A 72,089-nucleotide genomic window follows, 5' to 3' on the forward strand; every position below is an offset into this window, starting at 1 on the left:
AGGTGACTGGCAGCTGATACGCATATATTATATAATACAATATAATATAATATATATGTGTATGCGTAAACACATCATCTGTGTGGGTTTTTTTTTTTTTTTGCTTTGTTTTAAACATTCATCCTTGATCTCTAAAGCAGACCCAAAGGCCTTCCAAATGGTTAAGCAAGGGTTGTTTCTAACAGTGTGCTTTATCAGTGTCTTCACGGAGGAGGGGTTCTAACCATTAGGAGGATTCGAAGATACTAACAGGCAAGTGGGAAGCATCCAGGGATCAGGGCCGGATGCTGCGGGGGTGCAGAAACCACCTTCTGTACCTTTATCACAGACTTTAACCCTGGGATTCCTGTGCCTTTGGGTATCATGGCCACAGGGACGCTGGCAATGGGCTGATCGCGCACCCAATGAGTCAGGCCAATGCAGACCTAACTGCTTTGCATGGTGGCTCAGTCTGGGGGTGGGAGGGAGTGTTTGCGCCCCTCGCGCCTCGCGCCGCTTTGGGAAGCCTCCCGGGAGATCCCCTGTCCCACCTGGCGTCACTGCAGTGATTTCTGGGGATGCTGGAGGCCTCAGCGGTTAACTCCTGCCAAGAGCCCCAATCGCTGGGGAGGGCGCAAGGTTGGCTGCGTTCTCACAACGTGACCCTCTCTCTGCAGAACCCTTTTTGATTGGATTTTCCAGGACGAAAATCCCACACCCTTGGGCGGAGCCAACGCCGCGTTTGCTCCTGGGTCCAGTAGTTTTGATCATCTGCTGTAGGACTGAGGCTCCAGTGGGGTGGGGTGTGCAGCACCCTGCTCCTGCAGAAGCAGCCTTTTGAAGCTGGGTATTCCTGACTCAATTCTGATCAGACGACAAGGCTAGGAAGGTATCATTCAGCTGTCAGCCTGATAAATGCCTTTTAAAATGAAAATAACCGGCCGGCGCCGTGCCTCAATAGGCTAATCCTCCGCCTTGCGGCGCCGGTACACCGGGTTCTAGTCCCGGTCGGGGCGCCGGATTCTGTCCCGGTTGCCCCTCTTCCAGGCCAGCTCTCTGCTGTGGCCAGGGCCAGGGAGTGCAGTGGAGGATGGCCCAAGTGCTTGGGCCCTGCACCCCATGGGAGACCAGGAGAAGCACCTGACTCCTGCCATCGGATCAGCGCAGTGCGCCGGCTGCAGCGCGCAGGCCGCGGCGGCCATTGGAGGGTGAAACAACGGCTAAAGGAAGACCTTTCTCTCTGTCTCTCTCTCTCACTGTCCACTCTGCCTGTCAAAAATAAAAAAAATTTTAAAAAAATAATGTGAAAAACTTAAAAAAATATTCTAGAACCCTCTTATTTGAATAGCTGCAGAAAGAAATATAATCGTAATGCGCTTGCTAAACCTGCCAAAGGAAAATGATCGAGTCACTTAAGATTGTTTTCTTGTTGTGCTGCCTCAGAATTCTACATTAAAACTCTATAGTCCTCTGCTCAGATCTTAAACTGAAGATTGAGTCAGATGAAAAGATATCTATGTGTGTTATATACGTAAAATTCAGATACTTGTATAATGTGCAATACTTACAGCTTTCTTGGCTTTTAAACAAAACTTCACAAAATGTTTCAATGAGTAATGATTTTTGACACTAAAAACTCAGCTGATGAAAAGGTGAAAATTTGAAAAAAAAAATCAAAAAGCTTGTGCTCTTAGAATTAATAACAACAGGAGTGGAGGGATTAGCAAGGTCTTTCTCAGAAATTGTGCAGTTTTAGTGAGATGCATAATTACAAATTTTATAAATTGTTTAAATTTATTTCTGTGAGAGGTAGAGTTATAGAGAGAGGGAGAGACAGAGAGAGAGGTCTTCCATCTGCTGGTTCACTCCCCAAATGGCCACAATGGCCAGAGCTGTGCCTACCCAAAACCAAGAGCCAGGAGCTTCTTCCTGGTTTCCCACGCGGGTACAAGGGCCCAAGCACTTGGGCCATCTTCTACTGCTTTCCCAGGCCATAGCAGAGAGCTGGATGGGAAGAGAAGCAGCTGGGAGGTGGCTTAGCCTATTTTGCCGCAGCACTGGCCCCATAATTACAATCTTTATAGCATAATTCAGATTAGAACTCAGATATATGAATTTAAAGATGCTTCCATGCTTTGTGTATACTATGTATTAGGTAATAAATTATACCTATAAGTGAACATTTGTCAACACTTTCTTTAAAATATTTGACATAACTACAAATATAACACATTTGTAATTTTAAAATGACTTGATTAGCACTTTCTGATATTAACTGTTCAGCTAGCTTTGACTCTAGGATTAATGACCATAATAAGGATGACAGTTGAATCCTAGAATTCTTTAAACCCAAAAATCTTATTAAAATCAACTCCTCCCTGTTCCAAATTGCAATTCAAAACCAGTCTTTTCTGTTTGCCACCAATTACCAGGCGTTTCAGAAGAAGTTATTACTTCTATTACATTTTCTTATTGCAGCTAGTAATTAACCTCTGTTCAAACATTTCAGTTTTCATTAATTTATATGAAATCAAATTGATTTTTAGGATGAAGAGGAAAAGATTTAAAAAGTAGAAAAGCTAAGTTTATTTAAGAACAGAGATCCATTTACAGATATATTTGCATGTCCATGGATATACCTCTGTCATTCTAAGGTATACCTAGGAAAATAGCTATGTGGAACAGAGGTTGAGGAGAATATAGGAGCCAATGCAATTTGTGATAGTTTATCCCATGGCTCTGGAGACGATGACCAAAAGATTGAACAACTACGGCTTGAGAAACTGCCAGAAATGTCTACCCTTAGGAAGCACATTTCATCAGCTTGCCAAAAAGTGAATCCCTCTGTATATAACAAAGTAAGTTTTCATTAAAACGTGAAAAGTCCCCTTCTCCGAGTGAAAATAGTGTGAATATATACCTGAGATTAACCAAAGTCTACAGATCATTCATTCATTTTTTAAATGTTTTTGAAAACCTGTCTCATGCACGGTAGTAGCTGGGTACAGATACAACAATTCCAAAAGATCCCTGCCCTCAAGGAGCTTTTGTACCAGGCAAGGAGAGATAGCAGATGGTTATAATTCAGCATAATTAGTGTCTATTTCACCATGGGGGATACAGATGTATAAACAAGGAGCAGTTAGAGAAAAAAAGACAATGTATGTTGCTGTGGAGATTTGGAAGTGGACCCAGATTTTATCATTAAGAGGATTAAAGTCTTAAAAATTAATAGATGAGATAGGAGAAATAGTCTACAAAATACCCTAGAAAGGGGGCACTAAAGAAGAATTTTCAGTAGTGGTTTATCTAGCACCTTCCAAGGGAAAGCAGTAATTGTGATATCCAAGGATGCCCCACAACACTGTCCTCTTGGCTCTAGCACAGACATCCTGAGCAACTGTCTCATGAAGTCATCAGCTCCCTGGAACCTGATGAAAGGAAGCAGGATGTGTTGACTTTAGTTACCACGAGCCAATCTCTAATAATGTGCTCAACTGGAAATGCACTATTAAAATCAGAGTTCTATAACTGCAGAATTGAGGCCTTTCTAAGATTCTGCACTGAGCAAAAAATAATTTCAGTGGGACAATGGAGCTATTTTCAGTTAGAAATAATTGAAAAAAAGTTGCTATTATTATACCAAAAATCTATCACCAGAGGAAATAAATCTAGATTTCACACTTTGTTTCCAAGATCTAAAACCCATCTGATGAATTGTATATTGACATGAGGTAATCACATTTTAAAGTTAGATGTCATTTGTTGGCTATATGTTCTTAATTTCTGGCCCTGTTTATACAATTTTTAATGTAAAAATCAATTCTACCATCTTTTCTATGACAAAGTTGATTTCATAAAATAGATTTCCTGTACTTTGTATTTATCTCTGCATTAATCTCTAATTGAAAATGCTATGCGATTTCCATATCCCCTGCCTGTGTCTTTTATTGCATATGAATGAATTCCATATTCCAGTACAAGCCTCATGTCCTGTTAACTCCAGAAGCCAGTTATTAAGTAATATTGTATTCCTGCATGTTTCATTAATTAAATCTTGTTGCCAGTAAATTGTAGAATATTTGTAAAATTTGTATTACATTGCCTCATTTTATTGTTTCTATAGATATTAGCATCAACAGTAGTCATAACAAAGTGCATTAGTTCCCATTCTAAGCTCCTAAATTTGAAAAATATGCTACAATCTACTTTTACCTCCAACTCCACAGTCAACCTCTGAAAACAAGCACAATTCAATATTGTAATTGATCAGAGAGCAGAAAGTCGGGGGGAGGGGAGTTGGTGGTCCTTGGCAATTGTCGGAAAAGGCTCCTATTTATTATGATATTCACAACTAAATTCATTCTTCACTCCCTTTTTCCTCCGAATCGAGTTAATTTGAGGTATTTCTACTTCTGTTAACTCCATTATTCCTTCTATCAACCTGAACTAAAAATTACACAACTGTGTGTGTCTCCACCTTCTCCTTCAAACCAGCATACATTCGGTTGCTAATTCCTACAAATTCCATGAGCCTTAGTTCCTTTCTGTGCTCATGGCATGACCCTGGTTCAGGTAGTCCTTTCCTCCAGGAAGTGTTTCCTAAAGCACCTCCCACTCCCCACTGGCCAGCTGTTCACTGCTCTCAGATTGTTCTTCCACAAACAAAATTCAAACTTCATCATTCCTCTGGGTGGTGGCCCTGCAGAATCATGTCTAGTCGGATTTAGGGGTTGAAGGACTTTCTACCCCACCCCTCACACCTCCACCCTCTGGTGCACACCTGTCAAAGCATAACCTTCAGGCCAGCGCCGCGGCTCACTAGACTAATCCTCCGCCTTGCGGCCCTGGCACACCGGGTTCAAGTCCCAGTCAGGGCGCCGGATTCTGTCCCGGTTGCCCCTCTTCCAGGCCAGCTCTCTGCTGTGGCCAGGGAGTGCAGTGGAGGATGGCCCAAGTGCTTGGGCCCTACACCCCATGGGAGACCAGAAGCACCTGGCTCCTGCCATCGGATCAGCGCGGTGCGCCGGCTGCAGCGCGCAGGCCGCGGCGGCCATTGGAGGGTGAACCAACGGCAAAGGAAGACCTTTCTCTCTGTCTCTCTCTTTTACTGTCCACTCTGCCTGTTGAAAGAAAGAAAGAAAGAAAGAAAGAAAGAAAGAAAGGAAGGAAGGAAGGAAGGAAGGAAGGAAGGAAGGAAGGAAGGAAGGAAGGAAGGAAGGAAGGAAGGAAGGAAGAAAAGAAAAAGAAAGAAAGCATAACCCTCGCCCAAAAAAGCCTACTGTGTGGTACTGCCACCTGGTGGTCATATCTTTTCCCCTGATGAACCCCCAAATCCCTGAATTCACTACAAAATCGTAGGTGTACAAGGGAAAAAAATTCCATGTATTTAAATTACTTCATTGAACCTATGTGTTTTCTTTTCTTTTGTAATAAATTTATATTTTGTCACTAATTGAAGAAATTCATTAGGCCTCAAAAACTAGAAGGGCATTTGAAGTTCATTTCATTAAATACTGTCCTGTAGAATAGGTTCAAACCTCCGTCCATCAGATTCAATTCCTTAAAGTGATGTTTTGGGAGTAAATTGACACCCATGAATTCTTTTATTTTTTTCTTTGACAGGCAGAGTGGACAGTGAGAGAGAGAGATAGAGAGAAAGGTCTTCCTTTGCCATTGGTTCACCCTCCAATGGCCGCCAAGGCCGGCACACTGCGCTGATCCGATGGCAGGAGCCAGGTGCTTCTCCTGGTCTCCCATGGGGTGCAGGGCCCAAGCACCTGGGCCATCCTCCACTGCACTCCCTGGCCACAGCAGAGAGCTGGCCTGGAAGAGGGGCAACCGGGACAGAATCCGGCACCCCGACCGGGACTAGAACCCAGTGTGCCGGTGCACCCATGAATTCTAATTCCAATATTTATACTAATTATGTGATCATAACTATATGTAAGCATTTACTTATATAGAATTTTTATAACAAAAAATTTTAGATAACCTATATGTCTTAAATAAAGAATTTGTGAAATGAAGTTTAGTAGAGTAATATTCACTTTGACAATATTGTAGCAATAGTCTGGATAACTATCATGCAGCTATGTAAGATAATGTAGAGGAAAAAATTACATGGATAAATGTTCATAATATATTTGAGATAAAGTATAAATTGAAAGGTTTTTTACATTTTTGTTTAAATTTTACATACCTAAAAAAGGCATCAAAATTAAATACTAATTTTTTTCACTATTTTGTTTGTTTGGTTTGTTTTTTTAACTTTTATTTAATAAATATAAATTTCCAAAGTACAGCTTATGGATTACACTGGCTTTTTCCCCCCAATAACCTCCCTCCCACCCGCAACCATCCCATCTTCTGCTCCCTGTCCCATCCCATTCACATCAAGGTTCATTTTCAATTATCTTTATATACATAAGATCAATTTAGTATATACTAAGTAAAGATTTCAACAGTTTTCACCCACACAGAAACACAAAGTATAAAGTACTGTTTGAGTACTAGTTATACCATTAATTCACATAGTACAACACATTAAGGACAGAGATCCTACATGGGGAGTAAGTGCACAGTGACTGCTGTTGTTGATTTAACAATTGACACTCTTATTTATGGTATCAGTAATCACCCGAGGCTCTTGTTATAAATACCAATTGTTAAATAGACATATGCATCATGGAATTATAGTTGAATTCATTTGGCTTATGTATAGTTTCTAGATTTCCTGTAATGAAAAGCACCAATGCAAAATAAGTTGCAGGATCAGAGTAGCAGTCTTATCCATAGAAGTTGATGTATTGATGAAAATGTTCTATATCCACATTGTCCAATAGAGTAATTAATGGTCACATGTGGCTATTGAGCACTTGAAATGTAGCCAGTGTGACTGAAGAGCTGAATTTTGTGTTTAATTTAACTTACATTGTCCCACGGAGCTAGTGGCTACTACAGTGGTCAACACAGGATAAAATATTTGGTGTTTGAGGACAGTTACTGAGTATTAAGAGAAGTCATGATAGCAGTGTGATTCTGCATACATGTAAGCTTTTATTGACTAGCATCCTCCTAAGTTATTACCATACAATAGTTTGAGATACAGCTCACTGATTATGACATGAAACCATCTGTTCCCTGACAATTACTTCATCATGCAGTTCACGAAAAACATTTGTGGCCGGCGTCACGGCTCAATAGGCTAATCCTCCGCCTGCGGTGCCGGCACTCCAGGTTCTAGTCCCGGTTCAGGCACCGGATTCTGTCCCGGTTGCCCCTCTTCCAGGCCAGCTCTCTGCTGTGGCCAGGGAGTGCAGTGGAGGATGGCCCAAGTGCTTGGGCCCTGCACCGGCATGGGCGACCAGGAGAAGCACCCGGCTCCTGGCTTTGTTTTTTTGTTGTTGTTGTTGTTGTTGTTGTTGTTTTTTTTTGGCTCCTGGCTTTGGATCAGCGTGGTACGCCGGCCATTGGAGGGTGAACCAACGGCAAAGGAAGACCTTTCTCTCTGTCTCTCTCTCTCTCTCTTTCACTGTCCATTCTGTCTGTCAAACACACACACACACACACACAACATTTGTAAATGAACAAGGAGAATGTTTCAAAAATTACATTTTTCCTTGTTAAAAAAAATACCTTTTCTGGGGCCAGCGCCGTGGTTCACTTGGCTAATCCTCTGCCTGCAGCACCGGCATCCCATATGGGCACCAGGTTCTAGTCACGCTTGCTCCTCTTTCAATCCAGCTCTCTGCTGTGGCCCGGGAGGACAGTGGAGGATGGCCCAAGTGCTTGGGCCCATGCACCCACAGGGAGACCAGAAGCACCCGGCTCCTGGCTTTGGATCGGCGCAGCACGCTGGCCGCAACGCACTGGCCATAGCGGCCACTTGGGAGTGAACCAACGGAAGGAAGACCTTTCTCTCTGTCTCTCTCTCTCACTGTCTAACTCTGCCTGTCAAAAAAAAAAAAAAAAAAAACAAAAAAAAAAAAAAAACTACCTTTTTGAGATCAGCAATAGTTTCAGACAACTGGAAGATCAAATTGGGTTCTATAAATCTGGTGAATTAACAATACTTTTATCATTTAATTTTATAGATATACTCTTTACTTAGATCAACTGAAGGCTGGACTACACCGTTACATGGAAAATGTAGCTTAAGCATCAGTAGTTTTCTGTTGACTTTTGTGACCAAGTCCTACTCTCCTTTCCTAATTTCAGAATTCACCTTTCAGATCACAAGTATTTGTGAAACCCTTACCTCTTAATGAAAGGTTGGTCAACACTCACAATAAGTTTTTATTTGGGAAATACAAGGGTCTAAGAAAAGTTCGTTGAAAAGGCATCCTTTGAAAAAGAACTGCATAATTTCTAAAATGTTTGCATCAAAATAAGCTTATATTTTAATTCTATTGTTTTCACAAACTTTTTGGAATACCATCATACTGTTGTTTCTTTCTTTGTAACTGAAGAGACCAGTCATCTGTAGGAATGAATTTCACTGTAACACAATGAGCTGCACATCTACTTTCCAGAGAAAACAGGTAGATCACTGATGCAACGGCATGCTCACAACTCTGCTTCGTGATATGATTAAAAACGTAATTGCTGTGACCAGTTTTCTTAATCAAGTAGGGTTGCCCATCCATTGGTAGATGTTGGAGTGTTTTCCCTCATGTATTTCTTTGCTTAATAAACACACTACACTGTGATTAAAAATTCAGAGGTTGTGATGGGAGTAACGGCAAGTGCACTATTAAGATGATGAACTCTCCAAATAGAAACTCTCTAGGAGAAATCTTTAATTACAGTTAGTAAAAAGATATATTATGGGGCCGTCACTGTGGTGTAGCTGGTTAAGCTGCTGTCTGCTGTGCCAATATCCCATATAAGTGCCAGTTCAAGTCCCCACTGCTCCACTTCCAATGCTGCTTCCTGCTAATGTGCAGGGAAAAGCAGTGGAAGATGGCCCAAGTGCTTGGGCCCCTGCACCCAAGTACGATGCCTGGATGAAGCTGCTGGCTCCTGGCTTTGGCCTGGCCCAACCCTAACCATTGCAGCCATTTGGGGAGTAAACTAGAGGATGGAAGATTTCTCTCTCTGCCTCTGCCTCTCCCTTTCTATAACTCCACCTTTCAAATAAATGAACAAATCTTTAAAAACAAAGCAAAAAATATATGGCTAGGATTATGACTTATTTTGGCCATCAAATCCAAGAAAATTCATTTGAAATAAGCAACACTTTTTTTCTGAAGCTGGCAGAAACAGTTGTTAAAAGCAGAAGAAAAATGGAGTGTTGGATCAGCTTAACAGCTTGTTACTATGTCAATTTTAGGAAAATAATCTAAAAGCTTATTTACCTAATCAATGAAAACAAATAATGTGTGCTTAGTAATGGGATTTGGAAATAAGGGAATACTCTGTGCTATATATGAGATCACCAAAGTAATAGATATTTTCATAATTTTTATTTATTTGCTTTGAATCCAAGGTCAATATTTTATCCCATCAGAAGCAGATATTGAACTATGTTTAAAGTAGTTTTTGTATTATAAGTTAGCCTTTGATCTTTTATTGAAGAAAAAATACAGAAAAACAAAGTAAAAATTTGCTTTGTTGGTAAGTCAAGAGGAATAATCAACAAGGAGACTTCTGAAATTCTAGTTCAAGTTTCTATTGTTTTTAAAGTAAGACCAAAACAATAGTACAGAAGAAACTCTCTGGGGGCCGGCACTGTGGCGCAGTGGAGTAACACCCTGGCCTGAAGTGCCGGCATCCTATATGGGCGCAGGTTCGAGACTCAGCTGCTCCACTTCCCATCCAGCTCTCTGCTATGGCCTGGGAAAGCAGTAGAAAATGGCCCAAGTCCTTGGGCCCCTGCATGTGGGAGACCCGGAAGAAGCTCCTGGCTCCAGGCTTCTGATCGGCTCAGCTCTGGCCATTGTGGTTAATTGGGGAGTGAACCATCAGATGGAAGACCTCTCTCTCTCTCTGCCTCTCCTCTCTCTGTGTAAGTCTGACTTTCAATAAATAAATAAATAAATCTTTTTTAAAAAGAAGAAATACTCAGGGGAAGTGAACCCCACTGGAAGAAATAAAGGAGAAAACCCTGGGATGCACAGGGCCGGACTTGTCCTTCCTGGGTTGTGGTTCAACGTTTTGCCCTCCTTCTAACATTAATAAACTGCAGTGTGCAGGTAGCTAACCATTTGTAAGTTCAACAGTGGCAGTGATTTCTGTGTGATAAATAAAAGGCAATTTATAACAATTATGAGTGACTTAGTACTCTCTAGTAATTTATTCCAGGAGTTTTTCAGGATGGAACTAACATTTTAAATATTCACATACTTTTATGATTTTAGTTCTTTAGTAAGAGAGACTTTGTTTAATCATTTTTCCCTATAAGCCAAATATCACTCCTCTCTTCATTTTCCACATTAAAACCTTACATTTTGGGGAAAAGATTAGGATCTGAATTGTATGAAAACAAACTTGCACAGCAGTGTTTCTCTGAATATTATTACATGTCTTCATAAAACAAATTGTACATTCCATTTGTCTTTGGAAAAGTCTTCCAAGTTAAGCATTAAGATTAATTAATGATATATAAAATAAGTATAAAGCTACTTTTCAAACAAATAATCATAAAACACCCAAAATTCTGTTGTTCTCATGGCTTTCTAGATAGGGTCCCTAATTGTATCTTTGATTGGTTTAACTTATTTGAAGAACTTTTTAAAAATTTGAATTGATTATTCATATATTATTATTATACATTATTATATATTATATTATTCATTATTTCATATAATATCTTACCATGATAAATTTGAATATATAAACTTGTTACTTTGTTACAGTTGTTAGGATGTTTCAAAAAATATTACCAAATATTTGGTTTATATTTTCAAAAAAATTCATTGATTTATATGAAAAGCAGTGACAGAGAGGGAGAAAGAGATCTTCTGTCCACTAGCTCACTCCCCAAATGCCCACAACAACCAGAACTGGGCCAGGCTGAAGCTGGGAGCCTGGGACTCCATCTGGGTCTCCCATGTGGGTGACAGGAACTCAAGTACGTAGGCCATTATTTGCTGCCTACCCAGGTACATTAGCAGGAAGTTGGATCATAAGTGGAAAAGCCAGGACTTGAACTTGTAACACTAATATGGGATGCAGCCATTCTGAGTGGTAATTTAATACTCTGTGCCACTATACCCCTCCCTTGGCTTGCACTTTTGTATCTAATTTTTTTAGTTTACCTGCTGTTTTACTCTGCTATGTATTTTTAAACATATTTTTATATAGTATTTGTAAACATATTTGGAATGAAAGTAGAATAATGATTGTTACTTTCTAAGATTCTCAGACATCTCTTACAGTTAGGCTGTATGAGAATGCTTCAAAACTTTGTGAAACATGTGTGTTACGAATAAATAAACCATGGATTTTGAATAATTTTTACAGCAAAATCAACTTATCTTTCTTTTTAGATTTATTTTATTTACTTGAAAGGCAAAGTTAGAAGAGAGAAAAAGAGATGGAGAAAGTCTTCCATCTGCTGGTTCACTCCCCAAACAGCTGCAATACCTAGAGCTGGGCCAGGCAGAAGCCAGGAGCCAAAAACTCCTTCTGGGTCTTCAACATGGGTGCAGAGAACCAAGAACTTGGGCTATCTTCTGTTGCTTTCCCAGGCACATCAGCAGGTAGCTGGACCAGAAGTAGAGCAACCAGGACTCTAACTGGTACCCACATGGGATGCCAGTGACTCAGGTGGTAGCTTTATCCGCTATAACACCGGCCCCCCAACTTATCTTTTAATTCCATTTTCCTTGAATTTTTCGATATCTCTTTGTACAACAGAGAAAGTACAGCAGGGTTAGGATACATAGGAAATGTTTGGCGCTAGGAATGAGAACTACACTGTTGTCCCTTCCTATCTGTGTGTTCATACTGTCATTTTCAGTGAACATCAACTAGACTCCTATTGTGTTCCAGGTACTTCCTTAGGTTTTGGGATTTCATGGTAAACAAGAGAGACATGATGCCTGTTGTCACAGAATTCCTAATCTCATTCCTCATTTTCCAACAGTGGATGTGAATCTGTGTGCTGAGTGTTTTAAATACTATGTTAAACTCTGGAAGTAAAACAGTGACATTTTAAAATAACTTTGGCCCTTATGCCAAAGTGTCAGAGCTGATCTTCTGCAGCCGTCAGGTCCCCAAGACCATGAGCATCCCCACGATGACTAACATGACAGCAGGGCCAGGTCTCCACTCTGAAGCTGCTCCTGTCAGTTAGGAAACCATCTCCACTCTGGATCTAGCTTCCGTCCAGCCCAGAGTAGCTAAGTCACTTTAAAACGTGAAAGAGGTTAGTGCCACTGTGTGCTCTGTGAGAACAGGACTCTAAGGTTCTTCCTGCTCCATGCCCCTTCCCGCTCCTCCTCTGGATTTCCCCAGCCAAGGTGGGCTCCAGCTATCAGCTGCTTCAGACCTATTCTTGCCATGGTGCTTAGAACACTTCTGATAAAACTGGGATTTTTGTGGCAACATCACAAAATATGGGCTTTTAAAAATGGTTTTAAATTAATTTTCATTTTCTTTTGAAAGCAGAGAGACAGAGAGACAGACAGAGACAGATGGGGTGAGAGATCTTCTATCTGCCCCACTCCCCAAAGGTCCACAACAGCCAGTGCTGGGCCAGGTCAAAGCCAGGAACTTGGAACTCCATCTGGGCTTCCCATGTCAGTGGCAGGGACCCAAGACTTGAGTCCTCAGCTGCTGCCCTCAGGCTGTGTATTAGCAGGAAACTGGAATTGGAAGGGCAGCCAGGATTTTAACCCATGCACTCCAGTATGGTATGCAGGTTTCCCAAGCTGTGTCTTACCTGCTGAGCAAAATGCCTGCCCACAAATAGGTGAGGGTTTTTTGTTCTGTCTTCTTCTGTTTACTTTATGAGAAAGCTGTTTTTGAAGCCAAGTCCTTTTTTAATTTGTTAATCTAAAGTTATGCGCTTTTTAAAACCCATTCAGCATTATTGAACTACCACTTTTTGCCAGGCTCTGTTACAGGAGCTAGGATAGCACAGTAAATTAAAAACAGCAAAGTTCTTGCCCTCAAGGACTTCGCTATCCATCTGGGGAAACAGAAACACAGATTAACATGAGTATTATAAGAATTTGATAGTGCTATGAAGAATATCTAAAGCAGATAATAAATTTGATGGGGAAGGGCTGGCCCTGTGGCACATGGGTAAAGCCGCTGCCTGCAGTGCTGGCATCCCATATGGGCACCGGTTCGAGTCCTGGCAGCCCCACTTCCTATCCAGCTCTCTGCTATGGCCTGGGAAAGCAGTAGAAGATGGCCCAAGTCCTTGGGCCCCTGCACCTACATGGGAGACCTGGAAGAAGCTCCTGACTCCTGGTTTCGGATTTCTGCAGCCAATAGGGGAGTGAACCAGTGGATGGAAGCCTCTCTTTCTCTCTCCTCCTCTCCTTCTCTTTGTGTAACTCTGACTTTCAAATAAATAAATTTAAAAAAAAATCTGATGGGGAAAGATTTCCCCTGTGTAAGGTGGTCTGGGAAGGCTATTGATGGGGTGACATTGGAGCAGAAATCTGAATACAGTAAAAGAGCAAAGCAAACCATGTGGCTTTCTGGAAGCAGAGGGATCAGAATGCACAAAGTCCCTGAGGAGGGAACATATTAGCATGGGTATTAGTCTGCTAGGATTGATAGAACAAAATGCCATAGACTGGGCAACTTAAACAAGGGAAGTGGAATTCTCATAGTTCTGAGGGCTGCACGTTCAAGATCAAGGCATTGGCAGGTTTGGTTTCTACTGCAGTGTTCTTGGCTGGCAAGCAACAGGTCACCTGCTGTGTGCTCCTACTGGCCTTTCCTCTGTGTGTGCCCCTTGGCATCTTCCTCTTCCTGTAAGGACACAGGTCCTATTATATTAGGATTTTACCCTTATGACCTCATGAACGCTTGAATACCTCTTTAAAGGCTCTGTCTCCTACTGAAGCCACACCGAGGCTTAGGGCTCCCACACATGAATTTGGGGCAGAGGGACACACTTCAGTCCATGAAAGCATATTTGAGGAACAATAATGTTGGGAAATAATGCATCAAAGTTATCATCAAAAAGTAGAAATTATATTTCTTTACACTTATTTATTTTATTTATTTATTTTTTGACAGGCAGAGTTAGACAGTGAGAGAGAGAGACAGAGAGAAAGGTCTTCCTTTTTCCGTTGGTTCACTCCCCAAGTGGCCGCTATGGCTAGTGCGTTGCGGCCAGCGTGCTGCACCAATCCAAAGCCAGGAGCCAGGTGTTTCCTCCTGGTCTCCCATGCAGGTGCAGGACCCAAGGATCTGGGCCATCCTCCACTGTCCTCCCAGGCCACAGCAGAGAGTTGGACTGGAAGAGGAGCAACCAGGACAGAATCCGGCACCCCCAACCGGGACTAAAACCCGGGGTGCCAGTGCTGCAGGCGGAAGATTAGCCTAGAGAGCCGCAGCGCCAGTCTACATTTATTTTTTTAAGATTTATTTTATTTATTTGAAAGACAGAATTACACAGAGAGGTAGAGAGAGAGAGAGAGAAAGGGAGGGAGAGGTTTTCCATCCACTGTTCACTTTCCAGATGGCCACAACAGCCTGAGCTGCGGGATATGAAGCCGGGAGCCAGGAGCTTCTTCCGGGTCTCCCATGCAGGTGCAGGGGCCCAAGGATTTGGGCTATCTTCTACTGCTTTCCCAGGCCACAGCAGAGAGCTGGATCAGAAGAGGAGCAGCCAAGACTAGAACCAGTGCCCATATGGTGCCAGCACTACAGGCCAGGGCTTTTACCCTCTGCGTCACAGCACCAACCCCTTCATTACATTTAGTATGACTTGTGTGTTTATTGGCTCAGGGATTCTTAATCAAGCACCAACTGTGTAAGCTACCGTGTTAGGACTGGCAGATATAGTGCTAAACATAAAGAATTTACTGGGGAACAGGGAATGCCACGAATGCCAATGCGTTGAGCAGCACCACAGACACATCAGGGAAGTGTGGTTTCCAGGAAGGAGAGATGGTGCCAGTTTTTAATTAGGTCCCCTTAATAGTCTTTTTTTTTTTTTTTTTGACAGGCAGAGTGGACAGTGAGAGAGAGAGACAGAGAGAAAGGTCTTCCTTTGCCGTTGGTTCACCCTCCAATGGCTGCCGTGGCCGGCGCGCTGTGGCCGGCGCGCTGTGGCCGGCACCCCGCGCTGATCCGATGGCAGGAGCCAGGAGCCAGGTGCTTTTCCTGGTCTCCCATGGGGTGCAGGGCCCAAACACTTGGGCCATCCTCCACTGCACTCCCTGGCCACAGCAGAGAGCTGGCCTGGAAGAGGGGCAACCGGGACAGAATCCGGCGCCCCAACCGGGACTAGAACCCGGTGTGCCGGCGCCGCTAGGCGGAGGATTAGCCTAGTGAGCCGCAGCGCCGGCCAATAGTCTCTTTATCATCTTGCTTTCTTACTTCCTGGTTTTGATCTTTTCAGTGAGTGATTCTTCTGTTAGACCAACTGAAAAGGGGAAACATTTTAATTTTTGCTGATTAGGAACAACTTTGAAAAGAGACCTTTCTTCTGATCTCCATCAGCTGTAAATGAAATTTCACTGATATATTTACTTATTGTATCATCATTCTTTTCAAAGCAAGATGCATGCTTACTCTGAACCCATGATCTCTTTGCTTTTGATTATCTTCTGTTGCATAACAAACCACCCCAAAATTTAGTGACCTAAAGCAACAGTAGTGTGGATTTTGCTTACAAAGCAAAACTCTCTACTTGATAGAAGCTGAGAGAGTTCATAGGCTGGGCATTAAAATCAGCTATTGGCTCATTCACTCACAAAGCTGGCAGGTGATGCTGGCAGGGGGCGCTGGGATCTTAGCCTGGGCTCTCGGACAGAACACGTACATATAGCCACTGGGGTCTGGGCTTCCTCACAGTATGAGGGCTGGTTCAGAGACAGACAGACTTAGCCTCAGAAGTCATACAGCATTACTTTCAGAACATTTTATTTATTTATTTTTAATTTATTTGAAAGTCAGAGTTACACAGAGAGAAGGAGAAGCAGAGAGAGAGAAGTCTTTCATCCAATGGTTCACTCCCCAATTGGCCGCAATGGCCAGAGCTGGCTGATCCAAAGCCAGGAGCCAGGAGTTTCTTTCGGGTCTCCCATGCGGTGCAGGGGCCCAAGGATTTGGGCCATCTTCTACTGCTTTCCCAGGCCATAGCAGAGAGCTGGATTGGAAGCAGAGCAGCCAGGACTCGAACCTGCGCCCATATGGGATGTCTGCACTGCAGGCAGTGGCTTTACCTGCTAAGCCACAACACCAGCCCCAACATTTATTTTTTTAAATTGAGCCATTTAGACAGGTTTATATTCAATAGGAGTATAATTAGATTCCAATTCAAGAGGAGGGGAAGTTGTAGGAATAGTTTAGTTTTTCATTTTTTTTTTTTTAATTTGTTTGAAAGATCTTCCATCTACTCATTCACTCTCCAAATCCCTGTAACAGCCAGGAATGGGCCAGGCAGGCCAAAGCTAGAAGTCAGAAACTCAATCCTGGATCTCCCACTTGGATAGCAGGGCCTCAACTATGTGAGCTAACACTTGCTGCTCCCAAGTGCAGTAGCAGGAGACTGAAATTAGAGGCAGAGCCAGGCTTTGCACCCAGGGATACGGGCATTCTAAGTGACACCTTAACTTCTGTGCCAAATGCCTGCCCTAGTGTGCATATTTTAAAACCACTACATCACGTGCGTGCCACTTAGTATAGAAAGATTTTGTGGCTCTAATTAATGATAATATCACTGCCAAAACTATTAACAAAATGTGAGTAAATATTATTTAAGCCAAAATATAAGGCAAGTTATCTGAATAGTATTGTTTAGTTGGTACTGGGAGGGTTAGTACGGGCAGATGATCAATGCTCGGTGGACTAGGAACAGTTACTCATTTCTTCAGAAAAAAAAGATGTGTGTTTTTTATCATGTGATTTATTAATTGATTTATACTTAGAAAAGAGTATACAATAATTTCTTCTCATGGACATTATAATTCTTCTTTGAGGTGAAGAATTAAATCAAGGTTGAATACCTGGCCTAGGAGGAGGAGGAGGTTTTTAAATAACCATATTAAGACTTCCTCAAAATTGGTCTCCTTTCCCTGTGATATAAAGAACATGAGTTGTTATTATTATCATTGGCTTGTGTAATTAAATGTTTTGAGATTAATTAGATATGATATTTTCTGGTTCCTTGATATCTGTCTGGTACAGCGTGTTAAAATCTGTCACCCACTATGACTCTTATGGGTCTCACTGATAGATTCAGTGCTGACAGCACTATTTAATTTTGTGTTATTACTCAACTAGGGTCTAAAGATTACTAGACATTTATGAAAATTATATAATTATCCCTCAAGCTCTGCATAGCTGAACCTATACCTTAGGGGAACACAAACTGTTCAACATTAAAATATTGAAAGGGAGATAAAGTTTAATAAAGCTGCCAAATCAAAGAGATTGATCTCTTTAGATATAACTTCCCTTGCCAGATTTTAGAAGCAATACAGAACTCATTTTCAAATATTTATCTGCAAAATCTTTTCTGGTCCACTTAACACCAAGGAGACACCATAGAAACTGCAGGAAAACAGTTTAGGGCCTTCCTAGATTTTGTCGTTGCTATTATTTATGCTAAGGCAAGGAAAAGCATTCTAGTAAAGGTACCAAGTTGCAAGTAATAACATGTTGCCTAAATTTACTCTGGAAAGAAAATTTAAAGGATGGGTAGAGCTGCATTATTTTTCTTAAGTATACAGTCTTCTTGAAATTCCAAAGCCATACCAGGAACAGAAAGATTAGCTGATAAAATATATGTATTTGGAATAAACCACAGCTCAGAAATGAAGCTGACAGTATCTCCTTTACTTTTGTTTTTAACAATAATTTAATGAATGTCCTTTTTACTGAATTTAACAAAAACATCACAGTCACCTACTACTAATAATAAGATACTCAAGATTGCTAAGAAATCTATTGTTTCTGTCAGTAGGGTACAGAGCTTAAAAACTCCTCTTGCAATGGAACAGATAAATTTCACAAAATTACTTAAATATACGGATGAGATCATCTAAGTGTAAGATAACACCTAGGATCCTATATAAAGAGGGAAATAATAAATGAGGGCTAATCCAGCTTTGCTAAAGCCACAGCTGACCTCAAGTTATCTGATTAGCAGAGAATTAGAGCCTTGTTTCTACTACTACTACTACCATTATCCTTCCATGGAAGTAATTTATTATTACTCACTCTGGAGATCTATATTTGTTTCAGCTTTCATGTAGAAAGACAAGGAGCTCGTCACCATGCTGTGTTAGGGTTCTTCCACTGCTTCCGTGAGTTTCATGCATACTGAAGAAGTAGAGAAACTGACTCATAGGACCCTGTGCATAGCTTCCCTTGGGAACTGTATGGCTGATTAATAACTCCCCAAAGTAAATGTAAACAAGATATCCTTGGGAGATTTTTTGGGTAAGTCTTCTGGATCCTAACATGGAAATTGGTGAAGAACTTCTAGAGAGATTTACACATTTTTAAAAGAATATTTAACATGAAAAACAACCAGTTTTCTCTATTTAGTGGCAATCTGCAAAGCAAGTTCTGCCGTGTGCAAAGTGATAGACCCTACACCAATATCTGGTTAGCACTGAATTTGTATGAAACATCATAAATTATATATCAGATGGAACTTGTACTAAATGGCTGTTAAGGAACAGGCAGCTTTTTTCTAGCCTAATTATTTTTCAAGGGAGATATATGTTGGCCAAACATGGCTTAAACTAACAGTTCTCCTGAGGACTAGTTCAATGTACATGTACATACTCATTTGTCAGAATAGATTTTCTATAACAATATGTAAAAATATAAATTTTAAAAAATACTAAGCAAACACTGCAGTTAAGCATTGAAGTGTATCGTAAGAATCAAATTATACTATCAGTCTTAAAGCTACCAAAGATGTATTATCCTAAAACACATCTTCTCAGAATTTTATTACTTCTGTTATACATCACATAATTTTTGTTTTTGTTCTTGACCAAAAAGTACTAAAAACATTTTAAGTAACTTTATGTCATTTTAAATTATAATTCCTGATTTTTAATATATTTAATATGAAATGGCCCAGAACCAATATCTACCATCAAAGAATTTAGGTCCTTTCAGTGATATGGCACATACTGAAAAGTTATCCCCACAGAAAAACCTCTCAAATGTAATAAAAAGAGCTTTGCACTTTAAGGACTGTTCTGAGGTAAAAAGGAAAGACTTTAGGCTTGAGCAAAGCAGAACTAGAATCAAGGCCCCATTAAACATTAGTATATTCAAAAGACTACACCCTCATTAAAATGTTGAGCCAGTAAAAAAGGGAGAAAACCAGAAAACTTTGTATTCTGACCCTTACCTTGGGTATGAAAGTAAAATAAAAACCAATACCTGGGGCCAGCGCTGTGGTTTAGCAGGTAAAATCACTGCCTGCAGTGCCAGCATCCCATATGGCATCAGTTCAAGTCCCGGCTGCTCCACTTGTAATCCAGCCTTCTGCTATAGCCTAGGAAAGCAGTAGAAGATGGCCCAAGTCCTTGGGCCCCTGCACCCAAGTGGAAGAAATGGAAGAAGCTCCTGGTTCCTGGTTTCAGATCGGCACAGCTCTGGCCGTTGTGGCCATCTGGGGAGTGAACGAGTGGAAGGAAGATATCTCCCTCTCTCCTTGCCTCTGTCTCTGCCTCTGCCTCTCTAACTCTGCCTTTCAAGTAATTAAATAAATCTTAAAAAAAAATACCTTTAAGACCACCTCATATGGATTTGTGGTTCAAGTTGCACTGCCTGCAACATTCAGGAAATCCCAAACACCCAAAGGGATATCAAGTTGGCAATATCTTGGCATGCCTTGAAGAAGTAAATTGTAAGTTCCCTATGGAGAAATATATCCTCAATTCAATACTCAAGATTCCCACCATCAGTAAACTATGAACTCCCAATATGAGTTGGCAAAACACATTAGGAAATGCTACAATTAGACACAGCAACATGATGGGTCTATATTGTCACCAAGTCATCATAAGCAAAAGTCATCAGGAAGCAAAAATGGCTGATCAAGACACCAAAGAATTTCAGATATTTGAACTATCAAACAGATAATATAAAATAAACATTTAAAGAAGCCAATTATCTATTTTAATGTGATTCCTCTAAAGGTATCAAAAATAGGAGTAAGGAATAAGAGAGTAAAATAAATGACAAGGAGGTTTTGGGAAAAAAATATAACTTCTAAAATATTTAGCATTGCATTGAAATCAATTCAGTAGATGAATGAAACAACAAAACAGACAAGTTGAAGGAATTCATTGAAATCAAAAATAGATCTGAAGAAATTACAAATAATATAGCACAAAGAGATAAAAAGGAAATATAAATGAAGATGCAAAGTCATAAAGGATAGAAAAAAATCTAATATAACTTTGAGGTCCTAAAAGAGAAATATTAGGACAGAAACAATATTCCAAAATGTAAAAGTTATGCCAATGAATTGCCCACTTTAAAATGGTCGATTTTGCATCACATGAATTTACAGGATTGATTAAAGGCATCCATTCTTCATATTCAGCAAGTCCAACAAATCTCAAGCAACATAAATAAAAAAGAAATATACAATTAAATCCAAAAAAATACCACCTATGAGATAGTGACTATCAAGCAACTACTTAAAGTACAACGGAAGTAAGAGTAAAGTGACGCTGAGAGCCCTCAAGATGCTCAGAGCCAATAACGTCTATGTGCAATCATTTAGCCAGCTAATCTATGCCTCAAGAATGTGGACTTAAGGGTAGCATGAAGGCATGGTAATGCCAGCATCCCCATATGGGCACCAGTTCCCATGCTGGCTGCCCCACTTCAATCCAGCTCCCTGCTAATAGCCTGGGAAAAACGGTGGAAACGGTCCAAGTTCTTGAGCCCCTACTACCCACATGAGAAACCCCAATGAAGCTCCTGGCTCCTGGCTCCTGGCTCAGCCCTGGCCATTGCAACCACTTGGGGAGTGAACAAGCTGTTGGATGACCTTTCTCTCTGTGTTTCTCCCTCTCTATATATGTAACTCTGACTTTGAAACAAATAAATAAATCTTTAAAAACAAAAAAAAAGAATGTGGACTCAAGAAAGACATTTCCCTAGAATATAACTTAGAGAGAAGTAAAATTGTTTCAGAAGGAAGAATTGAGATGAAATACTAGCAAGCAAGGGACTGGCACTGTGGTGTAGAAAGCTGACTCCACCTGCGGCTCCAGCATCCTGTACGGGCACCAATTCATGTCCGGGCTGCTTTTCTTCTGATCCAGCTCCTGTTTATGGCCCGATAAATCAGTGGAAGATTGCCCATGTACTTGGGCCCCTGCACCCATGTGGGAGACCCAGAAAAAGCTCCTGGCTCTTGGCTTTGAATCAACCCAGCTCTGATTGTTGTGGCCATTTAGGGAGGAAACCAGCAAATGGAAGATCTTTCTCTCTGTCTCTGCCTCTCTCTCTGTGTAGCTGACCCTATCTCTCAAATGAATAAATAAATATTTAAGAAAAATCTTAAGCATGGAAAAATCTATGCAGATAGTTTAATGATTTGAGGATTAAAAATGGCAAGGTTAATAGAGTATTTAATGTACTTAAGAATCTCTATCATCTTCCTTTCTCCAATATTGGGGATTTTCCAATATCTGAGCAATCTTGGCTTCCTCATCCTTCAAATATTTTAAAATTTATCCTCATCTTGTCTCTCTTTTTATCCTCTGCCCTTTCAGTAATGTAGATTGAAATTCATAAATTTATGACTTTTATTCATTCTTTCAACAAACATTCATTGAGTGCTGGCTATGTACCAGATAATGTGCTAAGTACTAGAAATACAAAACAACTTGCAGTCTAGATAGATATGTTAACAAATACCATGGCCTTCGCATGAGAAAGGAGAGAATTGGGGCCATGGCTAAAGATGTGGCTGGAGAGAAAAGCAGGGTTCAACTCCTAAGGCATTTGGCCTGTCAGGCTAAGAAGCTTAGGCGTTAGTCCATGGACAGCAAGGAATCAGTGGAGGGATTGTATGTTGGGATGTTCCATGGCCTGATTTGGAATTTCAATCTATCACCACTATTAATGTGTCAGGTGAATTGTAAGACTGGCATTCCAAACCAAGAAAACTAAGATGTACTTATGTAGTCAGTATATTGAGTAGTACAAGAAAACATTCAGATGTTAGGGATAAGGCCAGAAAACATGACCGCTGAACATGGAAAATGTTGATAGTTAACAAAATTCTGATGAAGCCGCCAACCTCAAAATCATTTAAACATGGATATTTCATCAACAAAATGAGCTTTGTAGATTCAATATACATATCAAGGAGACAAGATGGGAGTATAAACAATATAACAACAGGTTATTAAGGAAGAGCCAATGTTTGATGAATACGTTTCTAGAGCTTGGATGCACACTGATCACTGATCACTCCCATTATTCTACTCTGAGCTTAGCCTCAGATTCAGTTTTTGAGCGGAGTCTAAGACAGATTGCCCTGAGCAAAGGGTGGGGCAAATTTCCTGCCAGATCATCCCACCAGTTATTGCTCCCATTAGAAATAAATAGCTTGGCTTTCAGGTTCATTAATTAGAACCCCTTTTGGGTTTGAAAAAGTCAGTCCCCCAGGATTTCTTCAACTTCAAATAAACTTTGAGTATTTATGTTTTTGAGCCTAATAAAGCTGAGGACCAAATCTTAATTCAAGAGGATGCTCACCTGTCAGTAAATCTCTCCTTGGCATTGGGATTAATATATAAATATCCTGGGGCTGGCATTGTGACTCACCAAGTTAAGTTGTGGCCTATGACACTGGCATCAAGTATCAGAGCACTAGATCAAATCTCAGCTGCTCCATTTCCAATTCCACTGTAATGCACCTGAGAAAGCAGCAGAAGATGGCGTAAGAATTTGGGCCCTGCCGTGGATTTGGGAGACCCAGGTAGAATTCTTGACTTCTTGCTTTGGCCTAGCCCAGCCCCTGCCACTGCAGCCATCTGGGGAGTGAACCAGTAGATGAAGGATCTCTCTCTCTATCTCTCCCTCTCTCTCCTCTCTCTCTCTTTTTCTCCCTCTCTCTCTCTCTCTCTATCACTCTTTCAAATAAATAAATCTTTAAAACAAAAATTTAAATATCCTAAGCAGCAACATTCTTTCTCTGGGAGACTCTAAGCCATACCCAAACTAGGCATAAAGAAAAGCATTAAGCAGTAGTTCTCTGAACTTTTCGTTGAATGTTTAGTTGCCTTTTACAGGTGCATATTTTGGATTTATGGGATTTGGATTTGATAGCCTTAAAATAAATTACAACACATTCATCTTGATAATTTCTATTTATTAGCCACTGCCTGAGGTACTGCATATTAGCATTTTAATAAAATGTTCATGAAGCAGCTTTTAACTTTCAATTTACATATAATTGCAAAAGTTTTAACACCTATTTTTAAATATCCTCTAATTTATCTTTTTGTATATTTTTGTATCAAAAAATCATATTTTTAAAATCATTGGAAGTATTTCAAAACTCAGTAACCTCCCAAATGAAATTTCGATCTTGGTATGCAATTATATTTCTGTAGCTAAATCCACACTTCATTCAGTTATATTACAAGATCAATTCATTACCAATTAATTATCAACTTCACATAGTATGTGAATCTTGTCACCCCCTAAAGTTGTTAATGAGTATGATATTCTATAAAAACCAGTGCTTAGATAATTAATTATACCAATAGATTTTTTTCATCTTAATATAATCACTAGCAGGTTATCACATTGTTTCTTTCTTTCTTAATTAATTAGCAAATACCAGCTGCCTAGTTGGTCTGTACCTCACTGTCCATTAATTCCTGCTCCAACTCGCACTATTTTCCATCCTCACTCTTTTACCTGCATGTCTCTTTGTTCCCTCTGTTACATCCACCCTTGTATTTCCAAACTGAAACAACTGTGGCTGATTTTAGAAGTACTGGCACATAGCACTGGTGAGAATAAAAATTTGTTCCAGGAGATCTGATCTTGGTGCGGCTTTAGAGAGAGGATATTTTTCCGGCTCCATGAATATCTTATGATTCCAGTGATTTCAATCCCAGTTATTTCTTGCTTCTCCCTGCTGCATTGTTTCCTCCATGGGACAGAGCCTGGATATGGAGCTGCAGAAGATGGTATCACTGTGAATGGAGTGCAATTCCATCCAGTTCCAGGTATTATTGAGCTCAGTGCACTGTGCAGCTTGTAATGGAATTGTAGCATTGTGGACAATGAGGTGTCAGCCTGTATTTTTCAGAACAAGCACAAGCACTTCACCTGTTTCCTTGCTTACAACTGCTAAGAGTTTCAAGAGCATCTCCAACTAGAAAGGAATTGCTTTCAAAGAATTATCTAGCATTTTCTTTCTTGAGATAATTGAATCATTTATTATAATGGCCCTATAAGAAGTCTTATGAGGAAACAAGGAACACAATCATTTCTGTGTTTGAAGATGGTAAGTAAAGTCACCAGGCAGGATGGTTTGGTAAAGAGCTGGGGAAAAAAAAAAAAAAAAACTAGTCTTGCAGAACTACCACAAGAGCCAAGAAATGGAAATGATCCAAGTGTCTATCTTCTGTGAATGGATAAAGAAAATGTGCATATACACAATAGAGTATCACTCAGTCATAACAATGGATAAAATCTGTCCATTTGCAGCAACTTGGCTGGAACTGGACGTCACCATGTTAACTAAAATAAGTCAACCACAGAAAGATAAGCATCATATGATCTCACTCATATCAGGTATCTAAAAAATAGGTGATCCCACAGAAGTTAAAAGTATAATGGTGGTTACCAGAGGCTGGGCTGCATGCGGGGGAAAGGGGCTGATGGGAGTGGGTATGGGAATAAGTTCTCAAGTTCTACTGCACAGTAGAATGACTATGGAGAATATAAATATACTTTATATTTTTCCATTAAAATCAACTAGAAGATGGGACCTTTCAGTGTTTTCACCATAAAGCAATATTAATGTCTGAAGAGAAAGATGTATTTATCCAGATTGGACATTACACAATGTATACATGCATCTTACCACTAGAGGGCAACAGAGTTATTGCCCAGCAGAGTTACTTGTCCACCCTGTTTTCCAGCGTTGTTTTAGGAAATGCTCATCTGAAAAGATGGGTTCCATAGCAAAAGAAATGCATTCCACTTCCTTTCTTCAACACTCAGATTATATATAAACCTTTCAAAAGTCTGCTAATTCTTGCAGCAAGAAACGTATTCAACTTTGCTTCCCCAACACATTTTTTAAAAGATTTATTTGTTTGAAAGTCAGTTACACAGAGAGAGGAGAGGCAGAGAGAGACAGGTCTTCCATCTGATGGTTCACTCCCCAACAGCCGGCGCTGCTCCAATCTGAAGCCAGGAGCCAGGAGCTTCTTCCAGGTCTTCCATGCAGGTGCAGGGGCCCAAAGACTTGGGCTATCCTTTACTGCTTTCCCAGGCCACAGCAGAGAGCTGGATAGGAAATGGAGCGGCCGGGCCTCGAACCGGCACCCATTTGGGATGCCAGCACTTCAGGCCAGGGTGTTAACCTACTGCACCACAGCACTGGTCCCCCCCAAACACAATTAATCAAACATTCCTTTTATTCCCCCAAAAAATGCTTATTAAAATCACTGAATTTTATGTGGAATGTTCTTTGAGCACTCAGAATGAAATGACATATTAGGCTTTTAGACAAACAGGGAAAACAGTTCTGCTTTTGAGAAGTATGTTTTACATTTTTAAAAAAAGATTTATTTATTTGAAAGGCAGAATTACAGAGAAAGACAGAAAGAGAGAGAGAGAGACAGAGAGAGAGTCTTCCATCCACTCAGTCACTCCCCAAATGGCCATCAACGGACGGAGCTGTGCTGAACCAAAGCCAGGAGCCAGAAGCTTCTTCCAGGTCTCCCACAAGGGTGCAGGGATCCAAGGGCTTGGGCCATCTTCTACTGCTTTCCCAGGCCATAGCAGAGAGCTGGATCGCCAGTGTAGCAGCCAGAACTCAAACCAGTGCCCATATGGGATGCTGGCACTGCGGGCAGCAGCTCTATGAGCTACACCACCATGCTGGCCCCTGTTTTACATTATTATATGGAATGGGTATAACAATGTAAGAGTAGTCAAGGTGCTAGTTCCCCAGGTCCTTATCACACACACAAAAGTGTGAGACATAAAGGTCCAGATGAAGGCAACATGCATTGTGGGATGTCTCTAGCTGAGAAGGCAGTTCTAGTTTGCAGCTCTATTCTACAGGTGGGACTGAGATTGGGAGGATGGGGTGGGATGGGGCAGGGCAGGAAATCTCATCGCAACTGGGAAGGCAATGAGAAACTGACTCTTGATAGCTTCCCAGAGGAGCCAAGGAGGTGGCTAGGAAATGGCCCCAGGGCAGCACCTTATAGATGCTATGATGCTTCAGTAATCAAGATTATGGTGCAAAGACATCATAAAGATCCACAAGAGTACAAAGCTCAACTTTCACATTTATGCTCAATTGATTTTCCAGGAAGGCACCAAGCTACTCAATGGGAAAAAGGATAACCTTCTCAATATGGGTTCTGGGACAACTGGATATCTACCACACACAAAAAAAGCTTTGACCTTCAACTCATCCCACAATCAACAGTTACCTCAAAATGGATCCCTAAGTCCAAATGTAGGAGCTAAGCCTGTAAACTTTCTAAAACATAGGGATAGGAGTCGGGGTGGGGGTGGGGGTGGCTCTCTGAGAACCTTGTCTCTCAATTCTTGTCAGGCCTGGTGTGAGTTAACCGAACATTGAAACAGAGGTCAAAGAGCATAGCTATGTAGTAAAACATTAATAACAGTAGCAGGTTATGACCATACCTTGTGTTTTGCTTAATGGTTTAGTCAATAAAAAGATGATGCCAGAATATTTAAGAAGGATGAAATAATGACAGTTCCAACTGAAAGATCAGATGGGTAGCCCTAAATACAGGACAAGCTATAATTACTTGTTAATGGAATATTGTGTCAAAGAATATAATACACAGATATTGTTGACAGTAGCAGGCAAAATGAGAGATAATAATGCAATAATATTTAGTAACTTTTTTCTGCTGGACTTCATTCAGCAAACACTGCACCTGCATCATGTGAGTGGGGTGCTTGTCTTCAGGAATCTACATTTAGGAGGAATCGGTTTAGTTTCATGAGGGTTAAGACTTCAGATTGGAGTGAGATTTTCATAAATTCATAGAGATAGATGCCTTGAACTACTGACATTCGCATTATCCAATCTAGAGTTTACAAAATTATATTTTTTGCCATTTGAGAGGTTTGCAAAAATTAAGTGTCCTGAGGTTACCCAGAATGGGAGGCTGAATAAGGGCACCTCAAAAATGCCCATGCCCTAACTCATAGACCCTATAGGGAGTGTTACTTTGTAGATATGATTAAGTAAAGGACCTTGAGCTGGAGAGATAATCTTGAACTGCCTGGGGAGCCTGATGTTATTACAGGGTTTCTGCTATGAGAGAACAGTGAGGACAAGTGTAAGACAATGGAGTACTGGGAGAAAGTGGTTAAGAGCAGAATGTGCAGGCAGTGTCTAAAGGCTGGCAGAGGCAAGGAGTAGATTCTTTCCTGATTACCCAGAAGGAACCATTCTATGAATGCCTTGATGTTAGCCCTATAATCATATGGGGACTTTTAACTCCAGAACTATGAGAAAATAAACATGCACTGTTTTAAGCTATGAATTGTGTGGCCCTTTGTTATAGAAAACACAAGGTAACAAGTGTGCCCAGGAAATGCTCCCCTTCTCTAGTTTCAGTGTCAGAGTAGGTTGCAGGGTCTATCACTCAGCACTCAGAGTATGTGGTTGTTCTTTTCTTGCTGAGATTTCTTATGATGAGGTGGGTTTTATAGCAAGTTCCAGTTCTTCTTTGAAGAGCCAGCAAAAGCCTTTGCAAAATTATATGGTTTAAAATTTTTTTCCCAAATTTACAACTACAAGGGGAATTTCTGTTTTGTTTTTATTTTTTCAGTTGCCCACATACGTGATTTCATTGGGTTTAGGCAAATTTTTAATTACTCTTTGGCTAATTTTTAAGGATAATCTTTAAGACTAGCTAGAATTTAATTTAAAACAATGCAAACATTTTGTTGAGACAGACTCAGTGGGTCCTAAAACTATCTTGGCTATTTTAAAATCTGTACCAGTGTTGTGGCACAGCAAGTTAAGCTACCATCTGTGATGCCATCATCCCATATGGGTACTGGCTTAAGTCCTGTCTGCTCCACTTCCGATCCAGCATCCTGCTAATGGCCTGGGAAAGCAGCAAAAAATGGCCCAAGTGCTTGGGCCCCTGTCCCTATGTGGGAGATCTGGATGAAGCTTTTGGCTCCTTGCTTTGGCCTGGGCCAGCCTTGGCGGTTGTGGCCATTTGGGAAGTAAACCAGTGGCTGAAAGATCTATCTCTCCCTATCTCTCTCCCTGTAACTCTGCCTTTCAGATAAATACATAAATATTTTTAAGACATCGTTTTTCCTGTAGGGATTTTATTGTGTTACACAGTTGCCCACAACCAACATATAATCTATGTTGTAGCTTCCAACTAATGGGCTCATTTTTGCCACCAATAAATCCTGATACAATAATCATAGATTTTCCTTTTTTGAAATCCCTACAGTAGATTTACAATTCATACAGCTGAAACAAAAAAAACAATCATTTTTATGCACAAGATTGTCATTTCCCTAAAGCTCTGTGATTTACATAAGCCAAAGGTAACAGATTATACATATTCAAATTTCAGAATTATAGTGATTATTTAGGTTTCCTGATAGAGTTTCAGAAACAGAAAAGTAGAGCCATCAATTCTGTTTGGGGCAGACAAGTTGTATTACAGTTTCAAGAGAGATTTTTTTTTCTTGCTTTACAAGACTTCACCTGTGCACACTGCTGGGGCATAAGCAGGAAACTGTATCAGTCAGAGCAACTGTCTAGGAAGAGAAATTGGGCTGTCTGGACCACAGTCAAGAGGTGGATTCCCACTGTGTCTAGCATTGTTGGTTGTTCTCAAACAACCTTCAGGAAACTGGAACTGTAGAAAGGCCTAGAGCCATGATACTTCAAATAAAAACCAAATATAAGCTCCAAAAATGGAAAAGGAAGAAAAGGTCTTGAAAAGCCACCTGCACTTGTTTTCCACTATAACCGCAGCATCTAGAACAATGCCTGACTTATGGAAGACACTCAGTGTTTGTGGAATGTATGCTGGCATGTGTGCATGAATGAATGTGAAAGGGTTTGTTTCCTGAATATTTTTCTAATAATTAATTATATGGGAGCAGGTATTTGGCTTGTCAAGATGTTCTCAAGCCATGACACAGTGCCTGGGTTCAATGCCCACCTCTGCTTCTAACTCTAGCTTCCGGATAATGTGAACCTTAAAAGTAGAGATGATGACTTATGTAATTACATCTCTTGCCACCCATGTGAGAGACCTGGATTGAGTTGGTGACTCTTGCTTCAGCCCTAGTCAAGGTCTGTTGCAAACATTTGGATTGGGCTCTCTCTCTCTGTTTCTCAAATTAAAAAAAAAAAGAAAGTTATGCCTAAATGGCACTCAGTTTATTTACTCCTAATGGAATCATTATCATTATAAACAAATATTTGAGGTTTCAGGTTGTATAAGACACTTTATCAAGCAAATAATACTTTCATTGTTGAATTCTATTTAGTGGAGCATTAAGTCATTGACCATAATGTAAATTGAAAATGTTATCTCAAAAGTATGCTAAACTGATCTTCAGTATATAAAGAGAATTGAAAATGAATCTTGATGTGAATGGAAGGGGAGAGGGAGTGGGAAAGGGCAGGGTTACGGGTGGGAGGGACGTTATGGGGGGGAAGCCATTGTAATCCATAAGCTGTACTTTGGAAATTTATATTCATTAAATAAAAGTTTGAAAGCAAAAAAAATTTATTAAAAATTAAAAAAATTTTCTCTGAGGGCATGGAACACATAACAATTGGTTATTCTTTAGTAATGAGGAATCATTTAATGGTTTGATATGTTTCACAACAGCTAATTGTTTCTGAGGCTTCATTGCAGACTGAATGGTCTGTGAGGGCAGAGAGCAGAGTGTTTGGCCCCAAAAGACTCCAGCACTGCCATAGAGACAAGTCATCAGGGAAAGAAGGTAGTTATCTCTGACCAGTACACATCGTATAATAGTCTTCTTCAAATATGAGTTTAAATTTTTGATTAGCATTTGATATAGGCAAAGAATATGGTAAATATACCAACTATACCCTAAGTCTTAAGTATCAATTTTTCATGGCACCATTCTAACTATTTTTTTTTTTTATAGGAACCAGGCTTTATTATCAATGATTACAGAGCACAGGAGAGTGAGGCTCATGAGTGGAGGGCCCGCCACTTGTCCAGGGGGCCACGATTGGGGATGTACTTGACCCCGCAGCCGTCCGGGATGAGCCGCTTCTCCGCCACCATGTCTTCAAATTCATCCGCGTTAAACTTGGTAAAGCCCCACTTCTTTGAGATGTGGATCTTCTGGCGGCCAGGGAACTTGAACTTGGCCCTGCGTAGGGCCTCAACCACATGTTCCTTGTTCTGCAGCTTGGTGCGGATGGACATGATGACTTGGCCAATGTGAACTCTGGCTACTGTGCCTTGGGGCTTTCCAAAAGCACCCCGCATACCTGTCTGCAGCCTGTCAGCACCAGCACAGGACAACATCTTGTTGATTCGGATGACATGGAAGGGGTGGAGCCGCACTCGGATATGAAAGCCATCTTTGCCACAGCTTTTTACCATGTATTTGTTGGCACAAATACGGGCAGCCTCCAGGGCTTCAGAAGAGAGCTGCTCATATTCATCCGACACCATGTGGCCACACAGTGGAAACTCATCCACTTTTGCCTTCTTCCGGCCCAGATCAAAGATGCGGATCTTGGCATCAGGGACACCTCGGCAGAAGCGAGACTTAGGGTACGGCTTGTTCTTAAAATACCGGTAACACCGGCCGGGGCGGCGGCCCATGGCGACACCAGGGTTTTTGGTGGCGTGCCGAAGGAAAAAGACCATTCTAACTATTTTTAAGTGGTATTAAGTATGTTCACAATGCTGTGCAACCACTATCACTATCCATTCCCAGAACTCTTTCACCATCTCAAATGGAAACTCTATACCCAATAAATAGTTCTCCTCTTGCCGCAGCCTCTGATAAGCTCTGTTCCACGTTCAGCCTGTGAATTTGCATAATATAGGTACCCAGTATAAGTGGGGCCATTTAATATCTTCCCTTTTATGTCTGCTTATTTCATTTAGCAAATATTTTCAGGCTGTTGCATCATGTGTTAGGATTTTATCCCTTTTTATGGCTTAATAATATTCCATTGTTTGTAAATGCTACATATTTTTTAATCTACTCACTGCACTTGGGTTGTTTGCACATTTTGTCTATTGTGAATAACGTTGCTGTGAACATTAATGTACAAGTATCTAAGTCCCTGCTTTCAATCCTTTTGTGTCTATTCCTAAAAGTGAAATTACTGGATCATATGGTAATTGTATATTTAACTTTGTAGGCAATTGCCAAACTGGTTTCCATGGTGGTTGCATCATTTTACATTTTCACTGCCCACACAGGGCTTCAGAATATCTCTACTCATTAACACTTGCTATTTTCATTGTTTGAATAATAGCCCAATAGGTGGGAGATGGTATCTCATTGTGGTTTCAATTTGCATTTTTTGGCTTTGTAATTTTTAGTGGTAACTTTCACTGGATGTTTGCTATGCATTAGGCACTTTCCTAAGTGTTTCATTTGCGACACTAAATTAACCCCTCCGGTAAACGTGTGAAGTAGAGAATTTTATCCTTTCTCTACAGAGCAGACTAACAGAAGTCAGGTTCACATGGTGAATGAAAGAGGAAACGAGGCTTCAACTCTCAATGCTATGGTTTGAACACCATTTGTCCCGTTTGAAACTCGAGTTGAAATTTAATCACCATCTTGAGATATAAGATGTGCACATAATCTGACTATGGTGTTTTGAGGTGGGGGCCTTTGCAAGGTGACTAAGATTAGATAAATTCATCAGAATAGGGTCTCTATGATTGAACCTTACTGGCTTTTGAAGAAGAGAGGAAGAAATCAGAGGAGATACATACATGGTCTTCCTGTCTCACCATATTTTGCCTGTCTCTCACCACCTCAAACTGCTAGCAAAGCCTGCATCAGTACAGCCCCTCAATCTTAAACCAGAGCTGTAGGCCAAAACAAACCCATTTCCCTTTATAATGTACCCAGTCTCTGGTGGTGTTGTTATCAACAGAAAACAGAGCAGGACACCAGTCTGTCTCCTTTGTTCATGCTTCTGGCTGTTTTTGTGTTTCTTCCACTGCACTGAGCCCAGGAGCAGGGCAGTCATGGCTTACTGTTTCTTCACTCAGTCGGGTAATCTGTGATTGGCTGGTGTCTGCCCCTTCCCCAAGCAAGGCAGGTTCCTCAGCCGTTTGTGACTGCTATGACCCGTACAGAGGTCAACCCGGAGGCTCTAGTTCAACATCTGTGCCGGCCTGCGGCACAATGAACTGGGTTTTCCTGAAACAGAGAGTGGGAATGCGGGGACAAGGACGCAAAGAATGGAGCCAAGACAAGTCCTGATCAAGGCTCCTTTATTGAACAAATCCAGTAGTATTTAAACATGACCAGTTGTTTATAAGAAGGAGCACAAAAGATTTACATATCAAAAAGGCTTTTAAGGTTACAAAGAGTTCCCAATAAGGTTCTTAATTATTGATTACAAGGGTACAATAAAACACTTAGGTGATCAATGCAGGTTACAGGTGTGACTGATTATCTGTATCATCTCTTGTGAAAGATTTAGGTTCTTCCTGCCTCTTCCCAGAATCTCCCTAGCCCAATTGTCTGTGCCCGGGAAGTCTCCATTCATATGTTTAAGTGTAAACAAAGGGAGTGACTACCTGTGGCTGCCCACAAACATCAGTCAGGAACATGTACTGTGGAAAATGTTGAGCACCTTTCTTTAAAAAAATTATTTTATTTATTTGAAAGGCAGAGTTACAGAAAGAGAGGGAGAGATAATGAGAGAGATCTTCCATCTGCTGATTCACTCCCCAAATGGCTACAGCAGCCAGAGCTGGGCCAGGCCAAAGCTGGGAGCCAGGAACTTCCTCTGGGTCTTTCATGTGGGTGCAGCAGCACAAGAACTTGGGCCGTGTTTTGCTACTTTCGCAGGTACATTAGCAGGGAGCTGGATCACAAGTGGAGCAGCCGGGTGCCCATATGAGATGCCAGCACTGTAATTTTTAGCTGCTATACCACAATGCCAGCCCCAGTCCTGTGCACCTTTCTTTTGTTCATAAGTGTGAATGGGAAGTCAAAGTAAAACCATCTTAAACCAGAAGGAAAAAATCCTTCATAGGTTGCTGAGTGATTGCAAAGCTAAAGGTGGAGAAATGGGAGGAATGTTTCTACATCAAAACATATTTTATATTGTTTCCTTTAAAAAACAGCCTAATCAGTAAGACCATTTACCATGAGCTATAATCAGCACAAGATATATTTTTTAAAAATATTTGAGAAATCAGGGCCGACGCTGTGACACAGCAGGTTAAAGCTCTGGACTGATGCGCCAGCATCCCATGTGGGGGCCGGTTCTAGTCCTGGCTGCTCCACTTCTGACCCAGTTCTCTGCTGTGGCCTGGAAAAGGAAGAGAAGAAGACCCAAGTCCTTGGGCCCCTGCACCCATGTGGAAGACCCAGGAGAAGCTCCTGGCTCCTGGCTTCAGATCAGCTCAGCTCCCGGCCTTGCAGCCATCTGGGGAGTGAACCAGCAGATGGAAGACTCTCTCTCTGTCTACCTTTCTCTGTAACTCTGACTTTCAAATAAATAAAATAAATCTTTTTAAAAAATTTGAGAAATCACAAGATAGTCACACTATTCTCTACTTTTTTAAGGATTTTGCATATTATGATAAGATTTCAGTTGCTGTGCTGGGGAGCAATCTTTCTGTTTTTCAACTAATTGTATATCAATACTGTTCCCACAAACAGATAAGACACAGGCCAAAGCGCACTACATGAGGAAGCAGCCAGACATCACAGAAGGCATGCGTTTCTATGTGACTCAAAATGTTCATATGTTAAATACATCACTCTTAGGAATAACCTAGATTTCTGCCTATATCTGCCTTCCACCTCAATTAAGTTACTTGGTAATCCATTACATTAAAGAACCATAATTCCATACTTTGTTCCTTGTCATGATAAAGATTTACTTGGCTCTGTATTAGTATCTGCCTAACCATCGCTCATGAGATTTTATTTTAAAATAGCAACTGTGTTGGGGAGCAATCTTTCTGTTTTTCAACTAATTATATATCAACACTGTTCCCCCAACAGATAAGACACAGGCCCAAAGCACACTACATGAGGAAGCAGCCAGACATCACAGAAGGCATGCGTACGATTCTGGTGGACTGGCTTGTGGAGGTTGGCGAGGAGTATAAACTTCGAGCAGAGACCCTGTATCTGGCTGTCAACTTCCTGGACAGGTTTCTGTCCTGCATGTCTGTCCTCAGGGGGAAATTACAGCTCGTGGGAACAGCAGCTATTCTCCTGGCCTCGTGAGTGTTCTGTTTAACGTGAATAATCTGAAAGTACCACCTGTCAAAACACTGGATTTTTCTCCACGCATTTATTAAACAAGAGCAGTGCATGATAATTAAACCTATTCATGCTGCCTTTGATAAGAGATCGTCATCTTTACAGGCTTTCCTGAGAAACTGAATCTATGTACATGTTCACTGCTCTATTCAGCTGTCTGAGATTCATACCACAAGTTGAATATCATGACTGAGGCAGCCGTCAGCTTGAATTCTAAGTCAACCACTTTGTATTCTAGAACAGATTTGGTTACATACGAGCTGTCTTCATGATCTGGTAAAGGACCCATCATAACCGTTCGTTTGGTTACAGTGAATGAACTGCTCCATCTGGTTCCTGCTCCCATCGGCGGTGCGTACGGTTGTGTGGGAGAGGAGAGCTGGGTTGTGGCTGAGCTGCCTTGAACTGACCTGTTGTCGATTCCCCTTTCTGGGCTTCTGGTTGCTAACATTGTGGTTAATGATAAGTAAAAACTTCCAAAATTTTCCTACAGAAACTGGAAACAGAAGCAGAAGGAAAGAGTTGCTGACAGGGAAAGAGTGAGGAATCTTTAGAAAGCTAATGGAAAATGGAATTAATAGATAATGTGTATTTCCCATGAACTTTTTGAAGCCCTGTTGTATCTCATTACCTTTCTCTTGGCTTCACAGCATCGCTGGCTAATTCAATAGAGGAAGTTCAATGTGATCTTTGTAAAAATAAAAGGCCTATAGAAATGTTTATATCGTATTTCTCATAGCTTTCTCCTCCACAAAATGATTTGTGGTCTGCAGAATGAACACAGATTTTACCCGAGTGTCTGCCATTCAGAATCTTTCAGTGAATCAGAGGCCAAAACGGAAACGTCTCTGCTGGAACTGAGTTCTCTTACTGCTGCTAGAAGTAGATATGGAAGTCTTTGTAATGCTCTTGTTCGTGGACTAGATACTAGCTCCTAACATTTTCCCCAGTACCATTTATAGTAGAATATGCCTTCAGAAGAAAGTCTGCAAGGCCCATGCTGGTAGCCCAGGAAGAAGACCCAAAGTTCCAAGCTTCATTTCTAAAAGCTCTTTTCCTTTCCCAGGAAATACGAAGAGATATATCCGCCCAAAGTAGACGAGTTTGTCTATATTACCGATGACACGTACACAAAACGACAACTGCTAAGAATGGAACACCTACTCCTGAAAGTCCTGGCTTTTGATCTGACAGTGCCAACCACCAACCAGTTTCTCCTGCAATACATGAGGCATCAGGGAGTGTGCATCAGAACTGAGAACCTGGCCAAGGTATCCCGCAGGACTGCCAGCAATTTCCCATGCCGAGAAGGCTGAAGAGCAGCCAAGCCCAATCATCTTTCAGTTTTCCTCAATTTCTTCCTTTTTTATTTTTCTTTCCTTTCCTTCCTTCCTTCTTCCTTCCTTCCTTCCTTCCTTCCTTCCTTCCTTCCTTCCTCTCTCTCTCCCCCTCTCTGCCTCTCCTCTCTCCTCTTCCTCTCCCTCTCCCTCCTCTCCCCGCCCCCTCTCCCCTCCCCCTCCCCCTCCCCTCCCCTCCTCTCCCCTCTCCCCTCCCTCCCCTCCCCTCCTCTCCCCTTCTCTTCCCTTCCCTTCCCTCTCCTCATTTTGTTGTGTGTCTGGAAAAACTGTTTAGCAAAAGAAGAGAGGGTGTTTTAAGAACACAACTTCTGGTTACAAGACATTACTGTTGATACACTTGGCAGGTGCAGGTTGCCTAATCACTATTAAAGAAATTTAAGCTTGGAAACTAAGCAATACCTCTTAGATTTACAGAATGGCAGAAAAATTAATTAACTTGGTTCTAATCTCATTCTAACATATTAAGTATTAAAGCATTATTTGGTCATTTGGATTTAAGTTTGAAGGCATTAAGCATTGCTCTGGGCAACTTGGGTTTCAGTCACTATGATCTAAGATATGGAGTATTTATATCCTGTGTGAAGAGTAATAAAGATGTCTATATAAATTTCCCAATATGCTTCTCCTAATCTGATAGGTCTCTATTGGTATCATTTTAGTCTCTGGACTGCATTCATTTGACTGGTAAGATAATGGCTTTAATATAGACATGTTGTTTTCCATGTAGCTGAGGGTTTCCATTTCAGCTGCCAGACCAATGCTACTTTATCTGACCAGCATAAACCTACACTGTTAGCATAAGTAACCTATGCCATAGACTATGTGGGTGATCATATGCTTGTGTATATTACAATGTAAATGTTGTTGTGCTTAGGGATGCCATGACAATTAATCCAGTGAATAATTTTGTGTATCTGTTTCTGTGCTCATCATTAGATGCTGGCTGACAAAGATGAGACACAATTTATTATTCCCTTGAAGTTTTTAGGCTTATCTGTGACCTTAGTCAAATTTGCCCTTAGTCCAATTCCTAATTCCAATGAGATTTTCTCCCTTGTTCTTAGTATGTAGCAGAACTGAGTCTACTCGAAGCTGACCCATTCTTGAAATATCTTCCTTCACTGATAGCTGCAGCAGCTTACTGCCTGGCAAACTATACTGTGAACAGGCACTTCTGGGTAAGACTCCTTCTTCTCTCATGGGTGAGATTCAGGGCCTGTCTAAATCTGTTTAATGACTGGCCAGGTATAGATCGGGTTTGTCTCTTAGGAAAGTAAGTGAGTTGAATCAGGAGCTGGTTGTCTTGACAGCAAAACTGCAACATGCTGCTGAGGCCTGCTGTGGCTCTCAGTCCACAGCTTTGCTCTGAGAGGAGCAGAGACGGCAGGAAGTCCAGGGGATAGGGTCCAGCACGTCCATTCAAGAGAACAGATCTGGAAACCTCAGGGCTCACTGTTCTGTGTGGAGGCCCTTGCAAATCCATCATTGGCCCCTTCAAGCGAGAGTTGTTATCCTTTTCCCTCTGTGTAAAGAAACCTGAGTCTAATTAGCACGGCCTGAAGACTGTGTGTGCCCTCTTGCTCAAGAAGGTGACAAGATGAGCAAGGACCCCTGGATGTAGTTCCAAAGGCTCGTTGTTGTGCTAAAAGAAGTGGGGTAGCTGCCTTTGTTTTCTGGAATACTTATTTCTCTTGCTGCATTTTTCAAATTTTCAAATTTTTTATTTTATTTTATTTTCCCCAGAAATCTTTTATTTAAGAAATACAAACTTCATACATTTCATAATTACAACTTTAGAAACATGGTGCTAAGGTATTTAATTTCTTGTAGCTATTGTGAATGAGATTGATCTTAGAAGTTCTTTTTCAGTCATGCGATTTTCTGTGCACAAAAAGGTTATTGATTTTTCTGTGCTAATTTTATATCCTTCCACTTTACCAAACTTTTTTTGAGTAGATTCTTATTAGTCTTTTCAATCCCTGTATTTAGAATCATTTCATCTGCAAATAGGGATAGTTTGACTCCCTCCATCCCTGTTTGTATACTTTTGATTTCTTTTTCTTTCCTAATGGCTCTGGCTAAAACCTCCAGGATTATATTGAATAGTAATGGTGAGAGTGGGCATCCTTGTCTGGTTCCAGATCTTAGTGGGATTGTTTCCAACCTTTCCTAATTCAATAAGATGCTTCCTGTGGATTTGTCATAAATTTCCTTGATTGTGTTGAGTAATATTCCTTCTATACACAATTTTCTTAAGGTTTTCATCATGAAATATGTTGTATTTTTTCAAGTGCTTTCTCTGCATCTATTGAGGTAATCATATGGTTTTTGTTCTTCAGTTTGTTAGTTGATATGTGAATGTTGAACCATCCCTGCATACTGGGGATAAATCCCAGTTTGTCCAGGTAAATGATCTTTCTGATGTGTTGTCAGAGTTGAGAGGCTAGTATGTTGTTGACAATTTGTGCATCTATGTTCACTAGAGATATTGGTCTATAGTTTTCTTTCTCTGTTGTATCTTTTTCAGGTTTAGGAATTAAGGTGATGCTGGCTTCATAGAAGGAATTTGGGAGAATTCCTTCCCTTTCAACTGTTTTTAATAGATTAAGAAGAATTAATTTTTCCTTAAATGTCTGGTAGAATTCAGCTGTGAAACCATCTGGTCTTGGGCTTTTCTTTATTGGGAGGGTCTTTATTACTGATTAAATCTCTTTCTTGGTTATTGGTCTGTTTAGATTTCCTATGTCTTCATTGCTCAAATTTAGTTGGTTGTTTGTGTCCAGGAATCTACCCATTTCTTATAAGTTTCCCAATTTGTTGACACACAACTGTTTGTAGTAATTCCTGATGATTCTTTTCATTTCTGTGGTTATCTGTTGTTACATTTCCTTTTTCATTTCTGATTTAATTGATTAGAATCTTTTCCATTTTTTTAGTTAGTTGGGCCAATGGTGTATCAATTTTGTTTGTTTGTTTGTTTTCAAAAAAACAGCTCTTTGTTTCATTGATCTTTTGTATTTTTTATTTCAATTTTGTTTATTTCTTCTTTAATTTTAATTATTTCTTTTCTCCTACTAATTTTGGGTTTGGTTTGTTGTTTTTTCTAAGTCCTTGAGATGCATTGATAACTCATTTATTTGGTGTCTTTGCAATTTCCTTGCACCTTTACTGGGAGATTTTCTGCCATCACATTTTTTCATAAAGATAACTGTCTCTGTTTCTGTGTGCAGCACATCTTTAAGCATCTTTTGTAAGGCTGCATGAGTGTTGAGAAATTCTTTCAGTTTTTGTTTGTTATGGAACGTCTTTATTCCACCTTCATTCATAAATGAGAGCTTTGCAGGTTACAATATTCTGGGTTGACAGTTGTTTTTTTTTTCTCTTTCTCTCTCTCTTAAGACTTGGACTGGCCGGCGCCGTGGCTCAATAGTCTAATCCTCCCCCTAGCGGCACCAGCACACCAGGTTCTAGTCCCAGTTGGGGCGCCGGATTCTGTCCCGGTTGCCCCTCTTCCAGGCCAGCTCTCTGCTATGGCCCGGGAGTACAGTGGAGGATGACCCAGGTGCTTGGGCCCTGCACCCGCATGGGAGACCAGGAGAAGCACCTGGCTCCTGCCTTTGGATCAGCGCAATGCACCAGCCGCGGCAGCCATTGGAGGGTGAACCAACAGCAAAAGGAAGACTTTTCTCTCTGTCTCTCTCTCACTGTCCACTCTGCCTGTCAAAAAAAAAAAAAAAAAAAAAAAAAAAAAAAAAAGACTTGGACTATGTGTTGCCATTCTCTCCTAGTCTGTAGTGTTTCTTTTGAGAAATCAGCTGTGAGTCCAATTGGAAATCTTCTAAAAGTAACCTGGTGTTTTTCTACTACACATTTTAGAATATTTTCTTTATGTTTTCCTGTGGAGAGTTTGGCTACAACATATCATAGTGAAGATGTTTTCTGGTCACATCTGTTAGGAGTTCTGTGTTCTTCCTGTACATGGACATCCCGTTCTTTCTCCAAAATTGGGAAGTTTTCTGTGATTATTTCACTAAATAAGACTTCTAATCCATTCCCTCTTTTCATGCCTTATGGAACTCCTAAGACCCCTATGTTGGGTCGTTTGATAGTATTCCATAAATCTCTTACTTTTAAAAAAAAAAATTCTAATTTCTTCTTTCCTTCTCCTTCTTATTCTGGTTTGACTAAAATTTCCAAAGATTTGTCTTCTAGCTCAGATATTCTTTCTTCTGCCTCACCAAGTCTGTTGTTAAGGCTTTCTGCCAGAATTTGTATTTGATCTATTGAATTCTTCATTTCTAATATTTCATTTTTATATCTCTTTAAAATCTCAATTTCATGGGAAAAATGTTCATTCATGTCATATAAATTTCTTAATTCACGTATTTTATTCTGAGTAATTAATTCCCACAATTAATCTTTTGAATTCCATTTCTGGCATTTCACCAATCTCTTCATCTTCACATTGTAATACTGAAGTGTTATTGTGTACCTTTAGGGGTGTCATGTTGTCTTCCTTATTATTTTTTCTTAAATTTCTGTATTTATTTTTAGGCATTTGTGGAGATTTTTTTTTTCTCTGATGCTTTTCCTTTTTGGCTATGCCTCTGTGACTTAATGAAGTGTCTGTTCTTTCAGTGAGTACCCAGAGGCGTGTGTAGGGTGTGGACAGGGAGCTCTGGTCAGAGCTTCACGGTGCAGCAAGTATCCAAGATGACACCCAAGTTGAGTTATGATCTGTTTTTTACCAGAGGGGAGGGTTTGGTCAGCTCTGCTGGCATGGTTACATCCTTATCTCTTCTCTTCCAGAGTGATCAATGCCTGGGCACTAGCCCACAGTGGATGCAATACGCATCCACACTTACACAAGAATCACACCAAGGATCCATGCAGTCCTCAGTGTGAGCATGGATCCTGCCATGATAACCCATCGCAGGCAAAGAGGGAGCCCTGAGCATGTGGAGCCACCCAGAGCAACTGCCCAGAGACCCAGCCACACCCTGAGCTATCCCACACAGCCGCTGTGTTTCCACAGTCCCAGTACACAAGGCTCCCAGCTTCACAGGGTACTGAGGATCCACTCTGCCCTACCAGTCTGTCCAGTACACAGAGAGGCATTGATACTCCCAGAGCCATCTGCCTGTGGGTGCTGCATCTAGGCAGTTTGAGCTCCAAAGTCTGTGCTGTGTTGGGAGGCTGGAGGTGTCTCATAGTCCTACATGAGTGCCCAGTCCCCTACCAGTCTTCCCAACTAGACTCAGGTGTCTCCTCTTGGCTGGTTGCTGAGTGTGTGGACATAAGCTGGTGCAGCAGTTACCTATGTCCAGAATGGTACCTGCCCTCTCTCAGCCAGTTGCTGGCCATCATTGTTTGGAGGATAGGGAGAAACGTGCCCCTTTCTTTTCTCTAAATTGGTGGGTACATTCTCCCCTACAGGGCTCCAGGCCAGACTCATGCCAGCCTCTCTCTGCAGCTCTATTGCCAGTGGCTGGAGCTGATGCAATCTGGTCTCACCTCTCTCTACAAAGCTGGTGCTCTGGAGGAAGAAGGATTTGAGTTCAGATCTTGACTTTGTCAATTTTGGGTACTATGCATCTGAGAATATTAATGACCTCCTCTGAAACTCAGGTGTTTCTTCTTTGAAATGAGGCTAAGTCTTCCGTGGCAAAACACAAAAACAGCAACTAGCACGTGGTTGCAATGTGGTAATAGTTTAATAGCTTAATAGCTCTTGGCTTCTGGGGCCCTATGTTGTGTCTGTACTTGTGCTGCACATTCACACCTCTGCAGAGACAATGTCCCTCTTCCTTTTTGAGGAATTTTACAGTCTTCTCTCTCACTTTTCCTTGAAATTGTACTCTCTCCACTTTTTTAAAACTAATCTCCCTCTAGTTTACAGCAGTAAGCTCCCTCCCTATTCCTGTCTTCAAGAGGTTTTCCTTTCAATACCAGCATGTTAGCTCCTATAGAAATAAACATTTTTATATTCATAAGATAGACACAGAAAATAAAGTAACATTAAGAAAGTGACTTCAGTGATCTCAGGAAAGGAGGTGCAGACAAAGTGTTTAGAGGCTGTTCTAATGTGATGGGTGTCTAAAAATAAGAACAGTGGCTGGGGGAAAGTCAAGGGATTGACTCTACAGACACATTGTAAGGATGACAGGAGAGTTGACGAAAACCCTGAGCGTTCTTGCTCTACAGGCAAGCCCCCAAAATGAAATGGATCAAGAAAACCCTCAGCCAAGACAGTCTTGGGGTGGAACAATAAGTGTCATCCCTGTGCAGGAGCCATGCTAATCTTCTCTGTATCATTCCAATTTTAGTATATGTGCTGCCAAAGCAAGCACGGAACAATAAGTGAACATTTGTGATCTACAAAGTACCAAGAATTTTTACAAATTGCCTCCTATAATCTTTATGAAACCTTGCAAGATAGCTATCATTGCATATGAGAATGATTAAGAAAATTGCTGAAGATTGTGGCATATCTCATGGGTTCCAGAGAGAACCTGTGTCCTGTTTCTCCAGAAGCCCAGAGAAGATCTCTTTCTAGACAACAGCAACCTGTCAGGAAGCAGCAGCTCTTGCTATACCTGTAATCTGGTAAACCAAACAGATATTCCTAGTCAAGCTGCTTCTTATAGAAGAATAATCAATTTTAGTGCATCCTTTGGACAACGTCATTATGAGAATGAATAAAATAGAATTTATATCTTCCTTCAAGTTTATAGGAGTTCAATTTTCCCAATTTAAATTGCATTTTTATTGTCCAGTATTCTGGGTTATAAACAAATGTTCTTCACTAAGAAAAATGTTATCTGGTGCATAGTATAGAATAAGGCTATATAAGCACAGGCTCTGTACATAGATCAAACACAGGAAATGAAGTAGAAGATAAAAGCAATGGGATGGGGAAGGGGTATGGTAGACTTTATTAGAGTTTCTTCGAAGACAATGGGCAAAAAAAGTGCACTATAAATGCACAAAGTGTAGCATAAAATGAAACAATACTGCTTATGAAACACCTTCTCAAATTGTACACCAACAACCACAACCCATACACACACAGTCTTGTCTTCCATAAGCTCTGGGTCTGAAACAAAGCCTGACTTTTGGAACAAGTGAGAAATCTTTTGATGAATTATAAAAGACAGTATGAAATTTCAAAAAGATCTGCAAAAGAGAATAGCATAGTTGTTGAATCCTGAACTTTCACACTATCTAGCAAGAGAGAATTCACATGTACCTTCAAAAGAAAGAGGTGCTTCTTCATAGAAAATGCCTGTACTGACATACGAGCACAGAGAATTATTTTATACACTCCTGGTATGTCTCCTCTTCAAAATTCACTCTCTCAGCAAAGTCATAAACATCAGACATGTGGTTTTTTAAAAAACATAAAGTAAAAGAGAACATTTCCCTTGGAAGGTGCAACCCCTCAGGAAAGTGATCTTGCCTCCAGCACAAAGGTGACTCGAGCCACAGTGAGCCTGGCCTTCAGTGTTACCTTCCCTGTCTGGTCAATAATGCCTCAAAGGTACATTTTCTTATAGTCTCCGTTTGGCTTTAAAGAGCAAGCTTTGGAGCTTTGGCAGGAATCGCCCTAAGAGAAGCCACACTTAGATGCACAATCTTTTATGTTGGAATGACAACCAGAGCAGTCGGGCAGAGGAAGAACAGGGAGAGTGTGAAATTCTCAGTGCTTGATAAAGGAATGGGCCTGAACTGAATCTGAGAATGAAACTGCTTGTTTACCACTTAGCTCTAAAGGGGGTACCACTAATCAGTCTTTCATTTAAACAACTGGCTGCACACCTTCCAGGGCAGGAGAACAGGTGATTTGGTTGTTTGGGTTTGTTGTTGCTGTTGTTTGTTTTGTTGTTTTAGGTTATTCTACTGCAAAGTATTATTTTGATAGAAACAGGATAAGGAGATGAAAGATCTGAATCGTCTCTGTCAGATTAATAGGAGTTTTGCTTTGTCGGTCCAAACTTGGGTTTCCAACACGTGAGGTGAACAGAATACGAACTCCCAGTATTTATACTTTTACAAAAGTATAACCCCTCCCCCTCAACTTAATGGACATAATTTGCATCTATATGACTTTTCTGATTTTAACCCTGTGTATGCTTAGTTTTAAATGGTTATAAAAGGGTGAGGGTTGAGATGCTGGTCAGGATGTCTGTGTGCCACACTGCAGTAACTGAGGTCCATCCCTGGCTCCAGCTTTGCCTCCTGGTTCTAGGTTCTACTAATTGATACCCTGAGAGGCAGAAGTGATGGCCCAAGTAGTGAGTCCCTGCCACCCTCTTGGGAGACCTGAATTGAGTTCCTCGCTCTTGGCTTTGAACATTTCAGCCCTAGCCATCGTAGGTATTTGGAGAAAGAACCAGTGAATAAAAGTGTTTCTCTTTCTCTCTCTCTCTCCCTCCCTCCCTCTGCCTCTCCCTCTCCCTCTCTCTGCCTCTCCTTCTCTCTCTGAGCAACTCTTTCAAAAAAAAAAGAAAGAAATGTATGCAAAACTGAACAACTTTACAGTTACAAACTTCCTCCTCCCATCCTCCCACTCTTTTTTTTTTTTTACTGAGATCTATTTTAAATTGACTCTATACATACATGATTAACTCTATGTTAAGTACAGGGTTCAACAAATAGTATAAAGAAGAGAAAAATATACCTGTTCCTTGACTGTCAAGACAAGGGCTGTTCAAGTCATTGCTTCTCAAAGTTCAATTTCACTTCTAACAGATTCCCTTTTAGGTGCTCTATTAGTTATTACAGGTCAGGGAGAAAATATGGTATTTGTTCCTTTGGGAATGGCTTATTTCACTAAATATGATGTTTTCCAGATTCATCCATTTTGTTACTTACATAATCAGATTTCTTTTTTTTTTTTTACTACTTCGTAGTATTCCATACATACGAATTTCAGCATCAATTTTTTAGATCTGAGAAGAATGTCTTTGTTATTTTTATTGGTATCACATTGACTCTCTAAGTTGATTTTTTGAAGAATGGACATTTAGATGATATTGATTCTTCCAATCCATGAACATAGAAGATTTTTCCTTTTTTTTTTATCTTCTTCTATTTCTTTCTTTAATGTTTTATAATTCTCATCATAGAGATCTTCCACATCCTTGGGTAAATTTATTCCAATGTATCTGATATTTTTTTGTGGCTATTGTGAATGAGATTGATCCTAGAAGTTCTTTCTCAGTTGTAGCATTGTCTGTGTATACAAAAGCTGTTGATATTTTGTATTGATTTTATATCATGCTAATTTAATAAACTTCTATGAGTTCCAATAGTCTCTTGGTGGAATCTTTTGGATTATATATATATATATATATATATATATAATCCTGTCATCTGCAAGTAGGGATGGTTTGACTTCCTCCTTCCCAGTTTGTATCCCTTTGATTTCTTTTTCTTGTGAATGCTTCTGGTTAAAGCTTGCAGGACTATACTGAATATCAGTGGTGATGGTGGACATCCCTGTCTGGTTCCAGATTTCAGTGGGAATGCTTCCAACTTTTCCCCTTTCAGTAGGATGCTGGCCGTGATTTTGTCATAATTGCCTTGATTGTGTTGAGGAATGTTCCTTCTATACCCAATTCATTTAGAGTTTTCATCATTAAAGGGTGTTGTATTTTATCAAATGCTTTCTCTGCATCTGTTGAGATAATCACGTGGTTTTTGTTCTTCAGAGTTTGATTGCCCTGTGTCATGGTGAAGATCTTTTCTAGTCATGTCTATTAATATTTCTATGTGCTTTCTGCACTTGAATATCCCTTTCTTTCTCAAAATTAGGGAAATTTTTTTGTTATTATTTCACTAAAAAGGCCTTCTAATCCTTTCTCTCTTTCCAGACCTTTAAGAATTCCTAGAACCCATATGCTTGGTGTTTTGATAGTATCTTGTAGATTACAAACAGTGTTTTTTAGTTTTCTAATTTCCTCTTCTTGTTTTTGGTCTGACTGTATAATTTCCTGGTCTTTGTCTTCTAAGTCTGATATTCTTTCTTCTGCTTCACTAATTCTGTTGTTAAGGCTTTCCACTGCATGTTTTATTTGTTCTCTTGAATTCTTCATATCCAAGATTTCATTTTGATTTCTCTTTAAGATCTCAATTTTATGGGAGAAATTTTCTTGTCATGAATTGATTTTATTAGTGTATTTACTTCTGATTACTTCTAAGTAATCTTATGATCAATTTTTTGAATTTCATTTCTGGCATTTCTTCAAGCTCATTATCTTCACAATCTAGGATTGAAGTGTTATGTTCTTTTAGGGGCATCATGTTGTCTTCCTTATTCTTGCTTCTTGAATTAGTGTGTTTGCTATTTGGCATTTGAGGAGATACTTATTGGTTTCTTCTTTGTCTTTTCACTGTGGAAGCTTTTATCTGCACTTTGTGTGGATTAGTGGAGTGTCTGCTTTTAGGGAATACCTAGAGGCATGTGATGGGTGTGGCCAAGGAGCTCTGTTCAGTGCTCCAGGGTGAAGGGGGTGTCTGAGGTGACACACCCAGGTTTGGCGTGGTAAATCTCCTTCTTTTTTTTTTTTTTTTTTTAATCAGAGGGGAGGTTTCTTTTTGTCTATTGGTATGGACTTAGCTGAGCTCCTCTCATCAAAAGAGACCAGTGTCTGGGCACTAGCCCCAGTGAGTATATTATTCGTCCGCTCTGCCACAAGGACCACATGAAGGTTCTGGGCAGTTCTCAATGTAAGCTCAGATTCCCTAGAAATGTTCCTCACTAGGTAACCTGGGAGCTTTGATCATCTGGAGCCTCCCACAGTGACTGCCCAAAGTCCCAGCCACACCCTGAATCCTCACACGCAGCCTCAGTATTTTCACAGTCCTGATACATAAGCTTCCCACAGTCATGAGCACCCAGGCCCCTGTCTGTTCTCCCTGCCAGACTCAGGAGTCTCCACTTGGCTGGTTGCTGGGTGCAGACACAAGCTGGCACAGTTGTTACATATGTCCAAAATGGCACCTGCTCTCTATCAGCTTGTTACAGGATGCTGTTGCAGGGTGATCAGAGAGAGAGAAACCTGCTTCCTCTTGTTTTTTCTCCTCTAGTTTGGCAGGTGCACTATCACCCATGGGGCCCCAAGCCAGATTCCCTCTAGGCTCTTCCTGCAGCTTTTTCACCAGTGGTTTGGGCTGTTGTCACCTGGTCCCACATCACTCTCAAACACTGGTGTGGAGACTTTCGGTTGCTGGGGTCCTGAGTTGTGGGTGTCCCTGCCCTCCACATAGGTCCACTGTGTCCCTCCAATTTGTGTAGAGTTTCCTCTGCTGTTTTCCCTAACTTTTCCCTGAGACTACACTCTTTCCACTTTTTAAAAGCTATATTTTCCTAGACTAGAGCAGCAAGCTCCCTCCCTACTCGGACATCTTAATCCCTCTGAGGTCTTTTGAGATGAGGAAGCCTTTATTTGCCAGCCAGCAAAAGAGGCAGGAAGTGTGACTCAAATCTGGGAAAAGTTTCATGGGGGTGAGGAAAGAGAAGTTAGGATGTGGATACATGGACAGGGCAATGTCTGATTGGTGGGGCCCATGGCAGCCCCACATATGACTTCATACCAGGAAGAATCCAGTCAGCAGATGTTGTAATCTGCTGGACCTTTCACTTCCTAAATCTCTCTGATTCTTCTGTTTCTGCTTGTTCTCCAACTTTTGTTACTGAGGTAGACAGTGGTGGAGAACTCTGGTTCTGGGTGTCATCTGTGGGTCACAGTCCTCCTTTTGGCATATGTGTGGCTCAGTTTTAAACAGCTGTCCTAAGATAACAGAAAGTTTAAAAAAAATGATGAGAACTTCGTGGCCAGAACCTATTGGTAAAGTGTAACGTGAGGGAGATGGAGAGGGGGAACAGAGTGGGATATTTTTTAGGTTTGGAGTGTCAGGAGGAGGATGAATTAAGATGGCAGCAACCCAGTTCCAGTAACATTTTGCTATTTAGAAAGGCTACTCTTGTTTACATGACCTCACTGCCTAACAAGAGGTTAATTTCCTCCCCTGGTTCATCAGTACCAGGGACTCCAGCTGGATGGGGTACGTTAGTAGCCAAGTATCTCCTCTCTGGAAACTTAAGTATGAGTCTGGGCTTAATGGTGAAGGGGTCCAGTCAATCTTCGGGGAGAGGATACTTTTGAAGAATGCTGTTTTTTCAGAGGCAGCACAGGGTTTTCTCTTCCCAGGTCACCTCCCCTGTCCTCTCCAGCAATCATGTCATAGAGAGCAAAGCCTTAATATCATTCTCAGTAACTCAACAGTAAGTGCAGTGTATACACAATGTTAAAAATTGCAAAAAATAAAGTCTAATTTGGATTTATTAAACAAATCAGGACAGTCACATCATTCCTGAATGTACCCAGATCTTGGTTGTTTCTCAGAGCTCTTAATTTTCTAAAAATTTATTTTGTTATTTATGTATTTGAAATGCAGAGAATCACACAGAGGAAGAAGAGATAGAGAAAATCTTCCATCTGCTTGTTCACTCCCCAAAAGCGTTCTATAGACAGGGCTGGGCCAGGCTAAAGTCAGGAGCCAGGAACTTCATCCTGGTTTCCCACATGGATTGCAGGGACCCAAGCATTTGGGCCCATTATCCCAGGCACATTAGCAGGAAGCTGGATTGAAAGCAGAGCAGCCAGGACTCAAACCAGCACTCTGATATGGAATGCAGGTATCCCAAGAGGCATCTTAAACTGCTGTACCACATCACCAGCCCCAGGAGTTCTGTTCTTAGGTAATTCAATTATCTTCTTGACTAAGTAAAAAGCTAAGAACAAACAAAAAAGTCAACATTAGCTCAGAGTTACAACTTAAGGAAAAGTGGAGTTGAGAACAGCAACAAACCCACTAAGCAGATCAGCTCACAAGACCCATATATATTATCAACTCCATCAATAGATTATTCTCCCAACCAGAGTAAACAGCTGGAAATAGCTTTGCATTGCAAGTGGCAATAGAAATTAATCAGACATTCACATATACAAGAGGAACAGCCATTCCAAAGCTTTATCCAATTAAGAAATAATATATAAGAAATTAGAAAAATTAATGTTCAGATCTCCACCAACCTATACTGATATAAGTCATAGAGTAATACCATGGATTCTGCATAGTACTGTAGTTCACAACAAAGCTTCTAGAGTCAAGGCAACATGTTGAATAAATTTTGTGGAATCTCTTTAGTGAGGTATTATGGAAATTTCTGGAAATTTGAAGTGTCAAGTAAATCATTAAGTGTGTATCTTTTAAAAAAATAAATTAAGCCATTTCAAAGGGAAACTCGAAGTCCTATTGTATAAGTCAAATTCAACAGCAATTTCAGTTCAGAAGCAACAGATAAAAAGAATGTTGGAACCTCAAGATGTTGGACAACATGTTTTATAGTGAAGTCTGAAGCACACTCCCCCTCTTCCCAGATACACCCAGATGGCATGCATGAGCACAGGTGCATCCCAGGTACACACCATGTGCTGCAAATACACCCACGTTTAAAAATGCCACGGATGGTCATGAATGGGAAAGAAATGACTTAGTGCCTGGGAATGCCGAGAGTGGGATGAACTTGGCAGGGCTGAGGTAGCTGGATTCCACAAATTGGTTTTCAAGTGAAACTGGGATCTTTTACCACGATCCAGGCAATCAACAGCAGCAATAGCATCCCTCTGCTTTTGGCTTCCTGAATTGTTTCTCTTCCCCCTGAGTCATTTCTCTTCCTGCCAAGTGCTAATACCCTGTTTATGAGCAGGAAAGGAGGAATGGGCCTGTTACAGAGTGTTGTGTGCAAGAACAGATCTTGTTTCATCATCACCTTGAAAGAGGACCAGTAATAAAAGTCTTTTTTTATTTTATAGATTAGCCTTTTAATTATATCTTCTTAAAAAGCTGTCAGGTTTCCATTTATTTAAGAGGTATTTTCACCAGTGTGTTGTTCAATTTTACAGGTTATGCTTTCTTCATTACTATTAAGAACTTCATCCATATTAGAGAGGTCGCCATGTACTGCTTTTTCATCTTTCTGAAGAAAAGGCAAACTTGCTAGACTAAAGCTGACATCTTTTATCTTTTTTTTAAAGATTTATTTATTTATTTGAAAGTCAGAGTTACACAGAGAGAGGAGAGAATGAGAGAGAGAGAGAGAGAGAGAGAGAGAGAGATCTTCCATCTGATGGTTCACTCCCCAATTGGCCTCAATGGCCAGAGCTGTGTAGATCTGAAGCCAGGAGCCAAGAGCTTCTTCCAGGCCTCCCACAAGGGTACAGGGACCTAAGGGCTTGGGGCCATCTTGTACTGCTTTCCCAGGCCACAGCAGAGAGCTGGATTGAAAGCGGAGCAGCTGGGACTAGAACCGGTGCCCATATGGAATGCCGGCACTTCAGGCCAGGGTGTTAATCTGCTGCGCCACAGCGCTGGCCCCATAAAGCTGACAACTTTAAAGGCAAGCAACAGGATGATCTCCACAATGATTGTAAAGAAGCCTCTCGGAGTACCAATGACATCACCAATAGGCATATCTTGCCAGTCCTTGAAAAGAATAGCTGAATACATTAAGACAGAGGTTGTAAAGAATACATAATATATTGGAGTCACAATGGAAGTGTTGAAGATGTCCAGGTTCCTGTTCAGGTAATCTGTGTGCTCACACAGACAACCAGGCTCAGCAGAAGGATCCAGGCCAGAGGATGCTGCAGCACGGACTTTCCTGCAACAGCTCTTTGATAGCAATGCCCAGGCCCTTCACACAGGACACTGAAAATGCTCCAATGACGGAACAGATTGGTATGTACGCAAGAATGTTTGTCCAGTGGCGAGGTCCTACCACAAAGATGAATATCAAGGACACAATGACCACAAGTGTTTGGAAGACCACAAAACCTGGATCACCTGGTTTGTGAGACACTTCATTTAAGGTCTCAATCTCCTCTTTTTTGGAGCATGAATGACATAACTGTAGATGCCAGAATGCTTAGCAAATATTCAATTTTCCCATGAAGATGAGGTCTTTCATTTAGAAAGTATGAAGAAAGAATGGCACTTATGAGTACGCTGAGAGCTCCTATCGGAGCTGGTGCAAATGCATAAGCAGCAAAGTTGGCCACCTCCCCAACTCCCCTTGACTGCAGTCCAGCCCACCACAACCATTCTTTCAGATATGCACAGCCACCTTAATGTGCTCTCATGGAACCTTTTTCGGCAAGTCGCAGAAATCCTTTTTTTTTTTTTTTCAAAATGAAACTCCCACCAGTGAAAATACTGGAGACCATAGCCAACCCCAGACCAATATAAAAGTCATATTTGCCACGCCTTTGGCTCATTTTATTTGTTACTTAAGAAATTTCTATTAATTACATTGATCATGGAAGAGAGAAACTGCTGGTACTGGAGGCAGGGTGATGCAGTCTTCAAACAGTTTGAAAAGAGGACAACATCGGGACGAATGTCCTGAAAGGATTGTGTTGCTTGGCTGTCCTCACGCCTATTAACACTGCTCCCAATCTCTGTCACTGAAGGTCAATTGCAGCCTGGAGAACACTTAAGCTAAATATGTTCTCTCACGAAAAAAGGGCTTGAAGAGGTTAAGAGGATTTATGCAGTCATGTCCTCGTAAATGCGACCCTTTATTCCCATGTAAAGTTTTAAGCTCTGGCAGAGCGGTTCCAGCCCCAGTCGCCAGGCTGGCCGCGCAGGTCCCCTCGGTGACCTAGCCCCAGACACCTCAGTTCACACACCTGCGCCCGAGCGGCCACCGCCTTCATCACTGTCCAGGAGGAAGTGAAAGCATCGGGACTGCAGCCATGCCTGCTGCCTCCTCCGTGGGGAGCGTTGAGGAATACCTGCCCGGGATGACCTACAGCCTGCAGCTGCAGGGACCAACGGCCACCGCTGAGAAAACCTAAACTCGTATAATTGTAAAAGTAGTGAGTAAGTGAGTTTTAATGCTGGCACTCTAACAGGACACCAGATTGAATCCTGACAGCATATGCTTCTCTCTGTGGCATGTGGATGCCATGTCTTTAAGAAATTAAATCTTGTAAGCACCTTTTTAAAAAGTTATGGTTTTTATTTCATATGTATAAAAAAACCCTTCCTCTTTATGTGTTACACTACAAACTTCCCAGAATTGCTCAAAATAATTTCTTCCATAGATATCTTTCAGAAGGTAAGAACCTGAGGACACATTGATTGCAAAGGAGCAGTCACTGAAGAGCACTGCCTGTAGGTAGGGGTACTAAGTTGTTTCTGTGTTAGAGAACCATATGCCCAAATATCACCAAATGAACTTGTTGAATAGAAGCCTTACTTCTGCAGTTTTATGCTCATATCCCGCATAAGGCAAAGACGAGAAACTTGGTACAAAAGACATTATACCTTACCCCTGTGGCGTTAGCTATTGCACTGCAAACTTCTGCCTCCTCCCCCTGACTTGAATGGACCTGCTTCTATTTGTTTTTTTTTTTTTTAAGATTTATTTATTTTTTACTTGAGAGTCAGAGTTACACATAGAGAGAAGAGGCAGAAAGAGAGAGGTCTTCCATCTGATGGTTCACTCCCCAATTGGCCGCAATGACCAGAACTGCACCGATCCAAAGCCAGAAGCCAGGAGCTTCTTCCAGGTCTCTCACGGGGGTACAGGGGCCCAAGGACTTGGGCCATCTTCTACTGTTTTCCCAGGCCATAGCAGAGAGCTGGATTGGAAGAGGAACAGCCGGGACTCAAACCGGCGCCCAAATGGGATGCCAGCGCTTCAGGCCAGGGCATTAACCCACTGCGCCACAGCTCCAAATCCTTCTATTTGTTTTGTGTTCTGAGCAGCGCAGAATTTTTGGCAATGCATTTTGGACCACAATGGTTGAAGGCATATAAGGGGATGGGTGAAAGGGCTAGTTCTTAATCAGCTATAAAAGATATATAAAAAGGGAAAATGTCCTGCTAGATAGCAAAATGCAAGTTTTACAGCGTCTTGAAATCCTTGCAAAGACAGAGTCAAGGGCACAGAGAAAGCAGAGGGTTTTCAAGGAGAGATGGAAAGTGCTTCGACATGAAGAAAACCCTGTAATCATCAGGACTTGCTGACAATGACAGAGTAGAAGAGGAAAACTGTTGGCTGCAGCACATCACTGCTGAGTGGGATTTGAAGAGGCTGTGCACCCATGGCTTTGTCTCCATGGGACCTATGCTTGAAGCAGCAGTTCAGACAGTGTGGTCCTCCATTCAGCAGTGTCAGGCCACTCAGAATATGCAAGAAACATTAAAGCTTGGACTCCCGTTTACCTGCAAAGTTAGAAACGCTGGGTTAAGGTCTTCAATATGCATTTATGCATTTTAACAAAAGCTCCAAGTGATTCCAATGCCTGCCAAGGCTTGAAAACAACTGAAGTTATATTTCAGTTAGGATCTCATTTTCATGCTGTAACATCCACATGTTTGGAGCCCTGTGTGTGAATGAGTGTATTTATAAAAATTTTAACAAGAGTATTAACCTTTGAGCTTCTGCCAGTTTTAACTCAATGATGTTAATGGAGGAAGAAATAATAAACACAAAAGTAGAATCAATAAGAAATCTAAAAAATATAGAAAAAGGGCCAACAAGAAAACACAGAGGTAATTTGCTTTTCTTTTTTAACAGTCCAGTGTGAATCCCTTGAAATCCTGGTGATATTTGTTTTCATTTGGAAGAGACTTTGGACAAATCTGTTGTCATTTTGCAGATGGAGAAGCTAAGTGGGACAGTTTTGAGTGACAAGCCCTTGCAAAACAGCAGGTTCAGGGCAGGCATCGTGGTGTTTGGGGTAAAGCCAGTGCCTGTGATGCCAGCATCCCATATGGGTACCTGTTCAAGTCCCAGCTGCTCCACTTCCCATCCAGCTCCCTACTACTGTGCCTAAGAAAGCAGCAGAAGATGGGCCCCTACACCCACATGTGAGAACCAGCCCCAGACATTGCTTGCTTTTTCTCTCTGTCTCCCCCTCCTTCTCTTTCTTTAAAAATCTGCTGTTCAAATAAATAAATTTTAAAAAAAAACAGCAAGTTCATGATCTTGTGTCTGAGGAACACTGGTCATAGGTGAAAGTTTAATTTGAAAAGATAGTCTTGGTTTGGGAGGAAAATAAAATGCTTTCCTCATTTTATGAAGTTACATGGTGCATTTAAACTTCCTCCCCACGCCCTGGCTCTTGCCAGAGGTGGGTGTGGAGAGGCCTATCATTGGAGGCAATGGGTCAGCAGATGGCACAGCACGGCAGACTGGGCCCCAGCTGCAAAGCTGCCTGTGCCAAGGGAATGAAAGAGGCTTTTTACTCTGAGTCCTCCCTCCCCCATAGGCGCAGCACCAGCACAGGTCTGACTTCTCTGTGAACACATCCAGTTCTGCAAGGAAATCATAAGCAACTTGTCATGCAAGGACTGCCCTCAAGTGAGTACAGGGATAAGCTTTGTAATAGTTATTATATCAGTGTTTTACCCGTGCGTTCCGTCTCTCCTTCCTTCAGAAGGTATTTAAGGGGAGCAGGCCTCATTCTTCAGGACTGGTCATCTGTCCCCCTCTCCTGAGCTTCAACATCTTCAGAAGACAATAGCTTACAGAGTCAGGCCCCATCTGTGTCTTCATTCTCCCCAGTGTCAAGTTCACTGCCTTGCACACAGCAAGGTCTCCATAAATATTTGGTGAATTAATGAGAGAGTGAATGTGAAAGCAACAAGTGAAAATGGTAAATTGAGTGTAAACCCTAAGGAAAATTGCCTGTTTTTCAGATGAGAGTGGTGCTTCCTGAGAGTTGAATCCATTTTACTTTATTTTTAGGAGTACAGATAGTAAGAAGGCATGGAAAGGCATTGAGATCACCCTGCAATAAAGGATACAAAGCAGATCATTGTGTAATTCCATGTCTGGGCAAAGAAATCTCTGGATTTTCCTGGAAGAAAGTGCCTTGGATTTGGAAATGCTCCAAACCAGAACTCCGCCTTCAGCGGAACTGAGATAAGCAGTTATGGTCCCAAATGAAAATTGAAACTCAGAGCAGACAAAAAGACATCCAGGAAGTGACTGTATGTTTAGAGACAAAATTATGTAACATGCCATCTTAGAACTAAAGTATTTTCTGATATGAAAGTGAACCTCTAAAACCAAGAGCAGCAAAAATCTGAACGTCAGTTTTAGGACAGCTAGGAAGAAATTGTGAAAGTCCTAATAGTTGTACTATATTTCAAGGAACTAAATGAATTAGTTCAAGTTACGGTTTTTTAATTCTGCCTACACCTTTTTTCTGTTTAAAGTCTTAATAAGGAGTGAAATTAAGAAGATATTGACATTTGGGGGGATTAGAGTCAAATGAACTTGGAAGAAAATCAATAGCTGATTTAATATAGAAAAACATAAAAGTACTTAAAGAAGAAATTTCACTTATTTTTTTTTTTTTTTTTTTTTTTTTTTTTTTTTTTGACAGGCAGAGTGGACAGTGAGAGAGAGAGACAGAGAGAAAGGTCTTCCTTTTGCCGTTGGTTCACCCTCCAATGGCCGCCGCTGCAGCCGGCGCACCGCGCTGATCCGATGGCAGGAGCCAGGATCCAGGTGCTTTTCCTGGTCTCCCATGGGGTGCAGGGCCCAAGCACCTGGGCCATCCTCCACTGCACTCCCTGGCCATAGCAGAGAGCTGGCCTGGAAGAGGGGCAACCGGGACAGAATCCGGCACCCCAACCGGGACTAGAACCCGGTGTGCCGGCGCCGCAAGGTGGAGGATTAGCCTATTGAGCCACGGCGCCGGCCTCACTTATTTATTTTTATCTTTATATTTGTGTTCAAAAAAAACATGTGGTACAATATATTCAATTTTTTTACTTTTATCTTTAGTAATGAGTGATTGAAAATGTAAAACAAACATATAATATACAGACAGCTTAATTTTCCTTATACTGATTTAAGCACACAGCAGCTAATTAAATTGACCAGCTGTTTTAAGTTCTAGCCAATACTTTGGCTTACAATTTTGTTAGGAAAGACATAAATGACATTTAGAAACAACTCCCTATTGACTTTTTAAAAATTTGTTTTAAAGATTTATTTATTTATTTATTTATTTATTTGGCAGAGTTACAGAGAGGCAGAGGCAGAGAGAAAAAGAGAGATCTTCCATCCTCTGGTTCACTCCCCAAAGGGCTGCAATGGCCAGAGCTGCACTGATCCGAAGCCAGGAGTCTGGAGCTTCTTCCAGGTCTCCCACTTGGGTGCAGGGGCCCAAGGATCTGGGCCATCTTCTGCTTCTCCAGGCCATAGCAGAGAGATGGACTGGAAGTGGAGCAGCCAGGACTCAAACTGGCACACATATGGGATGCTAGCACTGCAGGCAGCAGCTTTATCCACTACGCCATAGCACCGGCCCCTCGCACTATTCTTTAAAGTAAGGAGAGGTAAAAATATCTTGGCTGGTGAATAATGGAAATTGCGAAGAAGTAATAATCTGATTTAGTGATTGGTAAACATGAACTAAATAAATTCTGTCCCTTTAAAAATTATTTATCTATTTATTGTTTATTTGAAAAGCAGATAACGAGAGAGTGACAGAGAGAGGGAAAAAAAGACAGAGATATCTCATTCCCTGGTTCACTCTCCAAATGACCAACAGCCAGACAGGGCCAAGCTGAAGCCAGGTGCCCAGAATTCAGTCCATGGCTCCCAATTACTTGTGCCATCACCTGCTGCCTCCCAGATCACATTAACAGGAGCTGGAACTGGGAGCAGAGCCAGGTATCATATTCAGGCATTTCAATATGGAACCTACACCCGCCCACTCTCTCCTTTTTGATGGTCTTTCTTCCTCAGAAGTTTCCTGGATTGGTTTGTGTTCCTTTGGAAGCCTGTGACAACCTGATAAGAGCAGCAAATGTGCTTTTATTCCTGTCCCTGCAGCTGATACAGCACCTATCATGGCGAAATGGAAGACAGAAAGGAAGGAACAAGACAAAGAATTTATTTTTTGTTGTCATATTTAAAGTATTCCTGACTGATCATTTTCTTGAAAAAAAAAAAAAAAGTAATGAGCCTTGTCATTTTATTTCCATAATTGGTCCACTTGTGGCAAGGTTTCTGAACTTAATGTATATGTATTGAATCATTTCCTCATGTATAATATTAATTACTAAAGAATGTTGAAACAAGAATAGAGAACTCAAAAATAAATTATGTGTCCTGAATTTGCAGAAGCCAATTATTACTCATCCTTATTCTGAAAATGTTACTTAAAAAAAAAACCTAGCAAACTATTTTTAGTAGTTGTGTCCATTATATTTGGACTAAAATTTTTCAGATACAGTGCAATTGAACTAGAATCCTGTAACAGATGACTACATTTTCATATTCTTAAGTAGCAGCTCTGCTTCCCCCTTGCTTGCTTAGTGAACAAAGCTGAGAAAATACTGCCATCTACCTCCCTGTTTGTTTTCTGATCCCTTATTTTTTAAGCTTATTGAGCTTAAAAAAAAAGACACATGTAAGTTTTCAACCTTTATAAGTTGCAGACCAGGGTAAGTCGAAAAGTTTGTGGGAAATGGAGTTAAACAGTAAGTTTATTTTGGTGCAAAAATGGTTTTGCAATTCATGCATAGTTCATCATAATATGCGTTTGTTGTGAACTTTTTGAAGATCCTTCAAATGCATACATTTCCAATTTTTGCCAGCAAAATAAACTTATCTCTTAATTCTGCTTTCCACAAACTTTTAAAATTACCCTAATATCTTCAGATTTCAGTTATGCTCAAAATTTCAGCCGTAGGAAATGGCATTGCGGTTTGGCAGGTTAGGCCCTCCCTGTTACACTAGCATCGCATGTGGGCGCTTCTTCAAGCCCAGGCTGCTCCACTTCTGATACAGCTCTCTGCTAATGCACATGGGAAAGCAATGGAATGGGTCCCTGCCCCACATGGGTGACCTGGAAGAAGCTCCTGGCTCCTAGCTTTGACCTGGCCTGCCCCAGGATTGAAGCCACATGGATAGTATATCAGTAGGTGGAAGATCTCAAACTCTGTCTCTCTCCTACATCCCCACCCCACCCCCCATAACTCTACCTTTCAAATAAATAAATAAATCTTAAAAAAAAAAAAACTTCAGCTGAAAACTTAGTTGAGTATCATAAATGGAATTAGTACTTTGCACATAATGGGTACTTAAATATTTGGTTGGTTCATTGAAATTACAATCCAGAAAATCATTTCTGTGTAGACAGGATGTTGGAATGGGGAGAGAAAGACAAGATTACTTCTGAAATAATGCAGAAAGATAGAGTTTAGAGGCTAGGTGTGCCAGGTAAGGGTAAGATCAAAGTGGTTATTGATGCTGATGGTGATGATAATAATGTGGTAATTTTGGTTGCAAAATCAGACAAGGTTCTATGGAATTCATGGTATTTGAGATACACCCAGGAAGCAGAGTTGTAGAATGCAAAGTCTGTTCTGGAACAACTGAGAATGTGGGGAGGCTGAAGCATAGACAATATAAAGAGAAAGATGAAGCTGAGTTGGAAAGTCAGACCAGATTTTATAGAGGCTTTGAATACCTTTCTGTGGCATTTAAATTTATTTTCCAGAAATATGGAGTAATTAAAGGTTTTTAAATAGGAAAATGAAGTGAACAGATTGTGTGTTAGAAAAATGCTGGTCGCAGATGGAGAAAGGATTAGTTTAAAGGGACCAGAGAGAAGAGGCCATTGCAGAAATCCAGATCAGAAATGACAAGTCTGATAGAGCAGTGGTTGTGGGATATTGGAGATTTTCTGAAGGCAGAATTCACAGCATTTGGCTGTTGACTGTGTGTTAGAAGGGAGATATGTAGATGAGAGGATGGACTCTTACCCCAACAAACTGGACACCTACAATGAGTTGTCTTTAGTAAACTCATGAACCCCACAGTATTCAATGACCACCTATTTTATTGCAGATACTGTGTTAGATTCTGCAGACCCAGGGACAAAATAACAATAAATCCAAACGCACCTATGTTATATAAAAATTTTTCATCATTATAAAGTCAAAGGACTAAGAATGAAGTCTGAACTTATAAACTTGTCACTAAGGATAATATTGTAACAGTTATGTCCAATACCCTTCATATGTGCTCAGTAGAGAAGTAGGTAGGGGATTACATTGTAGAAGAAGCACTTGAAGAGAGGACTGACTTTTCCAGGAATCAAAGAGATTTGTATTAAATTAAAACATTCTGTGGAACAGTCTAGCATAATGATGAAAATGAAAAATCATAATATGGTAACATATCCCAGCTTCTTAGACTTGTACTCATACAAGCACATACCCATATACTGACAGTAGGAAACTGTGAAGTGTATATACCAACCTGTTAACAGCTACACTCCCCCACAATGGGTTGACAGGTCTGGTGTTGTTTTACTCAATTCTTTGTGCTTTTTTTGTATTGTATCTTTTTTTTTTTTCTATTTTAACTATGTGTTGCTGCTATAAGTCAGCAATGGCCAGTAAAGCTATTTTGACTGGAAAAGCTGATAGAGTGGTTAGTATAGGGGAGGTTGAGGAGAACCATATGGCAGTGGGTGGGGGCATGTGGAAACTTCAACATCACACAGAAGCTGGTGCTCTGGCATAGCAGGTAAAGCTACCACCTGCAATGCCGGCATCTTATATGGGTGCCATTTTGAGTCCCAGCTGCTCCACTTCCAACCTAGCTCACTGCTATAGCCTGTGAAAGCAGTAGAAGATGGCCCAGGTCCTTGGGCCCCTGCATCCATGTGGGAGACCCAGAAGAAGCTCCTGGCTCCTGGCTTCAGATTGGCTCAGCTCCGGCCATTGTGACCATCTGGAGAGTGAACCAGCAGATGCAAGACTCTCTCTCTCTCTTTCTTTCTCTCTCTCTTTCTCTCTCTCTCTGCCTCTCTGTAGTTCTGCCTTTCAAATAAATAAATAAATAAATCTTAAAAAAAAATCACATGGTGTCACATGCCAGAGGGGATAGCCGGGAAGTCATGCAAAGAGTTTAATTCTTATTCTAAGATAAGGGGAACCAATGGCATCTTCTGATCAAGACAGAGACATGGACCCATAAGCATGTGTGATCCCTCTGGGGTTGGTATGGAGAATATATGAAAAGGAGTTGGCCAGCAGCTGCCAGATGACCTAAGATGCCTCTGTAAAAGTATTGCCAAGAGGTAATGGGGCCTACACAGCAGCAGAACTTCAGTCAAGCAAGTTACATTCCCAACCCTGCTGTGTTTCAGTTTGCCTCATTGTATAATGGAAGTAAGAAGAACTCCTACCTGGGAGGCAGATGTATCATGAAGCCAGTGAAGGTCAATTTCAGGGCCCTCACTTGCACCAGCCTATGTATTTACTTTTTAAATGCTAACTTTGATATTTGCAAATTTTCATGTTTTTTCTTTAAATTGGCCCTAAATCATGCAAGTTTCAGGGCTCATGAAACTTGGATCCGCTTCTGACAATGCGTAGGGTTGTCATCAGGATGAAATTAGTGGAGCACATGTGAGCAGACACACAGCACCTGCTCTATGTAAATCTGCTGTTTTTATTATGTTGAGTAGGATTGTGGGACTGAGGGCACCTAGGGCCAGTCCTTGGGTATTCTGGCTTGGGCCATGAAACTGTTTAGTTTAAAAATGAAGGGATATAGGTTCAGTTTTGAATATGTTGACGTTTAAGGTACAGATAAAATGTTCAGTGGACATCTAGAACTAGGCCATGAAATGGTTGCTCTCAAGAGCAAGATTAAGTTTATATATTTGAGAATTATCCAAAAACAGGAGGCGGTTAAAGCTACCATTGTTGATGAAACAGTTCAGGAAGAATGTGAAGACTAAAAAGAGCTTAGAAAGAATCCTGGGAACACCAAACTTTAGGAACCAGGATTGTGATGGCGGCTACATGAATCTATGTACAAATATGTAAGATTTTGTAATGCTGTATGCTCCCCAGAGAAAGTATGTATGAAAGCTGATAAGATCCAAATAAGGTCTGTAGTTTAATAGTATTGTACTAAAGGAAAATTCCTGACTTTGATAATATGCCACAGTCACCTAAGATGTTGTCTTTGAGGAAAGCTGGATGAAAGGTACAGAAATCTATAGATTTTGACTTTTCTTATAGTCTTTAAAAATTTGTTGCTGTGTTGTTGCTATTGTTACAGGAAACAGTCCACCATGCTATTATCAGGACATGCCCATTTAGACATGCTGAAACAAGCTGCCTCGAAGTTGCCAGACAATTTAGAGTAAGCTATTGTGTGCTGATATTATCTTACAGCTATCTTGAGCAGTGATCTAATTCCAGGCTAGTTTCAAAGGAATGTGACCAACTGTGCAAGCTAAAACAACTGGGACATTCATGCTACAGTTTGTCTCCCATCAATAAAACCCTAAATCTCTACAGGAGCAAAGAAGACAAGATGGGAAAATGCACAGAATAAGAGGAACCAAGAGGCAGAAACTCAGCATTTTTTCTGTGGCCCCGGAGAGCTCAAAGAAAAGGGAAGATGCTATTTAACTCAATACCTGGCTTAGTCCTAGATTCTAGGAAACAGAATTTAATTTCATTCAGATACTTCTATTGATAAATGGGTAAGGGAAAGGTAAAGCCAACTAGATTTGATATTGTTTTCAAGGCAAAAGCAGCATTCATAGTCTCTAGATTTATGCTATCCTCATAGCTCCTTAGCATACATGAGCTATTTAAGGTGCTACTCAAAACATGCTGTGTAGACCAGCAGCACAGGCGCCCTTTGTGTAGCTTCCCAGGAAGGAAGCTCAGGCGCTACCTCAGTCTGCTGAATGTCTGTATTGAATGTATGCCTGTTAAAAATATATAGGAAGCCCTGATCTAGCCCACTCTGCCTTTCTACATTTGTAATCACCCACAAAATTTATTTAATCCAGAAGACAATTACTGCCTGCACTCTGGAAAAATTTTACCCATCCAAAAAAGAATAGTGGAAGAAGACATTAATTTTTTAAATTTGCTAGACACAAAATCTCACACAAAAATGTTTTCCTGAGGTACAGATTCTTAAAAAGACCTCGGAGGAGTTAATGTGACCAAAGAGTGCCCAGAATTGAGTCAAGACTCTAGACAGGGACTGTGGTAAGTCTTCCAAATCTGACTTCCTTTCCAGTCTCTAAAGTGATAAGATTGAACCAGACATTTCTGTGGAGCCCTCAGTTTCAACCAGGGAAGCTGTCTTTTATATACTAGTTTCATGAAAGTTTATGTTTTAAAAACAGTCCATTGTTTAAGGGGAAAAAAAGTGTGTGTGTACATTTATAGAAACAAAAACAAAATCAAAAGTCTTCTTCCTCCACACTATGGTCTGTTTTTTGTGCTGCTGGTTCTGGACCAGCCCCTGAGAGGCAGCAAGCTGTGGACTGGCTTAGGGACATAGGTGAACTTTACAGAGGAGTGGGGCCTATACCTGTGGTCCTGACAGCTTCTATCTGGCCAAGGCTGTAAGCCTCCTCTTCATCATGGTGTGGAGGCCCCTTGAGAAGGGTGGACACCACAGAGAACCCAGAGGGGAGAGTCCCTCCTAGGAATTCTATGTCTCAAGATAGGTCCCTCTCTGACAGCAATGTCTTGTTCACAGTGTGACATTGGAATATGTAGATTTTTTTCTGTTCCTGAGTCACAACTGGTTGGGTTGTTTAACAAAAGTGTAGTGAATGCATTACTCTCAGTTGTGACTCATGAGAGCTGGGCTTAGCCACGCCAATTCAATGCAGATCACCTCCCTGAGCCTGTTTCTTCTTTGATAATGCATGGGTAATGTTTGCCATATGTCCAGTATGAGGGCTGCAGTGATAAATTTGCCCCCCAAAAATGGAGTGTTGTAGGGATTGCACAAGGTTTTGTTTTGCCCAGAGTGCTGACAAAATTGAAGCATCACATGACATAAAACATTTTTATTGTTTGGTATTCATGATATCAAGTTTCAATCTTAGGACCAAAGAGCAGAAATATCAATTATAAATGTCTCTGTTTTAATCAGTATAACTTGCTTACTTTAAGAATGTTTTAGGGGCAAGTATTGTGGCACATGGGTTTAATCACTGCTTAGGGTTTCAGAGTATTTGGGATGGGGTCCTAACTCCACTTTCTTCCAATCCAGCTTCCTGCTAATATATGGCCCAGTAGGTGGCAAGTGATGACTCAAATAGTTGGATCCCTTCCACTCATGTTGTGAGACCCAGGTGGAGTTTCTGCCTCCTGGCTTCAGCCTATCCTAGCCCTGGGTTGTAGGCATTTGGGGAGTGAAAGAGCAGAACAGAATCTCAATCAATCTCTCTCTCTCCCTCTTTCTGTCACTTTGCTTTCAAATAAATAAATAACTTTAAAAAATGTTGTAATATAAGTTAGGAATAATAGTTTTAACCATGGGTAAAGTTTAGAAAAGTTTCAATTTCCATCCAAATGAAAAGAAGGCTTTTGAAGAACGCAAAGGAATTTTTTAAATAATGGTGGTAGTCATTGCTCCCTGAGACTTTCAAACCACTCTCTTTATGGGCTGTTGAGGCAGAGCTACATGATTGTGTGTTCCTTATTCCTCCTAACATTTGTATTGTAGTAAATTTTAAAAATGAAGAGCAATCGCATCTGGTGGGGCTTTTGCTTGTACGCTTCTCAGCTCTATGATTCAGAATTTGTTTTTTGTTACAGTTCAGAAATATAACCCCGAGACACACATTTGTTCGACTCTTTGAGGTTCTACTTTGTTCCCAGAAGTTTGTGGTAAGGACAGATGGTATGCATTATTCAGAAGATTGGAATAGAAATATGAATACTTTGGTTTGCTTCCAACTGGACCCAGTTACGTTATATTAATGTGGAAGTTGATATAGACAATGTTAGTAGGTCAATATGCATTATTGTTCCACTGCAAATTTTAGTTCTGTGATAGTATGTCTGTGTCTAATGTGAGTATTAGAGAAATACAGCTACTCCCATGACGTTTCTGGACAGTTGTCTAACCATTGCAGATTTCCAAGTTCTGATGGAATATTTAGATCCTGCTTGCCATCTCAAAGGGTTCTTTGTCTATGGAGGTATTAAATAAGAGTCACTTTGCATTGAAAGTGATAATAAGCACACCAATACTGTGTAAGTATTGATGTGAAAATTCAGAATTTGATGGAGAGAAGAGGCCAAGAGGAAAATAATTCTTACTACATATATGCGGTATGCTTTTATTGGGCAAGGTTATTCACTAGAATATATAGAAAAACATGCTTTCAAAGATTTTCACAGATCTGTGTAACAAAATAAAACCCACAGGATGATTCTGACATCAAAATGTGGTGCTACATTAACAAAGTGCCTGGCACAATGCTTGGGGCCTGGGAAATACCAAAAAATGCTAGCTCTCTTTCTTCCTCTTTTTCTCATATACCTTATCTTTCTCTTCTTCCTCTCAGGAAATAGCACCTAACATCACCCTCAGTTGTTTAATCCCTAAATCTGAAAGACAGTACACCTTCTCTCTGTCACACCTCTCCACTTCCCCAACTCCAGAGAACTTACTAGGGTAACTATAAAACTTCCATTTTGGAAATGCTGAAATCATCTTACATGTCTCCCTAATGAAAATGTAGGAATTTTCTGCAAGGATCAAAAATTGAAATCCTAGGGGGAAAAATCACTTTTAATTCAGCCAAGCATCTATGCTCTTAACCATTCTAGAGCTTTGCATCCATTATCATATTCAATTCTAAAGACAATCCTATGAAGTTTATTGCCATCCCAATTATACAAAGTAAATTGAGAGGTAAAACTTTGAGGGTAAGTAGCTTGCTGAAGTTCATGTAGGTAGCAGGTAAGACTGTAAGGATTCAAACACAGATCCATTTCATAGTCCATAACATTAGGTATATGCTTTCTTTTAGAGCAAACATGATGAGGCTCTCTCTAGCATTGACAAAATTACATTTTACTAACTTGTTCAGATTTTTTCAAAGTATATCACACCATGAGAATTGGATAACCAACAATAATACACGGTGGTGCAAAAGAACATGTTAGAGTTTTCAAGTCAAAAACATTTAAATTACAGCTCTACCATTTAGTAGACATAAGACTTTGACCATGTTATTTAGTGTCAATAAACCTCACTCTATATACTTTTGAGAGGAATTCAAAGATACAATATCAAAACTATTCAAGCTGAACATACAGTATTCAACAAAATGATATTGTCAACAAAATAACTGCTATTCAAACAATCTTTGGGAATCTTGGCTTTGTTAGGTACATGCAGAGTGTTTTGGAAAATATTACATAAACTTTATTTTTTTTAAAAAATGATTTTTAAATTTATTTTAAAGAATTACAGAAAGGGAGAGACACAAAGAGGTATCTTCCATTCACTTGTTCACTACCCAAATGGACACAATAGCCAGTTCTGGGCCAGGACAAAGCCAGAAGCCAGGAAATTCATCTGGGTCTCCCATGTGAATGGCAGGGGCTCAAACACTTGGATCATCTTCCATCGCTTAACCCAGGTTATTGCCAGGGAGCTGGATTGGAAGTTCAAAAGCCAGGATAAGAACCAGTGCCTATGTGGGATACTGGCATTGCAGGTTGTGACTTCACTCACTATACCACTATGCTAGCCCCTATTACATCAACTTTATGAGTTACCACTTTCTTTATCTAATGATAGACACTTTATTAGGGCAGTGAAATAAAAGGAACATAAAATAGTCAGTATTTGACTAAAAATATTTAATACTTTAATTTTTCAGAAAATTTAATGGAAACTTTTTATCTAAAAAGTTAATCGGTAGAGGGAGGAGGCAAGATGGCGGAATAGGAAGGGAGCACACTGATAGTCCGGGGAGAGATAGTTTAATAAAAGTGGAGATACTGCAGGTTCAAGGAAGAGTAGGGGAGGAAACAGCAGAAGAAACTCTTACGGAACGCGTGATTCACAGCGGACCTGCGTGGAGACCGTGGGAGCCCACAGTTCGGGACACCAGCGGCAGACTCAACACACCAGCGCTGGAACACGAGGTGAGCCAAACCTCAATAGCCCGAGACACCAGGAGGCAAGCGGAGAGAGGAGACTAAAGGGAACAACCCCCGGTGGGGGGGAAAGTTCACCAGGCTAACTGGAAGAGAGAGAGAGAGAAAAAAAAAAAAGGTGACTGGTACGGACACGGGTTTCTCTCTCTCCGCTCACCTCTCAAGGGCGAGCAAGACAAAGAGCAGGCGCCATCTTGGACATACGTCATGAGCAGAGCGAGCTCAGGTCTGCACCGGCCCTGAGCCTAGCAGAAAAACCTGACACTGGGCGGGGCGAATTAACAGGAGATTAGGACCTAGTAAATTTGTGGTGCTACTGAACTGAGACTATGAAAAAAGAGACGGTGGGGGAGAGAACTCACAGAATTCACGTGAGCACTCTCCAGAGACACTACAATTCCGTAACTCTGGCAACCCAGTGGGAGACTGAAGGAGAATTTGAGCCCAGTCTGAGGGCCGAACAGATTCCCGGTGTGGTCCTTGGGAAAGAGCTTCCAATCTCTGGCTCCTGTGGGTATATCATTTGCCTGCTAACTACCTCCAACTTCGTTCAGCTGGGTGGAATTACTTCCCTTTTGAATCAAAAAAAGAAAGAGAGAGAGAGAGAGAGATTTACCATGCCTAACCTGGGAGTGTCACCTTTGGCACACCAAACAGAGCTCTCAGGCCACACCCATCTCAAGCCCTAAGGCTCCATCAAAAACAGATAGTCCACTTAATCTAGAGTCATAGTATAACAAGAAAAAGCACCACAGTGAAGAAACCAAATATCTCCAATATGCCAAATAACAAACGCAAAAACCGAGGTAATAAAAACAAGGAAGTCACCATGACGCCCTCAAATGAAAAAGACACCCCAATTCAAGATTATGAAGATGATGACATAGAAGAAATGCAAGAAGCAGATCTCAAAAAATTGATAAGAACATTAAGAAGTTCTCAAAAACAAATTCTTGAACTACACAAATCCTTAATGGACAAGATAGAAAATCTCTCTCGTGAAAATGAAATATTAAGGAGGAATCAAAATGAAACGAAACAACTAGAACAACAGGAAACTGTGATAGTGACTGAAGTGAAGAATTCAATAGATCAAATGAAAAACACAATAGAGAGCCTTACAAACAGAATGGGTGAAGCAGAAGAGAGAATATCGGACTTAGAAGACAGAGAACAGGAAAGGATACAGTCAGACCAAAGAAAAGAAGAGGAAATTAGAAATCTAAAACATATTGTCGGGAATCTTCAGGATACTATTAAAAAACCCAACATTCGGGTTCTAGGAGTTCCTGAAGGCATGGAGAGGGAGAAAGGATTAGAAGGCCTTTTTAGTGAGATATTAGCAGAAAATTTCCCAGGTTTGGAGAAGGACAGAGAAATCCTAGTACAGGAAGCTCACAGAACCCCTAATAAACACGACCAAAAGAGATCCTCACCACGACACGTTGTAATTAAACTCTCCACAGTGAAACATAAAGAAAAGATCCTAAAATGTGCAAGAGAGAAACGTCAGATTACTCAGAGGATCTCCAATCAGACTCACAGCTGACTTCTCATCAGAAACTCTGCAAGCTAGGAGGGAATGGCGAGATATAGCCCAGGTACTAAGAGAGAAAAACTGCCAGCCCAGAATATTATATCCTGCAAAGCTATCATTTGTGAATGAAGGAAAAATAATGACTTTTCATAGCAAACAGAAATTGAAAGAATTTGTCGCCACTCGTCCAGCCCTGCAAAAGATGCTTAAAGATGTGTTGCACACAGAAACACAGAAACACGGTCATCAATATGAAAGAAGGTAAAGGAAGGAAAGCTCACAGCAAAAGATCACAGGGAATTCAAAGCATATATTAGAACTTATCTTTGGCAAATGGCAGGGCAAAGTTACCACTTATCATTAGTCACATTGAATGTTAATGGCCTGAACCGTCCAGTTAAAAGACACCAATTGGCTGATTGGCTTAAGGAACAAAACCCATCTATTTGCTGCTTACAAGAAACACATCTTTCCAACAAAGATCCATACAGACTGAAAGTGAAAGGCTGGAAAAAGATATACCATGCCAACAGAAAGGAAAAAAGAGCGGGCGTAGCCATCTTAATATCAGACAACATAAACTTTACCACAAAAACCGTTAAGAGAGACAAAGTGGGACACTACATAATGATTAAGGGATCAATTCAACAGGAAGATATAACAATTATCAATGTATATGCACCTAACTACAGGGCACCAGTTTATCTAAAAGATTTGTTAACGGACTTAAAGGGAGACTTAGACCCCAAACAATAGTACTGGGGGACTTCAATACTCCACTCTCAGAAATAGACAGATCAATAGGACAGAAGATCAACAAGGATACAGTAGATTTAAACGACACTATAGCCCAAATGGATCAAACAGATATATACAGAACTTTCAATCCTACAGCTAAAGATTTTACATTCTTCTCAGCAGTACATGGAACCTTCTCTAGGATTGACCACATACTAGGCCATAAAGCAAGTCTCAGCAAATTCAAAAGAATTAGAATCATACCATGCAGCTTCTCAGACCATAAAGGAATGAAGTTGGAAATTAGCAACTCAAGAATCCCTAGAGCATACGCAAACACATGGAGACTGAACAACATGCTCCTGAATGAACAATGGGTCATAGAAGAAATTAAAAGAGAAATCAAAAATTTTCTGGAAGTAAATGAGGATAACAGCACAACATACGAAAACTTATGGGACGCAGCAAAAGCAGTGTTAAGAGGAAAGTTTATATCAATAGGTGCCTACATCAAGAAATTGGAAAGGCACCAAATAGAGGAGCTTTCAATTCACCTCAAGGATCTAGAAAACCTACAGCAAACCAGACCCAAATCTAGTAGGAGAAGAGAAATTATTAAAATCAGAGAAGAAATCAACAGGATTGAATCCAAAAAAACATTCCAAAAAATCAGCCAAACGAGGAGCTGATTTTTTGAAAAAATAAACAAAATTGACACCCCATTGGCCCAACTAACTAAAAAAAGAAGAGAAAAGACCCAAATCAATAAAATCAGAGATGAAAAAGGAAATGTAACAACAGACACCACAGAAATAAAAAGAATCATCAGAAATTACTACAAGGACTTGTATGCCAGCAAACAGGGAAACCTATCAGAAATGGATAGATTCCTGGACACATGCAACCTACCTAAATTGAACCAGGAAGACATCGAAAACCTAAACAGACCCATAACTGAGACAGAAATTGAAACAGTAATAAAGGCCCTCCCAACAAAGAAAAGCCCAGGACCAGATGGATTCACTGCTGAATTCTACCAGACATTTAAAGAAGAACTAACTCCAATTCTTCTCAAACTATTCAGAACAATCGAAGAAGAGGGAATCCTCCCAAATTCTTTCTATGAAGCCAGCATCACCTTAATTCCTAAGCTGGAAAAAGATGCAGCATTGAAAGAGAATTACAGACCAATATCCCTGATGAACATAGATGCAAAAATCCTCATTAAAATTCTCGCCAATAGAATGCAACAACTCATCAGAAAGATCATCCACCCAGACCAAGTGGGATTTATCCCTGGTATGCAGGGATGGTTCAATGTGCGCAAGACAATCAATGTGATACACCACATTAACAGACTGCAGAAGAAAAACCATATGATTATCTCAATAGATGCCGAGAAAGCATTTGATAAAATACAACACCCGTTCATGATGAAAACTCTAAGCAAACTGGGTTTGGAAGGAACATTCCTCAATACAATCAAAGCAATCTATGAAAAACCCACAGCCAACATCCTATTGAATGGGGAAAAGTTGGAAGCATTTCCACTGAGATCTGGTACCAGACAGGGATGCCCACTCTCACCACTGCTATTCAATATAGTTCTGGAGGTTCTAGCCAGAGCTATTAGGCAAGAAAAAGAAATTAAAGGGATACAAATTGGGAAGGAAGAACTCAAACTATCCCTCTTTGCAGATGATATGATTCTTTATTTAGGGGACCCAAAGAACTCTACTAAGAGACTATTGGAACTCATAGAAGAGTTTGGCAAAGTAGCAGGGTATAAAATCAATGCACAAAAATCAACAGCCTTTGTATACACAGACAATGCCATGGCTGAGGAAGAACTTCTAAGATCAATCCCATTCACAATAGCTACAAAAACAATCAAATACCTTGGAATAAACTTAACCAAGGACGTTAAAGATCTCTACGATGAAAATTACAAAATCTTAAAGAAAGAAATAGAAGAGGATATCAAAAAATGGAAAAATCTTCCATGCTCATGGATTGGAAGAATCAATATCATCAAAATGTCCATTCTCCCAAAAGCAATTTATAGATTCAATGCAATACCAATCAAGATACCTAAGACCTTCTTCTCAGATCTGGAAAAAATGGTGCTGAAATTCATATGGAGGCACAAGAGACCTCGAATAGCTAAAGCAATCTTGTACAACAAAAACAAAGCAGGAGGCATCACAATACCAGATTTCAGGACATACTACAGGGCAGTTGTAATCAAAACAGCATGGTACTGATACAGAAACAGATGGATAGACCAATGGAACAGAATTGAAACACCAGAAATCAACCCAAACATCTACAGCCAACTTAAATTTGATCAAGGTTCTAAAACCAATTCCTGGAGCAAGGACAGTCTATTCAATAAATGGTGCTGGGAAAATTGGATTTCCACGTGCAGAATCATGAAGCAAGACCCCTACCTTACACCTTACACAAAAATCCACTCAACATGGATTAAATACCTAAATCTACGACCTGACACCATCAAGTTACTAGAGAACATTGGAGAAACCCTTCAAGATATTGGCACAGGCAAAGAGTTTCTGGAAAAGACACAGGCAGTCAAAGCCAAAATTGACATTTCGGATTGCATCAAATTGAGAAGTTTCTGTACTGCAAAAGAAACAGTCAGGAGAGTGAAGAGACAACCGACAGAATGGGAAAAAATATTTGCAAACTATGCAACTGATAAAGGGTTAATAACCAGAATCTACAAAGAAATCAAGAAACTCCACAAAAACAAAACCAACAACCCACTTAAGAGATGGGCCAAGGACCTCAATAGACATTTTTCAAAAGAGGAAATCCAAATGGCCAAGAGGCACATGAAAAAATGTTCAAGGTCATTAGCAATCAGGGAAATGCAAATCAAAACCACAATGAGGTTTCACCTCACCCCGGTTAGAATGGCTCACATTCAGAAATCTACCAACAACAGATGCTGGCGAGGATGTGGGGAAAAAGGGACACTAACCCACTGTTGGTGGGAATGCAAACTGGATAAGCCACTATGGAAGTCAGTCTGGAGATTCCTCAGAAACCTGAAGATAACCCTACCATTCGACCCAGCCATCCCACTCCTTGGGATTTACCCAAAGGAATTTAAATTGGCAAACAAAAAAGCGGCCTGCACCTTAATGTTTATTGCAGCTCAATTCACAATAGCTAAGACATGGAACCAACCTAAATGCCCATCAACGGTAGACTGGATAAAGAAATTATGGGATATGTACTCTTTAGAATACTATACCGCAGTAAGAAACAAGGAAATCCAGTCATTTGCAACAAAATGGAGGCATCTGGAACACATCATGCTGAGTGAAATAAGCCAGTCCCAAAGGGACAAATACCATATGTTCTCCCTGATCGGTGACAACTGACTGAACACCAGAAAGGAAACCTGTTGAAGTGAAATGGACACTATGGGAAATGGTGACTTGATCAGCATAGCCCTGACTGTTAATGAACAACTTAATATATTATCCCTCTTAGTAGTT

At 40.7% G+C, this 72,089-nt stretch overlaps 2 protein-coding genes, 1 non-coding gene and 1 pseudogene across 3 annotated transcripts; 1 reads left to right on the forward strand and 3 right to left on the reverse strand.

The window, feature by feature from the left end:
* Positions 1–30,500: 30,500 nt before the first annotated feature.
* Positions 30,501–31,257, reverse strand: LOC100340442 (large ribosomal subunit protein uL16-like). The gene has a single exon (XM_008273571.4). The coding sequence runs from the start codon at positions 31,251–31,253 to the stop codon at positions 30,564–30,566; it is 690 nt and encodes a 229-aa protein (XP_008271793.3). The 5' UTR covers positions 31,254–31,257; the 3' UTR covers positions 30,501–30,563.
* Positions 31,258–34,577: 3,320 nt separating this feature from the next.
* On the forward strand, positions 34,578–37,513 carry LOC127487173 (cyclin-A1). The gene is made up of 3 exons (XM_051831805.2): positions 34,578–34,823; positions 35,930–36,134; positions 37,286–37,513. Exons 1-3 carry the CDS (start codon positions 34,627–34,629, stop codon positions 37,496–37,498), a joined length of 615 nt encoding a protein of 204 aa, XP_051687765.2. The 5' UTR covers positions 34,578–34,626; the 3' UTR covers positions 37,499–37,513.
* Positions 37,514–42,466: 4,953 nt separating this feature from the next.
* Positions 42,467–42,571, reverse strand: LOC127487191 (U6 spliceosomal RNA). The gene has a single exon (XR_007913757.2). It is a non-coding gene; the product is annotated as a U6 spliceosomal RNA (small nuclear RNA).
* A 7,556-nt stretch (positions 42,572–50,127) lies between these two features.
* Positions 50,128–51,609, reverse strand: LOC100340188 (magnesium transporter NIPA2-like; annotated as a pseudogene).
* Between the last annotated feature and the right edge of the window lie 20,480 nt (positions 51,610–72,089).

This window comes from Oryctolagus cuniculus, chromosome 9 (genome assembly GCF_964237555.1).
Source record: "Oryctolagus cuniculus chromosome 9, mOryCun1.1, whole genome shotgun sequence".
NCBI classification, from domain to species: domain Eukaryota; kingdom Metazoa; phylum Chordata; class Mammalia; order Lagomorpha; family Leporidae; genus Oryctolagus; species Oryctolagus cuniculus.

Bases quoted from the DNA above. Each gene is read 5' to 3' on its own strand.
- LOC127487173 (XM_051831805.2), top strand. From the start codon at position 34,627: ATGAGGAAGCAGCCAGACATCACAGAAGGCATGCGTACGATTCTGGTG. The intron at 34,824-35,929 runs GTGAGTGTTCTG...TTCCTTTCCCAG, and splicing joins GCAGCTATTCTCCTGGCCTC to GAAATACGAAGAGATATATC. The intron at 36,135-37,285 runs GTATCCCGCAGG...CCTTGTTCTTAG, and splicing joins GAACTGAGAACCTGGCCAAG to TATGTAGCAGAACTGAGTCT.
- LOC100340442 (XM_008273571.4), bottom strand. From the start codon at position 31,253: ATGGTCTTTTTCCTTCGGCACGCCACCAAAAACCCTGGTGTCGCCATG.